The sequence below is a fragment of the Solanum lycopersicum genome, chromosome 4 (genome assembly GCF_036512215.1).
Source record: "Solanum lycopersicum chromosome 4, SLM_r2.1".
Classification (NCBI taxonomy): Eukaryota; Viridiplantae; Streptophyta; class Magnoliopsida; order Solanales; family Solanaceae; genus Solanum; species Solanum lycopersicum.
The window spans coordinates 15,581,633-15,653,721 of NC_090803.1; positions in this window are offsets into that span (position 1 = coordinate 15,581,633).

Below are 72,089 nucleotides of genomic sequence, written 5' to 3' on the forward strand. Positions count from 1 at the left end.
GTGTATCTTAACAATGATGACTTCATTGGTGTACTACTATGGACAAGGGTTAGGACCATGTCTATGCATTGCACATGTATATCTTGATAGAATAGTTCCGAGGTTAGTATTCTAAGTAAATGCATAGGAAGGTGTGAACATGTAACCAATATGAATTATATGCTATGATGTTAATTATATGATGTGATAAAGTAGAATGTGCATTGTTGTCTTTGTATGTTTATATGATAGTATTGCTCATATTATTATAACTATATACTTATGCATTGATGTCTGAACATGTGTGGCCTTAATGTGTTATGTGAAATGTTTGCTCACATATATGTATACACACACACACATGAATGATAATCTAGTCAATAGAGGCGCAATTGAAAGGTGTTATCAAGAGTACCCTAAATTACACGGTGCATGAATATGCTATGTCTATGTGCCTAAATTAGATGGTGCATGAATATGCTATGTCTATGTGAAAGGGTTTCTCACAGGATATAGGTTGATGAAATCTTATATATGACTTATGAGCTAAGTACATGTGGAGTCAATATTCTAAGGCCTATGTTTTATAAAGTAATATAATAAAGGCTTTTCAATAAATGGAACTTATCATAGAAACGAATGAACTTGTAGGTGAGGGGTGGGGCCTTCCCAAGGAGGAATGGTAGGGTTCACCATAGTTCTCACGGGGTGGATAGCCTTATAACTAAAAAAGGCCATAGAGTGATGTTTCCCTGAAAGACCCAAGTTCCATAAACTATGCTTGCCACATATGATGTAGAAAGTTAATTCAATTAGTATCCTAGCATGTGTTAATATTCTACTTTGGCTAAGTAGGGCACCTTCCATTAGTGTAATGCTCTACAACACTAAATTCAATGTTTAGCACCGATAGTCTTAGTGTCGGTTAAGGCTATAGTTTCTCTAATGTAAAATGGACATTGGAAGTAAGTAATGCACCCTAACTAGGATGAACTAAGGAGAGTTGCTTAGTGTAGGTGAGGGTATGGCACTTTACCCATGCATTGCACAAGTAGCTCTTGAATGGAATTCTAGGAAAGTGTTCTATATGTATATGTATATGTCTCTTATGCATGCCATTGTAGTGTTATCTACTTGTTGTGATTAAATGCATGATATGAGTCCTAATGAGTCTATATGGTACAACCTTAACTTATATGCATAAAGTGGGTCTTATCAACTATATAGTGAAGGTCTTTCTCTTCATGTATGAAGTAGTCTATACTTGTCTCATTGATGTATGAATTATATGTTAAGGCTTGTAGTGTCTTTGTAGGTGTACTTAGTATGTGTGAGGTGAATGGACTTAACATGTACATTGTACTGCTAAACTTAGAATAGGATTATGAGTAGGGTTCTAGTCCAACTATGTGTTGTTGACTATTGCCTAGAATGTTGTTGTTTATAGTGTTGACTTACATGATATCTTTGATTAAGTCTATATGAGGTTTTATGCAATATATTTAGTTATATGTGAAGTTTGAACTATAATTTTATGATAAGCCTTCTTGTATATGTATATATGTTTGATGATTCATAAAGATTATATGCATAGTTTATTTGTAGACTTAAGGTGATGCTTGAGTGTGGATAATGTAATGGGACATTGTCTATGCATTGCAATAAGAATCACTAGTGGGTTACTTGGGGATGTAAGGGAGTTAAAGTAAAAGGAGTTAACTGTAAATAACATAAAAAGGTTACTGTAAAGGGAGAGAAGCTATTGTAATGTAATTCAAAATGTATTTTAAATGTAAGGTGCGATTTAATGGGATATTGTGACTATTGTATATGTCCATATGAATTACATTAATTATATGATGCTTATGTTATCAAAGTTAATTAAGTTTTCACAAAAAGGCATTATGCACAGTTTTTAAAGTAAAATGTCCCCTTTTAAATGCATCTTTTTACATGGTTGTCATAGTTAGTGCATTCTTGTATGAGCACCACTGTTCTTCACCTTTTTACACGAACTGTAGGTTATTGATGCTTAAAGGATATTCTAAGGTGAAGGACTTGATATGTGATTCCCGAGCTCAATGAAAGGGATCCATAAGTTCAAGGATTTCCTATGTAATGTTTCTTAAAAGTCTTTTAATATCTTAGTTAATATATTATGTTGTAAGGGTTGTGTCCCTAATTTACCCTAATGATGTTGAGTCTAAGTTGTAAAATAGACTTAGATTCTAAATCGGTATTATGACTTATATTATATATATATATATATATATATATATATATATATATATATATATATATATATGAAGTGAATTTCTAGCATATGATGTACTATGAAAATTTTTACATTTTCCTCTAAAATTAATATGACAATGCGATGAATTGTAACTATGGCTTTGAATAAGACCTCCGAGAGGTCAAATACGTCATATTACTTCTAGGGGGTTCTCCCCAGTCGAGTAAGACGTGGTATCAAAGCATGAGGTATATGAAAGTTGTCTTAGGTTGCAAAGTTTCATATTGCCACGTCTAGTAGAGTCTCGATTATCGATGGTTAGTGCGACACATCTATGAACGATAGGGAATAGAACAATAGAGTTTCCCTTTTTCATGCCATAGAACTTAATTTTATAAGATCTCTCTCTTATATTTTATTGTCCTGTGGTCTTTTATATGTGATTGCTTGGATGAGATGTTATCTATATGCTTGAGGGAGAAAAGGTGAGTTTTGATCCTTATCTTGGTTATATGATTTCGTGAGTATGTGTGAAAGTGAAATTTTTTATGCCATGATGATATGATGCCCTTTGTAGCTATATATATGAGATCTATGTGAAATCACATGTTATGTTGAGAAGTGTATGTCATGATATGGTTAAAGCATGTTAGAAGTAATTATAGTTAAAATGAGCCTTCTTTTGGATATGAATGCTATTGTATGACTTTGCATGATGATAGTCTTATGATATGGTTTTATATTATGGTATCGAATCTTATATATTGACCTTGAAATGCTTAGTTACTACCTAAGGATGCATGCTTCCTTATGTATATGTTTAAATGGTTCAAATGTTGCCTTTGTTGATATGAGTGAACCTTCATTGTTGTTTTACATGTATTGGAGTCTTTTATATAGGCTTTGTCCTAGAAGTAAAGGTAGTGTGCTTACTTTCTAGGGTGATGATATGGGTACGATTGACGTAGAAGTTATCTTACTATGATGCTTATAGGAAAGGCAGAGGCCTTATGGCTAAGTCTCCTCTATTTCCCCACGAATGTTTTTTGAATTTGATGTTCAGGCTATAGTTGAGACCTTATGTTGTTGGGTACTATGACCTATCTTCAATGTTTTGCATTTCATTTGGGATTTACGCCTAGAGAAATGGTGATAGTTGAGTAAATATGATCTTAATTGGGTCTACCCTATGTGGGTGATGGTGATGTGATTAATAAGGTTGTAGATATTTCTATATTTTCTTCTATGTTTATTTGAGCTTGAGCCAGGGGCGAATCTATGTGGAAGGGTGGGGTGCAACGACACCTAGTGATCTCGTGAAAAAAGTGTATATATGAGTGTATATATGTGTATATATATATCTATATTTTATACATATATATATATATATATATATATATATATAATTATAATTATAATTATAATTATAATTGAAAAATATTACGTTTGCAAACCAGTAACAATAATACGGAATAGCTCATTAGGCGAAATAGACGATCTGCCACCTAGAAAACCAGGGATCAACCTCACCAACAACATAAAAATTCTTGCTTGCTCCCTTTTTCCTCCTCTTTTATTTTTCTCCAGTTTTCCTTATTTATTTACTATTTTTATTAATTCAAATTGACCCTTTCCTTAATTAATTTTTAGTCTTTTTTTACCTTCTCTTGCACTAAGTATTAATCATTTCATATGTGTGTAACGTGTTTTTTTATTAATTAGTGAGTACTTAATTATGAGCGTCATCTAAATTTTATTAAGAATATATTTAAATTGTAGTTCTAAAAATATTAAATATTATTATTATAGTTTCTTTTTTAATTTAAAGGTTCTTTCGATCTTCACCGACGTTCTTGCTATGTAGGATGACTACACTGGAACTACAATTATTCTTTGTCTACTATATATCTCCAACAACACATAATTCAATGAAAGGTGAATGTATTCTGTTAATATATTTAGATGGTTTTTACAAATTTAAATTTTAATGTGAATTTTTTTTCCACAAAGTTCAGCGAATAAGATATCTAATTGCAAAAGGGAAATTAAATTTAATTGATTAGTTATATCTAATCACATAATATCTTAATAAAATGTAAGACCCCAAACCGAGATAGGTTTATAGATCCACATATGTTTCTATTAATTTTTTAAGGTCCTAAAATGAGTTATAATATTGTTAGAGGCAGTGTGTAATGTTTGAAGTGATTTGCAAGTCAAATCGCAGGGGATGACCAAAACGTTCGATCACTAGTCGCCTATATGCCTCATGTGTCCATGTGTTTTTATATACTATGTGTCATGATCCTATTAAGTCTTAAAATTAGTTATAATTATGTTTAAATATGGTATATGAAGTTTCTAGATGTATGGAGGTCAAACGACTAAGAACGTCCAAGGCGTTCGAAAGATAACCCTTAAGACGCTCAACGTGTGTCTCGATGGGGCCTAGCCTGTTTAGACGAGTTGCAGACGTTACATCTCCTTGAAAATTATGTGGAAGGTATACAACTAAGTAAGAATTGTATTAACGTTGGAAACGACTGGGTACTACTTCTAAAGTTCCCCACAAAAGGCCCCCCACAAGAAAGACCGAAGGCTGGTCGAGACACTGCCTTGGCAGCATCAATCGATGGACAAAACGACTGTCACTTGTTCAACCAACGTCCATTAGGTGAGGTCTCGTAGATCGGTACTTATTTTGGGCATGTCTAAAGAAAAAATATGGCTAAGGACCAGTTGACACAAGCCAAAGGATGGCCCGTAGACTTACCAACGGTGAGTCGATTGCTCTGTCGATGGTGGTCTGTCAACTACTTCCTGTGTCTGTTTTATCCAAGGGGTTTCACCCCACGTCCTAACCTTATTATAATCGCTTCATTAAGCTACTTTTAGGTATATATAACAGAGTAATAACGTTATCATCCCCACTCCCAATACAATTCACCAAATTAGACTTTTTCCTTCAAAAATATTCTCTCTAAAACCTCCATTGTTGGTGAAGCTCAAGAACAGATTGGAGCTTGGATTTCTATGGATAAATCATAATGTTGAAGAGATTGTAATTTAGATAAAGGTATGGTGATCCTTCATCTCTAGTTATCCTTCCATGTAGAGAGTTAATCTCAATGTTTTGATAGAGAAAAATATGATCAAGTTCTTCTTCATTCTACCCATGGGTTCTTTCTTAAATTGATTTTTAAAGCATAATATGAATGTATTTATGATTATTTATTGATGAAGAAGTTCCCTAATGCAAGATGAGCCCATGCGTGTTTCACAAACTCGGTTTGAGCCTATGTATGACTTTGTGATCTTTATCTTATGCATGTCGTTATGTGAATCAATCATGTTAATATACTTCTATCTACTGTCAAGTATGTGTATTGAGGGTGAATCATTGTTGAATTGTCCATGTGAATGCATGTATGAAGATTTGAACAAAACTAGCCTATGTTGTATGAGTTCATTGTAGGTTCATAGTGATTGTTAGGAGATTTTTATTGGTAAAGATCATTGTATCTACTGTCTAAATTTGATATTATGGATTTAATGTAAATAAGTGATTGCATGATTGATCAATGTTTATTGGCCTATGATTATTCTACTCTCCGTGGATGTCTTAAATAACACATTCACTGTATTCTAAAGGTTATATCAATGATAGTAGGATTTCGTGTATATTATTTTATCATTATCTAACATCTTATGTTGATAATATTAACGGGTTGTAGTTATGCATACTTGATTATCAAAGAAAAGGAATTTTGGCATGAATTGATCTAAGTTCTTCTAGCCTACAATTTCAATGTTGTAATGAACATTATGCGATCTTAATTATATAGGGTAGATGAAGCATTATTTAGATTTGATTTATATCTATTTGGATACTTCCCTAAATGTGTATTATTAGTATATGATTAATGATGAACTAAACTAGGGAGGTTAGTTGATGACCTAGGAGTCTTTACTTCCTAGTACTTGTGAGATGTCTTGTATTACGTTATAGTGTGTTCTTGTAGCAACTTGTACATGATTTATTTTATAACTAAAGTAAAAATATCTAATGCCTGATATATAAATTGGTTATAAATAAGGTTTATTGATTAATGATTATCAAAGATTGAGAAATTGTTATGAATGCTTATCTCCTCAAGTTTTCTACATCTCTATTTCTTTATAGTTATGTTGAGGAAGCCTTGTATGGCATTATGTTGTATGGTCCACTTATGGTGGCGGTGTTTACTATATAAATTATCTATATATGTGTTGACCATGTCCATGGATGAAAATTGATAAATATATAAACATGTGCTTATGATGATATCTGAAGCTTATGCCTACTTTCCTATCATAGTTGTGATTAAAGTTGTATGGCTATTGTGTAAGCATGTGTATATCCAAGTTACAGTAAAGTGTAGGTGCTGCCATTGATGAGTAAAATGGTGAATAATCCCTTACCTATGTACCCCTATTTGAATTCTTGAGGAGCACAAGTTAAAAGTCTTGAGTGTAATATGAAGTTGACTTGTCTCCTATGCTATTTTCTGTTGTGTGGTTTATGCTTCAAAGAGTATTATGGTCTAAGAGGATGGCTGCCTCAATATTTTGTTGGTATACATTATGTGATCATGTTAAATTTGACACACACACTCACTTTACATGAATGTTACAAGTATTATAGGTCATGGTGTCTAAATGAAATGAAGTTCTCATATTCACTAGTGTCTACTACAATGCATGGTAAGATTATGTTTATCAAAGTATGATATGTGTTTCCTTAGTTTGGATGTCTTGATAGGTGTACTAGTATGGCCAACGGTATGTGCCTTTGCCTATGCATTTCTAGTTTAGGTTTCTATACCTATGAATATATACGTATGAACATGTGTGTCTTAATGTGTTATGTGAAAGATTTGCTCACAAATATGTATATATATACACATGTATGAATACCTAGTAAAGAGAGGGGCCTTTAATGGTGTATTCATGTGTACCCTAAACTAGATGATGTTTTACATATATTATGTTCATGTGAAGGGATTCGCAACACAATTTAGGTTGATTAACTTCCATCTATGACCTATGAGTTAAGCATATATGGGGATTACTCTCCTAAACCTATGCTTTATAAAGTAAAATTATAATAAAGGTTTTCAATGAAGGGAAATTATCTTAGCACCGAGTTAACATGAATATGAGTGTGTGTCCCTTCCTATGGTAGAAAAGTAGGTTAAGATAAAACTCATGAGGTGGATAACAACAATGCCTCAATAGGAATAAGTAGGGTTTCCCTAAGTGAATAAATACAATGCTAATCTTGGAATAATGAGGGTTTCCACACGTACCTTTAAGTTCCATGACTATGTTGCCACCATAAGGTACTAGCTAGTGGATCCACCTAGAAAGCTATGTTATATTTGGTTCTACATTGGCCAATAGACCACCCTTTTTGGTAAGGGGTTTTATGACACCGGATTCCATGTTTAGCATTAGATGGTCTATGTCAGTTATGTCTATATTTTCCCTAAAGTAAAATGGAAAGAGGAAGTAAATCACTAGGAGTCTAACTCGAATTACATAAGGGATGTTACATAGGATAGGTGGAAGTGATGAATCCACCTAGATATTGCACAAGTAGCTTCTTAAGAAGTTCTAGGAAGTTGTTCTAATACATGTCACTACGTATGTGTTCATTATGGATGACATTATAGTATTTTTCTACTTGTTATGAAGATATTCATGATATGAGTCTCTATGTGTGATGTTTAAATTTTTGACTATATGATGAAGGTCTTGACTTAACTATGTCTATGTTGTACTATATAACTATGATGATATGTTTTCGCTTGTGTAAGTAGTATATATGATTTTTCTTGTGGTGGTAAGGTGATGCAGTGCACCAAGTATCACTAAAGGGTTACTTGGGAAGTTAATGAATAAAAAGGAAATTAGCTCACTGTTAAGTGAACAAGAGGTCACTGTAATGTGACTAAAAAATTTAATAAATTGTATATGTGAATCTATGAATTGTTTTTCCTTTGAATATGTTTATATGAAGTGTATGAATGATATACATTTTATTGTTTCAAGGTTTAATAAATATTTACTTAAAAAGGCGTAAATTATTATTTCAAAGTCTATACATGTATTGTGACTTAAAATATGTTATATATACTATATATATATGTATATAAATAAATATATATATGTATATATATATATGTATATGTATATGTATATATATATATGTATGTATGTATGTATATAGATGAATGTATATATGTATGCGCTAAATGATAACTATGGTCTTGTATAAGACCTCTAGAGGTCAAGTATGCCATTTTACTTCTAGGGGGTGCTCCCTAGATGTGACAAATGTGGTATCAGAACACGAGGTTTTTAAAAATTGTTTAGGATCCAAGAAGTCTCATATTGCCACATCTAGTGGAGTCTTGTATTATATGTGGTGAGTCACGACACATGAAATAGTACAAGAGGCTATAAAACTATAGAGTTTCTCTTCTTCATCATTCTCATTTAGTGCCATAGAACTTAACTATATAAGATCTCACTTTTATCTTTGCTTGTAAGGTGGTATTTTCGATTGTTTGCTTGGATGAGATCATCTTTATGCTTGAAGGAGAAAAGGTGAGTTTAAATGCTTATCTAGGTTTTATGGTTTGAATAAGTATGTGTGAAGGTGAATTTTGGCATGTTTTGAAGATGTGATGCACATTTATTGCTATTTATGAAACTTATGTAAAATAGCATGTTATGTTGAAAAATGTATGTCATGATATATTAAAAACATGTTAGGAGTATTATGGTTAAAATGAGTTTCCTTTGGAAGTTTGTTCTCCTATATGGTTTTACATGATGGTAGTCTAGTACTACGATTTGAACTTGAAATGTTTAATGACTACCTATGAAAGCATGCTATACTAATAATATGCGCTTAAAAGTGTTCAATGATTCCCTTTGTATATATTGGTCCTTGATAAGTTGCTTAGTATGGATTGGAGTTTGTTGTATAGAATTGATGCATGTGAGCATGAAGTAAATGTAAAAAGGAGAATTGCTATTTGCAAATAAGGATTAGAGTCTTATGGCATGATGATTTGTAAGTTTGTTATAGCTACTTATTGTGTTGTGAGTCCCTTTGATGTTGTGGAATTGATGTTTCCCCTAGAATTGAGGGTTGTATTCTTGTCTTTGTAGGGTGATGATGTGGGTTTTATTGACCTAGAAGTTACCTTAATTTCATGTTGACAAAAAAAGAAATATTCCTTAAGGCTAAGTCTCCTCTATTGTTTCCCATAATGATGTATGACCTTGGTGTTTATTGTATTGATGAAAACCTTATTTGGTTTGGGATAAATTTCCTAGGAGATGAAGTTTAGAATACCTTGGTTTTCCTATCTTAACTTAATGTAAATCCTTCTAAAAACTGTAATCACTTTTATGTGATGAAAATGAATGTTGTTTTGTTAAGATCCTCTCAAGGTGTGGTTAAGTTTCTCTTAATTTGGTTTACCCTATGTGGAGGATGATGATGGAGAAGTAAGGTTGGAGATATTTTCTACCGTTGACCTTTGGTTTTGGCTTGAACTTGAATGTATTGAATTTTTAGTAAGCTTGTTCATTATAAGAGTTTTGCATAAAGTATTAATTGCATGACCTTATATGTTTGTTATGTATTGATTGACATTACCTTGAAGATATTATGAATGTTCCAAAGAGCATAAAAAAAATTTTGTTGATAAAATCCATGTTTTCTCATGTTAAATTGCATCTTGATATGCTAGTTATGCATTTGACTTCATGAGATAATATATGAAACATGGTAGAAGTCACTTGTCAGGTGTAATGTTTAGGTTTATAATGGAAGGTTGAGTCTCTTTCAAATTAAATTTATTGAGTCTCTTAAAAAGACTATGTGACTTTTATGATTTGGAATGCATAATTGTAGGTTCATTCTTGAAAAGTGATAGCATGTTTAGCTAAGTGCTCATGTGTGTGCCCATGTTTTGTTTGTTTCTTTTAAAAATATGTTTACTGTGAAAGTGAGTACTCTGTTAGAAATTGACATTTTGTGAAATTTCTTCCGATTTGTTGTGATGCTTTTGGTGTAATTTTTCATTTAGACTTCAATATGAAGGAATAGTGAGTATGTCTTGGTTAAAAGATGAGAATTTCTTATTATACAAGGAATTAACCTTGCACTTTTTAAGGTGTGAACTCATGATACATGTAAGTGTGACCAGGAGAAGGACATTCGTCCATGGACGCCACTAAACATGGTATGTTGCATGATGAACCCATGCATCTTTTACAAACTCGTTTTTAGCCTATATATGGCTTTATGATCTTAATCTTATGCATGTCGATTTGGGATTCAATTATGTTAAAATGGTTATGTCTATTCTCTAGTATGTATATTGATGGTGAATCATTGATGAATTTTCCATGTTAATCCATATATAATGATTTGTACAAAACTACCCTATGCTCTATGAGTTCACTGTTAGTTCGAATTCATGGTGATTGTTAGGAGTTTTCGACTTGGTAAAGATCATTGTATCTACTGTCTTAATTGGATATCATAGATTAATCATTGTTTGTTATCCTGTGATTCTTCTACTCTTACGGATGTCTTAAATAACATGTTCACATCTAAATGTTATCACAATTATAGTAGGATTTCATGTAGATTATATTCTCCTTAACTACTGACTAATATGTATGATACTAATGGATTGTATTATGAATTCTTTATGATCAAAGAAAAGGAATTTTGGCATTAATTGACCTAGGTTCTTCTAGCCTATGATTTCAATGTTGTAATGCACATTACGTGATCTTAATTTTAGGGTAGATGAAGTACGATTTAGATTTGATTTATATCTATTTGGCTACTTCCATAAATGTATATTATTGGTATATGATGAATGATGAACTAAACTAGGGAGATTAATAGATGATCTAGGACTCTCTACTTTCTAGTATATGTGAGATGTCTTGTATTTGTTATAGTGTTATCTTGTAGCAACTTGTACATGGATTATTTTATGTCTAAAATACAATTAATTTGTGATAGATAAGGTGTATTTAACAATGATAATCAAAGGATGAAAAATTTGTAAGAATGTTTATCTCCTCTACTCTTCTACTTCTCTATTTCTTTATAGTGACGTTGAGGAAGCCTTGTATTGCATTGTATGGTGTGGTCAACTTATGGTGGAGATATTTAATATATCGTCAATCAATATATGTGTTCACTATGGTCATGAAGGCAAATTCATGAATATATTAACATGTCCTTATGATGATACTACGTGAAGATTATGCCTAATTTCCTATTGTAGTTGTGATTTAGTTTGTATGGCTATTGAGTAAGCATGTGTATATCTATGTTAGGTTAAAGAATAGGTTCTGCCATTGATGAGTAAAATGGTTAATAATTCCTTACCTATGTACCCCTATATGAAAACATGAATATCATAAGTTAGGAGTCTTAAATATAATATGAAGTCGAGTTTCCCCTATGCTATTTTTTGTTGTGTGGTTTATGCTTGAAAGAGTATTATGCGCTAAGAGGGTGGATACCTCAATAGTTGATAGCCATTATGTTGTCATGTTGTCCAATGTACACACACACTCACTTCACATGCATGGTACAATTAGTATAGGCCATGGTGTATAAATGAAAGGTAGTTCTCATATTCACTAGTGTCTACTACTATGAATGGTAACAAGATGTTTATGAAAGCATGATATGTGTTTCCTCAGCTGGGATGAATTTATATGTGTTCTAGTATGGGCAAGGCTATGGGACTTTGCCTATGCTTTGCACATGTGTACCTTGATAAGATAGTTATATTTTTTGTTTCTATATGTATATATATGTACGTATGAACATTTGTGTCTTAATGTATTATGTTAAAGGTTTGCTCACATGTATGTATACACACATGTATGAAGACCTAGTCAAGAGAGGGTACTAGAATAGTGTATTCATGTGTACCCTAAACTAAAAAATGCTTTACATATGCTATATTCACAAGTAGGGATTCTTTACATGATTTAAGTTGATGAAATTGCATCTGTGACCTATGAGTTAAGCATATAAAGGGATAACTCTCCTAAACCTATGTTTTATAAATTAAAATTATAATAAAGGTTTTCAAGGAAGGGAACTTAGCTTAACACCGAGTGAACTTAACTATGAGTGTGTGTCCTTTCCTATGGTAGGAAGGTAGGTCACCATGAATCTTATAAGGTAGATAACTCTCAATAGTCATAAATAGGGTTTCCCTAAGTGAATAACTATAATAGCTAATCTCTGCATAAAGAAGGTTTTCACATGTACCTCCAAGTTCCATAACTATGTTGCCACCATAGGATACTAGCTAGTGGATCCACCTAGAAAGCTATGTTATGTTTGGTTCTACTTTTGCCGGTAGACCACCCTTCTAGGTAATATGACAACGGATTCCATGTTTAGCATCACATGGTCTATGTAGTTAAAGCTATATATTCCCTAAAGTAAAATGGACAGAGGAAGTAAATGACTAGGACCCTAACTAAAATGACATAAGGGAGGTTACTTAGCATAGGTGGAAGTAATAAACCCATCTAGACATTGCACAAGTAGCTCCTTAGGAAGTTCTAGGAAGGTGTACTTAGCATAAGGACACTATGCATGTGTTCCTTATGCATGACATTGTATTATTTGTCTATTTGTTATGAATATGTTCATGATATGAGTGTTTATGCATGATGTTGATCTTGTTGACTATATGATAAGGGTATTGACTTAACTATGTTTATGTTGTACTATATTTTTATGATGATATGTGTTAGCTTGTGCAAGTAGTATGTATGGTTTTCTTTGTGGCCCTAAGGTGATGCATTGCACCAAGTATGACTTAAGGGTTACTTGGTAAGTTCATGAATAAAATTAAAATTAGCTCACTGTTAAGGGAACAAGAGCTCACTATAATATGACTCAAAAATGTAATAAGTCCTACACGTGATTATTTTAATATATATATATATATATATATATAGAGTGATGTTTCCGCTAAATTTACTCTTTTAATGCAATGAATGATAGCTATGGGCGTGTATAACACCTCCGAGAGGTCAAGTACACCATGTTACTTCTAGGGGGTTTTCCCCAAATGTGATAAAAAATTACTAACATGCATATTTGATCCCTTTTTTATAAAAAAATTAATTAAAAACTCAAATTTTAAACCAAAATTTAAGCAACCGATCCTTTATCATACAAATGTTGTGGCACCCCCAACCTCCAAATCCTAGATCCGCCTCTGCTTGATCGGAGTCTTGCATTTAAACTATGAGCTGTATTTTCTCCTTATGTTTTGTATGTCTCAGTTGACACTATGTTATACATGATTTGAGGATTCTAAATTGCATCAAAAAGTATTTTTGATCAAATCATGGTTTTCACATGTTGATTGTGCATATTGTTGTGTTAGTTGTTCATTTCATTTCCTGCGATAAGGTAACATGGTTGTAGTCACTTTTGATATGCAAGATTTATTGTTATAATTAGGAATTTTAGTCTTCTTGAAATGAAAATCAAGAGTCACTTGAAAACTGCATAACTTGTATGGTTTGAGAAGCATGACTGTAGGCTTACTTTTTAAAAATGAAGGCATGTCTAGCTAGTTTTTTTGAGTGCCATTAAATTATAAAATTTTCCCTAAATGATGCATGTGTTTGAAAGCTATTTTTATGGTAGAAACTGAAACTATGTGAAATGACTTCCTATTGTTGTAATGTGTGTGGTGTGATTTACCATTTTGACTTAACAAGGAAGACAGTATGAGGGTGCTTTGGTTAAAAGTTAAGAATTTCTCATTTAGAATGAATTGGCCTTGTGCATTGCTTGTGTATGAAATCATGAGACATGTACGTGGTGTTGAGAGAAAGGACATTCCTACTTAAACATAACTAAACATGGTATGGTTGAGTATGACCTTCATGGTAATAACTACATGATAAAAATCCATGTCAATCTACATTACTCATGATCCATGTGCATCTACTATGACTGCTCATTTGCTTCTTGAGTAGTTTTGAATCTTCGTATATGTGACCTAATGATTATATATGTTGAGACCTTCGTAAAATTAAATGTTAAGACCATGTAATGAATAGGAGAATGATGTTCCTCCTATGAACGCGAGAGATGCCTATGTGATTGAGGCATTTAAAAAGATGTCTGAATAAAGGTTTTGCTTCCTTGTTGTCACATCCCGAAACTACACCCTAGATGTTTGGGCCAATCTCACATTGCAACGGGCGTACTTGACCTCTTGTAGGTCTTGTACTAGCCCTTTCCACATCGTTCATCCATATACATAATGAAAAGTAGTACAGAATTTAAGCTTTTAACAAAACATTAGAATATCTTTAATAACATGTTTCATTAGAAATCATAGGAAACATTAAGTTTCATTCTCATCAAACTTAGGACACTAGAATACTTTAGGACACGACCCATACTTCAAAATATAGAAATAGTAAGTCTATTAAAAGACTTAAAAAAAAAAAAAAGACATGTTGTTAGTATGCCCTTGAGTCAATTGAGGACATACTTCACTTTGCTTCACCGACTCTAGAAATCAAGCTCTTTTTCATGATCCTTCTCACCTTTCACCTACAACTTCAGAGACAACAAAATATATGGAATTAGGACAAACAATTGTACTAAGTATGGCATTATGATTAGAATCATGAAAACAGATATTTATTAAAAATATAAATCTTTTAATTTAAAATTCATATTATAATAATAACAACGACTTTTAACAGCTTAGAAACATAAGATAACATTTACTAAATTGATAGCATTTTTAAGGTCACTTTACAGTAACCTCAATTCAGTGAATTGCTTCAATGTAACAGTGAAGTGCATTCCCTTCACTTTGAAACATTTTAGCAAGTAATTATTGAACTAAAAGATATCCTAAGACTCACTTAAGCAGCACAAAAAGAGACCGACCATACACCCTCTATAAGAATGCCTAAGTGATCCTCAAGACTACTCCAAATGAGACACATACACACTTACAAGAAATAAAACATATGAAAATGATATCCTCCTACAAAAGGTGATTCTATGTCTCACTTGATTTAATTTTTAAGGGACTGTCTATAAAATCCCTTCAACACAGACTTAAAAAATCCTATAGACTACCTATGATAGAATTGGTAGACCTTGAAAATGACTTGGATAAAATAGAGCCTAACCTGGTAGACCTTGAAAATGATAAAATTGATAGACCTTTAAAATGACTTATAAGGTTTTAAATTGTTTTATAAGATGGTATTGAGGTAGTGTCTAAGAGTTTAGGTGCATTGAAAGTCAAATATAAAGGGACGGCTAAGACGTTCGACGATTAAGTCACTTATGTGACTCATATGTGGTTTTATGTTTGATTTATTAGGTTATAATGTACATAAATGAGTTATTATAGCATATAAAGAAGTGTGTGAAGTTTCATAAATTTTGGAAGTCAAACGTCCAAGAATGTATTTGACGTTCGTAAGTGTTGCCTTTAAATGACCTTGTATGTCTAGGCATGATTCGTCAAGTTTTAATTGTTTGTTTTGGGTGAAATTCACGTGAGAGGTGATAAAATCATATACAATAATGTTTTGTTTGAAACTTTAAGTAAAAAATACCCATAGACCATCCAAGCGTTCTTGAGGAAGGGCCAAAGTTGGTGCCCAAGGCTGCCCAAGAAAGACCAAACCACGTAGGAAATTGACACGCAGTGGGTCAATCGACGCCCCGTTTGTAGGGTATCTTCATTTGAGATGTAGACATGGGAGATTAGAGGCTAACTACCAGCCCCATAACCCAACCATGGACAAACAGGATGGTCCATTGGTCAAGGGACGGGCCGTCATTTGGCAACTGTTTGTGGAGTGCCTCTATGCGTGCAGTTCACAGTATGTTGAGGGGTAAACTTTTAATTTAACTCCACTTTAAAATAATAGAATTGGAGATTTATTAGGTGTAATTTCGGTATTTAAAGTTGTACATAAGTCTTAACACTTATATGATTTCATTCTTCCAAATCAAAAACGCAAAATTTCATTCTTCCAAATCAACAACCCAAATCACTTAGAAATTCGCTAGATTTCCATTGGAGCAAAAACTCAAGGAACAACTTGGATTTTGAAGAATTTATTGGAGATTATTAATCAAATTGAAGAATTATGTTCATAAAGGTATGGATTTTGATCCTTGATACTATCTTCATCAAGGAGCCCAACTTTCAAAGATCTTTTCTAAAGTTTTCATGTTGAATTGTCCAATTTTATTGATCTATTCCACAAGTTCTTGCAATAATGGTTTCTAAACATTGAATAATGATTTAATTTTTATTTTGTTTTTTATTTCAAACTTAAAAAACCTATGAACCCATGAATTGGATTAACCCTTGTTTTTGAATAAGTTATGAGTTACTTGATATTCATCTAATCATGATGTAGGCTATATACTTATGTAATAATTATAGTAAATTGATATCTAGGTTGTGTTATATTGACGAATACTTAGTAATTTTACCTAGTGTCATGAATATTGTTAAAATTATGTTGAATTGGTGGTTATGTCCATGTGTAAGGGTCTTCTAATATCGAATATGGTGATTTGACATTAGATTGAGGTGTTGAGGATATGTGGTTGTAAGATTCCCTATTTCCTTTGTTTTATGATGAATTAGACTTCAATTATGTTATGATTTGTATGGTCTACATATGTTGTCGATGTTATGTGCTTTACTTGCAATTGATGTGGCCTTGTCGGTGTTATATTAATTAATGTATGATCAGAGCCTTCTCGGTAAACTATTTGAAGTAAAGTTACTAATTTTATAGTTTATTGTGTGAAGTATGGTGATATCTATTTACATTTTAAAAAATGTGAAAGTATATGTGTTCGATTGCTGTTATGTAGGTAATCATGTTATACTATGAATGTTGCTTTGTGTGTACAGTCTTAGGGGTGATTTATGTTATTCTTACTTGACCATATGAGTCTAGGATGGTCATAATTATTTTGATATGATAGTATATAGGAAGAAATGAAGACGATAAGGGTTATTTATATTTGCTTCTAGAATGACATGTAATATAAGTTAAAGTGAAGAATGTGGTGTCTTTTCTTGGTTGACTTGTGTCCATTTCTCTATGTATGCATAAAAGTGAATGTGTTATGTCTTGACCTAGGATGCTAAAGTATCATAGTCTTGAATGCATTAATTACATGTGACCTTAAATTAAGTTAACTACCTAGGATGTCTTCTATATTTCGTATGGATGTATTGTAATAGACGAAGTATTCCTATATTAGCAATATGTATGGGCCGTGTCTCAAAAGTATTCTCGTGTCTTAAGTTTGATGAGATTGAGACTCGGTATTTCCTATGAATTTATATGAAAGAGCTTTTAAAGAAAATGAAATGTTTTTTGAAATGTTTTAATTCGTCACTACTTTTCATTATGTATATGCGATAAATCATATGATGGGGCTTGTACAAGACCTCCGAGAGGTCAAGTAGGTTGGTTGCAATAAAAGATTGCCCCTAGCTTCTAGGGTGTGGATTCGGGATTCGACGAGCTTTGTATCATAGCATAGGTTATGAAAGTTGTATTAAGAATAAAAAAGTCTCTCAAGTCACATCTTATAGATTCTTGACAATCAGTGGGTCGTGACACGTCTATGGGCGAGAGGCTATAGGATGATAGAGTTTCCCTTTTTTAATTCCTTTGTCGTACCGTAGAGTTAATTTTTTAAGTACTCTTTTCGTATGGTTTTCGTTGTGTTTTTAGGAAGATTAATATGAGGGGGACACCGGCTAGGAGAGTTGAGGAGAATGAGGTGAAAGAGGAGATTCCTCCTAAAGTTGAGGAATTTGAGAAAGTTCCTCAAGGTGACCAGGTCCCTATTTTTTGTGGAGGTGATGATGTCCTAGATTGAAGTAATAGAGATACTAGAGAGGCTTTGCTTGCTTTTTCCCAAGCCATGACTACTAAAGTAAATTTGAGTATGGTGCCTAGGGTGAATGTTGTGTAGAGCACTATGACATCTGGGTTTTAGAGACTTTGTGAGGATGAATCCTCCTATCATTCATGGCTCTAAGGTGGGAGAGGATCCCCAAGAGTTCCTAGATGGAGTGTACAAGGTGTTGAGTGCTATGAGGGTTTCATCTAGGGAGAAGATGAAGTTGGCTTCGTACCAATAGAGGGATGTTTCTCAAATATGATTCACTTAATGGAAGGATAATAGGCTAGAGGAGTTGTGTCCTATTGAGTGGGAAGAATTTAAGAAACCTTTTCTTTGTAAGAGCTTTCCCCATGAGAGGAAAGAAGTTAAGGTAGAAGAGTTTATTAATCTCAAGTCTTGTAATATGAGTGTTGAGGAATACTCTTTGAAGTTATCAATGTTATATATATATAAGCCCCTTACCTTTTGTCTAACCCAAGGGATGAAATGAGTCATATAATGATGGTTGTGGCCGATCTAGTGAGGGAGGAATGTCGTACGACGATGCTACATGATTGTATGACCCAAGCTAGACTCATGAAGTATGCCAATCAATAGAAGAGTCTAAACTTAGAATGATGTCTAGAGACATGAAAAGGAGTGGTTCTAGTGGACAGGGGAAATCTAGGTTTAATAAGAGGGCTCAACTCAAGAAAAACCTAGAAGTGCTAAGGTGAAATTAGGGAAAGGAGGTGGTTCTCAAAATTTCAAACCTACCTATGTCACTAGTGGAAATAAGAATTATTATTAGTGTCTAAAGGGTACCAAGAGTTGCTATGGTTGTGTTAAGGAAGGACTCAAGGTAAGAGATTGTCCTAATATTTCTTCTAGAGGAAAAGAGTGTAAGCAAGTTACTGCTTGTGTTCCAAAGGATGATGCTCCAACAAAGAGGCGTTTCTATGCACTCCGGACTAGAGGAGAAAAGCCGGATGGTGATGGTGTTGAGAGTAAGTCCTTGTTTTTTTCTTTTTAGTGATATGAGTTCCTTCTAAGCGGGGGAGTATGGTTAGAAGATGTGATTGAAAGTCATAGAAGCATAATACATGTGGATGATGTTTAGGAGTTTCATTGAAATTGAATTTCATTAACTTGATGCATTATGTATTTATGAAGCCATCATTATGTTGTAAGATATGTTGTATGATGTTACCTTGCAGATTAACATTTTTATATTTTTAATTGCCTAAAAGGTGCATTTTTGAAAATTATGCTCAAAATCACTGTAGCATTAGACTGCTTACAGTTAAATTTTTTAAAATTTGACTAATTGATTCATTGGTCTAAAAATGTTGTAATGTGGTCAAAACGGGTATATATGAGTATGATATTGAATGTAAAATGAATTATGGTTATTTGGAATGAAGTATGTGAGTTTTCTAGCATGATAAGTTATAGAATCGTTTTCTAGTTTCTTGTTGTGTTTTGAACCACTTGATTATGTGAAACTGATGTTTTCTTCTGCATCATATGTTATACGGTATGATCATGAGATGCTAGACTAATTTTTTTTTGAAGTGTTCAGAGAGTTGCAATTGTCATTCGAGGACGAATGTTATCCAAGTGGGGAAGATTGTAAGACCTTAAAAATGATATAGGTTAAATAGATACTAACCTTGTTGTGATTATGGTCTAAGATCCTAAATTGTCTTACAACATGGTATTGAGGTAGTGTCTAAGAGTTTAGGTTCATTGGAAGTCAAATATCAAGGGACAACTAAGACGTTTGACGATTAAGTCATCTATGTGCCTCATATGTGGTTTTATGTATTTATGTCTTAAAATTGAGGTTATAATGTCCTTAAATGAGTTATTATATCATACATATGCAGTGTGTCATGTTTCGTGAAGTTTGGAGGTCAAACGTCCAAGAACGCCCATGACATTAAAAAGTGTTGCCTTGAAATGACCTTGCGTGTCTAGGCATGTTTCGTCATGTTTTACATGTTCTTTTTGAGTGAAATTCATGTGAGAAGTAATAAAATCATATACGATAACTCTTGGGTTTGAAATGTTGGGAAACATCCCCATGGACCAACCAAGGGTCCTTGAGAAAGGACCCAAATTGGTGCCCAAGGCTGCCCAAGACATCCCAAACCACGGAGGCAATCGACCCCCACTGGGTCAATCGAAACCCTGTTGGTAAGGTATCGTTATTTGGGACTTATACATTGAGGGGTAAACTTGTAATTTCACCCCACTTTTAAATAAGAGTATTGGAGGTTCCTAAGGGGTGTTTTGGGTATTTTAAGTGTGTATATATGTCTTTAACATTTAGAAGATTTCATTTTTCCAAATCAAAACCCCAAATCCCTTAGAAATTCCCTACAACTCCATTGGATCCAAATTTCAAAGAAGGGCTTGGATTGACGAATTTAGTGGAGATTCTTTATCGAATTGAAGAATTGTCTTCATCAAGGTATAAATTTTCATCCTTGAAACTCCGCTAATCAAGGAGACCAACATACAAAGATGCTTTCTAAAGTTATCAACTTTAATTGTCCAATTTAATTGATCTATTCAATGAGTTCTTGCATTAGTGGTTTCTAAACATTGAATAATAATTTAATTTTTATTGTATTTATTATTTGAAACTAAAAAAACCTATGAACCCATGAATTGGATTAACCCTAGTTTTTGAATAAGTTATGGCTTACTTCATATTGATCTAATCTTGATGGATTATAATGTAGTTTTGTTTAGGCTATAAATTGATGTAATAATTATAGTAAATTGATATCTAGATTGTTTTAGATTTATGAGTATGTAGTATTTGTTTTCATTATTATTGTTATAATTATGTTTAATTGTTGGTTATGGCCATGGCCAAGGTCCTTGTGATGTCGAATGTGGTGATTTGGCATTTGATTGAGGTGTTTAGAATTATGTAGTGGTAATATTCTCTATTTCCTTTATTTTATGATTAATTAGACTTCAATTATGTTTTTATTGGTATGGTACACTTATGATGGAAGTTTTATGTGCTTTAGTTGCAATTAATGTTGCTTTGTCAGCATTATTTTAATTAATGTAATGATCATGTCCTTGTCGGCTGTAACACCTTGAAAATCCAAGACGTGTATTAAAGCCTAACAAAGGTGTCATAGGGATTAAGTAATGTTTTTATGTCCATCTTTAATGAATATAGGTTATTTAGGAAAATTAACAACCAAAACGTCCAAGAACATCTATTACGTTTGAAAGTTGGGTCAAAGGGGTATTAGTGTGCCTTAGCCTATTTTACTAACATTTAGGAGTCGAAAATGTACCAAAATTGGTGGAAGGGTAGCTAATAGGTGTTTGATCTGTTTCATTCTTGAAACGTCTGGGTACGACTTCCCAAGGACAAACCAAGGGCCTTTGAGGTGGACCCTTGTGTTCAATGAAATAGGGCCTGAAAAGTGGGCATCAATGTGACCACCTACGGTCCGTGTTTGGACTGACGAGGCATCGATGCCACCATCATCCAACATAGAAAACTTTAGGAAGGCTTCCACCTGCACAGTCTCTGAACTCACCGATGGAGTGCAAGACAGAGGGGTGAAGGACTGTCGACTCACAGATGGACCGTTGTTCGAGGTCTCGTGTGTGAGGTTCAAACTTCTTGAACAATTTAAGGTAGTCTCATTTAATTAGTTACGGGGTCAGGTGATTAATTAGGCATTTAAGGGAGTTTGATTAAGTTGATTAAGTCCCAATATGAATACCCCTAACCCTCATTAATCTAAAGACAACTCACAAATAAATTCTCTTCCTTCTCTCTTCTTTCTCTATCTAATTGAACTAAACATTTAAGACTAGCAAGGAATAGGGCTTGGGGTCTTGAAATGGACGAATCCACCATAAAATTTTTGTCAAATGTTAAGGTATGGGATGTAATTCACCTCTGAGACTCTTTCCTCAAGGGTTCCTTCAAAATGGATTTCAAAAGTTTAGTTTTCTTATGGCTTTCATCCAATTGCGAAATTGAAGTTATAAATTGATTTGTTGATGATTTCTTTGGGTTATATTTATTACATTAACATATAATTTAACTTGTTTGTGGTAATTTTTGATGTTTTTGTTTATATTGAATAATATAATCCCCAATCCCTAACCCTAGGTGGTGATCTTGACCTATATTGTATTGTGATCATTCAATTGACTTGGTTGTTGATTATACTACTATCCTATGGTGTTATTATAATTTAATTAAGATGAATTATAGTCCTGTCATTCTAGTTCGTGAGATGTTATTTAGGTTATGAATGGTCAAATTAAGTTACACTATGTATCTTATCTTATGTTTTAAATCTAGTGTTGAATTGTGTTATAGGGATGCAATTGGCCTTGTTATCTTGTTGGTTATCATTGTGTGATGATGTTACTCCCCAAATTGGGTTGAGTTATGGGTTGATAGTAAGACCTTGATGATGAACTACAAGGAAGACTTTGTAAGTCTTATAATCTCTATCTTGAATTCAAATTATGATCAATATATGTTAAGTCATGATATTACATTGTAGTATGCCTTATATTATAATTATAGGGTGGTATGATATTTAATTAAAATGTAACACTCCGAAGATGACCTAGGTTAATTAGAGCCTAACATGTTGATATTGATGGTATAAGGTCCTAAATATGTATAATATATGGTGTAGAGGTATTAGCTAAGATATTAGAGGTGTTGGAAGTCAAACGTCAAGGAAAGACTAAGACGTTCGATGATTGATTGACCTAAATGTCTAAAATGTGGTTCTAAGTGCTTATGTGTTTCTCATGGTGTTCAAGGTTCTTAATTGAGTTAATATATCATGTATATGAAGTGGGTGAAGTTTCGCGAAGTTTGAAGATCTAAAGACTTGTACGCCTAGGCGTGTTTCGTCGATTTTTACGTGTTCGTTTTGGATAAAAATCATGTGAGAGCTGTTAAAATTATTGAAGATTGTATTTTGGTTGGAAACATCCAGGAAATTATCCCCAAGGACCATCTAAGGGTCCTGCAGAACGGACCCAAAATAGTTGGCATGGTAGTCCCAGGCAGACCCCAAACGATGGAGCAATCGATGGCCTGTCGTGGCAGTGACGACCCGTCAAAGGGTGTCATCGATAAGGACTTAAACATTGGATGTAAAGTAAGATTTTCCTTCAACTATAGACAATGACGGAGGGATGTGATGGCCTGTTGTGGCTGTGACGGTCCGTCAAGGGCAAGCGTCGCACTCAACTGCCTTCCTTCGCAGGCTTGCTGCAAAGTTAGGGGTGAATAGGTAAATTCACCCAACTTCTAAATTAATTCATGGACGGTTGTTGAAGGTTTATTTTGGTATTTCAATTGAGTATATAAAGAGTAATCACATGGAAGACCTCATTCTTCACTCATAAACCAAAACTCTTAGAAAATATTCCAAAACCTCTATTGAAGTTCAGCTTTAAGAGGAAGCTTGGTGAGGGGTTTTTGTTTCGAAATTCTTCATCAAATTTAAGAATTATCATCCTTGAGGTATGGCTTTTTATCCTTGAAACTCGTTCACCAAGGAGCCCTATTCTCAACATGTTTTTCAGAGTTTTCTAAAGTGAATTATCCAATATCATGATTCTACCATGGTTTTTTTCATAAATTTCTAAGCATTCAATTATGATATAATTGATATTGTATTGATAATTTCAATCTATATTACCTATGAACCCATGTAAATTGATGAACCCTAGTCTTCGACTATAATGTGGGTTAGTTGATATCAAGTTAATATTGTTGACTTGTTATGTAGTTTCTTATGGCTTTCTAATGATATAGGAATTATATTCAATTTTTATTTAATTGATACTAGATTTTTAAACTTATATTTAATTGATATATATTTTATTATATTTTCTGATTATTGTTTGAATTGTTTGTTATGGCCTTGGGTAAGGGCCTTGTGATGTTGAATTGGACGATTTAGCATTGAATTGAAGTGTGAATAAGGGAATGAATGTATGCTTCCTTGATTTATGTAATTTGATATTAAATATAGTTCGATTCTATTGTGATTGGTATGGTCCACTTATGGTGGCGGTGTTATGTCTTACTTGCAATTAACGTGGCCTTTTCGTTGTTACTTTATACAATATTATGAGCATGGCCTTATTGGCTACTACTTGAAGGTATGTGGCTATTTGTGTAGTTTTATTATATGAAGCATGCAATTATCTACCTACATGTGAATTTGTATAGTCATATATGTATTTTTCTACTTATGTTGTCTTTAAGTGATCATGTTAGACTATGACATCGACATTATGATTATATTGTTAGGTTAAATCTTGGATATTCCTAGTTCAATTTATAAGTCTATATGGAGTATATTAATGATGGTATGATGATATATGTGGTGACTTTAAGATGTTATGTTGTTTTAAAGGTGTTTCTAGAATGACTTATATTATGTGTTAAAAGTGAAGTATGTGATGTCTTTCATCGATTGACTTGTATCTCTTGCTTGATGTACATATGATTATGAATATGCGATGTGTTGATTTAGGGTATTAGAACTCTTATTCTTGAATGTATGAATTACATTTGACTTTAAAAGATGTTATGAGAGTCTCTTATGTGCAAACGTTGACTTAAGGGTAAGGTTAAGATTGATTGAAGTGTAAGTCATAATGATATCCTTCAAAGTAAAGGAATGATGGAGTTAAGGTTAGTTTGCTGGAATGTATCATATTAATCCTTATGAAAGTCATCATGAACTTCTTGTCTACATTGTGAGGTAGCCCTAGTGGACCTTCCTTGGTAGGGTAAATGTGATTGGGTTATGAATTTGTTATGGAAGGCTTTTATGTGAACCTAATGTGTGAATTACTCTATGAGAACGAAGGCAACCACCGAGATAGTATGGTAAAAGAAGTAGTTCTAGTTATGTATGAGACTAGAATACAAAGAAGCCCTTCATATTACTTTACCATGTGTCTACAACGGATGTGTCTAAGTTCTACCATTAGCATGTAGAACAACCTCATAGGAGTAGTATAGAACTACAAATTCTATGTATTTCTATCATGTTCTATGTCGGTTATTGATTATTCTAATCATATGTAATACCTATTAGCATTTAAGGAATAAATGGAGTTTAGGTGGTGGTATGGGACGCTATCTAGAAATTGCACAATAAATTTTGAAAGTGTTATGTGGAGTTCCTAGGTCTTGTTGAAGAACATTATTTGAATGTCCTTTATGTGATATATGAGTCTTAGTAAACTAATGAACTAATTAATTATGTTAAAAACTATGTAAATAATTGGGTACATAATCTAATGTCAGTTAAGGATTTCTTAGCTAAAGTGTGAAGAGAGAATAAGGGATGATCTATTCATGTCATATCATAGGAAGTCTTGAATATGACTCTAATTAGGGAAGTTTGCCTTAGGTTGTCTTAAGGACTAATTAGGTCACTATGGACGTTATCTTCTTGATTTACTTAAGTAGGTATTTTGATAGCCTTTGGGAAGAGAATGTCATATCATCTATGTGTTGGTGATTTATATGAGAATGGTTCTATCATAAGCAATCTATTGGATCTCTTAAGATAGTGTAACGGATTGTATGGGCGGTCGATTCACAAATCACTCAAGTGAAACTTAGAGTTAACCTTTGGTAGAAGAATCATACCTTGATGTTTATAATTGCTTTGTAAGTATGTATGTTGAATCATTTTAGGTAATCTTAATGGATATCTGTAGAGGGTGTATGGGCAGTCTCTCTTTGTGTGACATAAGTCAATCATAGGATGACTATAAGTGAGGAAATTACATGCTAGAAGTATCTTATGTGTTTCTAAATTGATTTATGATGTTATTATTATTATAGTATGATTTTTAAAACAAATAGATGCATATTTCGAATAAAGTCCATTAGTTCTTGGAAGTTGAGGAAATTTGAGAAGTGAGGACTTTGACTTAGAAGATCATTCAAGAGAAGTGAAAGTATGTCCTCACTTGACTCGAGGGAATATATATGTCTTTTATGTTTTCATTCAAAGTATTGTAATATACTAAGTATTTCTATATTCGTATTTTGAAGTATGGGTCGTGTCCCAAGTATCCTAGTGTTCTAAGATTATGAGATTGAGACTTTGTATTTCCTATTACATTTATATGAAAGAGATTTTGAAGACTATATTATGTTTTGTGAAAAGTTATAATCTGCACTACTTTTCACTATGTATATTCAATGAATGATATGAAACAGGCTTGTCTAAGAACTCCGATAGTTTGACGACGCCGTGTCACAATCCAAGACTGTGACTTAACTTCAAAGTTATGGTTCAGGTTGTAAAAAATCTTGGTATCGAAGAATAGGATGGTGACACTAGTATAAGGAATCAAGAAGTCTCATCAAGTTACGTTTAGTAGAGTCTTGACCATTGGTGTGAGTCGCGATACATCTATAGGAGAGAGGCTATAGGACGATAAAGTTTCTCTTCTTTTCTACTCCTATGTCGTGCAGTAGAGTAAATGTTATGATTATCCTTCTTATGAGTTTCCTTGTTTTTTTCTAGAATATAAATATTAGAAGGATGACCTCTAGAAGGTTGGAAGAATAGAGGGTGAATGAGGAAGTTCCCTCTCAAGTTAAGCAAGTAGAGTAAGTTCCTCAAGGTGGGAAGGGAGTTCAAGAGCTCAAGATGACCAAGTGACTCCCCAAGGTGATCTTATTCCTTATGTGGAAGGAGGTATTGAGGTTCCAAAGATGTCAAATAGAGGATTTGATTTCTATTGCCCGAGTCGTGACTGTGAAATCTTTCTTGGATCTAAGGTAAATGAGAATCCTTAAGAGTTTCTTGATGGAGTATACAAAGATTTGAGTGCTGTGGGGGTTACATCTAGGGAGAAGGCGGAGTTGGACCCGTATCAATTGAGAGATGTTTCACAAATATGGTACACTCTATGGAAGTATAATAGGCCAGAAGGATAGGGTGCTATAGAATGGGAAGAATTTTAAAAAGCTTTTCTTGGTATGTAGTTTCCCTGAGAGAGGAGAGAAATTGAGGTGGAGGAGTATATCAATCTCAAGCATGACAATATGAGTGTTGCGGAGTTTCCTTTGAAATTCTCAACTTTGTCTAGGTATGCGCCATCTCTTGTGTCCAATCCAAGAGATGAAATGAGTCATTTTGTGAAAGGGGTAGCCGCCTTATTGGTTGAAGAATGTCGTACTGCTATGTTGCATGATAATATGACTCTAGCTACACTCATGGTGTATGCACAATCAATTGAAGAGTGTAAACTTACGAGGATGGATAGAAGTTAAAAAAGGAGCGGTGCTAGTGATCAAAAGAAAACTAGGTTTAAGAAGAAGTACAATCTCTAGGAAAATCTAGGAGTGCTAAGTTCAAGGTTGAGAAAGGAGGTGGTTCCAAGGATGGCAAGCCTACTTGTGCAAATTGTGGTAATAAACATTATGGTGAGTGTGTATTGGATACCGGGAGTTGCTTTAGTTGTGGTAAAGACTGGCACAAAATGAGAGATTGTCCTATGATTGCTTCCAGAGGAAGAGAGGGTAAGCAAGTTGCTCCTTGTGTTCGAAAGGATGATGCTTCGACTAATAGGCGTTTCTATGCACTTTGTTCTAGAGTGGAGAAGCCAGATGAGAAGCGAAGTGATGATGATGTTGGTAAGTTGTCTTTCTTTTGTTAAGATATGAGTTCCTTCTAAGTGGGGGAACATGGTATGTGGATAGGATAGAAGTCCTTGAATTGTTGCTTCTTCATGATGTTTTGGAGTTTGGTTGAAATTGAATTTCATTAATTTCCTGCATTGTGTTTTATCAAGCCATGACTATGTTGTAAGATGTGTTTATACGATGCTGCTTTTTATATTAGCATGTTTATATCTTGAATTGCTTAAAAATGCGGATTTTTTAAAAAGTGCTTAAAAAAGTCACTGTTTCCTTAAAAACTGCATGCTGCCCTATTTTTGAGAAAATGACTAATTGATTTGTTTGCCTAAAAATATTGTTATGTGATTTTAAATAATGTATTTTAGTAGATTATTGAGTATAAAATGAGTTATACTATTTGGAATGAAGAATGTGAGTTTTGCAGCATAATGAGTTATAGAATTATTTTCTAGTTTCTTGTTGTGTTGTGAATCTCTTGACTATGTGAAATATATGTTTTCTTGTTGATTATGTGTTTTATGGAATGGTTGTTAGCTGCTAGTTGAGTATCTAATCTTATAAGTTTTCGGAGAGTGGCAACTGTCATTCGAGGACGAATCTTGTCGTAGTAGGGGATATTGTAAGACCCAGAAGATGGACTAGGTTAACTGGAGACTAACATGTTTGTATTGATTTTCTAAGGTCCTAAATAAGTATAATAAATGGTTTTGAGGAAGTAACTAAAATATTAGAGGTGTTGGAAGTCAAGCGTCAAGGGACGACTAAGACGTTTGACGACTAAGTCACCTAAATGTCTAAAATGTGGTTCTATGTGTTTATGTGTGCTTCATCGTTTTTTAAGGTTCTTAATTTAGATAATATATAATTTGAAGTTGGTAAAGTTTCTACAAGTTTGGGGGTCAAACGACCAAGAACGTCCAAGGTATTCGAATGATATACCTTGAGTTAACCTTGTACGTCTAGGCGTGTTTAGTCGAGTTTTACATGTTAATTTTTTTATTAAATTCAGGTGAGAGGATTTAAAATTATATAATATCGTACTTGGGTTTTAAATGTCTGGGAAATTATCCCTAAGGACCATCTAAGGTTCCTTGAGTAATGACCCAAAACTGTTGGCAGACCCCAAACGACGTAGCAGTAGACAGCCGGTCGTGGTTGTGACGCCCCGTAAAAGAGTGTCATCAATGGGAACTTAATTATGGGAGGTAAAGGAATATTTTCCATACACTATAGCAAATGCAAAGGGTTGTGACGCCCCGTCGTGGCTTTGACGGCCAAGGACAAGTGTCGTACACAACTGCCTTCCTGCGCATGTTTGCTGCCAAGTAAAGGGTGAATTGGTAAATTCACCCAACTTCTAAAATAAATCATGGACGGTTATTTAAGGTTAATTTGGGTATTTTAATTATGTAGATAAAGGGTAATCACATGGAAGACCTCATTTTTAAAAATCCTAAATCCAAAACTCTTAGAAAATATTCCAAAACCTCCATTGAAGTTCAGCTTGAAGAGGAAGCTTGGTGAGGGGTTTTTCTGTCAAAATTCTTCATCAAATTAAAGAATTATCATCCTTGAAACTCATTTCATCAAGAAGCCAATTCTCAACATGTTTTTCAAAGGTTTCTAAAGTGAATTGTCCAGTTTCATGATTCTACCATAGATTCTTGCATAAATCATTTCTAAAAATTTAATTATGATATAATTGATATTGTATTGATGATTTCAATCTAAATTACCGATTAACCCATGTAAATTGATGAACCCTAGTCTTTGACTATAATGTGGGTTACTTGATATCAAGTTAATATTGTTGAATTGTTATGTAGTTTCTTATTTTTTTGGCTTTCTAATGATATAAGAATTATTTTCAATTTTTATTTAATTGATACTACATTTTTAAACCTATATTTAATTGATATATATTTCATTATATTTTATGATTATTGTTTGAATTGTTGGTTATGGCCTTGGGTAAGGGCCTTGTGATGTTGAATTGGACGATTTAGCATTGAATTGAAGTGTGAATAAGGGAATGAAGGTATGCTGCACGGATTTCTTTAATTTGATATTAATTATACTTCGATTCTATTGTTATTAGAATGGTCCACTTATAGTCGTGGTGTTATGGGTCTTACTTGCAGTTGACGTGGACTTGTCAACGTTACTTTATGCATTAATATGAGCATGGCTTTATTGGAAACTACTAGAAGTTATGTGTCTATTTGTGTATTTTGATTATGTGAACCATGACATTTACTATCTACATGTGAAGTTATATAGTTATATATGTATTTTTCTACTTATGTTGCCTGAAGTGATCTTGTTAGTTTATGACTTTGATATTATAATTATAGTGTTAGGTTAAGCCTCGGCTATTCCTAATTGACTTTATGAGTCTATATGGAGTATATTAATGATGTTATGATTACTTATATGATGAATTGAAGATTTTAGGGGATTTTAGTGGTGTTTCTAGAATGACTTGTGTTATGTGTTAAAAGTGAAGTATGTGATGTCTTGTCTTGATTGACTTGAATCTCTTGCTTGATGTATATATGTTTATAAATTTGCGATGTCTTGATTTAGGGTGTTAGAACTCTTAGTCTTGAATGTATGAATGACATGTGACGTTAAAAGATTTTATGAGAGTCTATTATGTGCAAACCTTGACTTAAGGGTAAGGTTAAGATTGATTAAAGTGTAAGCCGTAATAGTATCCCTAAAAGTAATGAAATGATGGACATAAGGTTAGTTGGATTATATGGCATCATAGCATTCTTTGGGAAAGTCATCATGAACTTCTTGTCTCCATCGTGAGGTAGCCCTAGTAAACCTTCCTTTGCAGGGTAAATGTGATTCGGTTAGGAACTTGTTATGGAACCCTTTTATGTGAAACTACTGCATGAATTACTATTTGAGAACGAAGGCTAGCACTGAGTGACTATGGAAAGGTATGTAGTTCTAGTTTAGTATGAGACTAAAATACAAAGAAGCCCTTCATATTCGTTTACCATGTGCCTACATGGAATGTGTCTATGTTCTACCATCGGCAAGTAGAACAACCTCATCGGAGTTGGATAAAACTTTGTATTTCGTTTCTTGCTTTCATGGTCTATGTCGGTTATTGTCTATTCTCATCATATGGAATACCTATTAACATTTGAGGAATAAATGGAGTTTAGGTGGTGGTATGGGATGCAATCTAGACGTTGCATAATTGACATTGAAAGTGTTATGTGGAATTTCTAGTTCTTGTTCAAGACCATTGTTTGAATGTCCTTTATGTGATTCATGAGTTTTAATGAACTAATGAACTATGTTTAGGCACATGTAAATAAATGAATACCTAATCTAAAGTGACTTAAGAATTTCTTAGCTACAGATTAAAGATGGCATAAGGGATGATCTCTTCATGTCTTATTTTTTCAATTCTTGAGTATTACTCTAGTTAGGGAAGTTTGTTGATTTTGTGGACATGATTTAAGCCTTAGGTAGTCTTAAAGAATAATTAGGTAATCTTGTAGAGGTCACTATAGACGTTATCTTCTTGATTTACTTAAGTAGGTCTTTTGATAGCCTTTGGGAAGAGAATGTCATATCATCTATGTGTTGGTGATTTATGTGAGCATGATTCGATCTTAGGGAGTCTATTGGATCTCTTAAGTGTGTGTGTAAGGTATTATATGGGCAGTCGCTTCACAACTCAGTCAAGTGAGAATTAGAGTTGACCTTTGGTAGAAGAATCTTACCTTTCTGTTTATAATTGCTATGTAAGTATATATGTGAATCATTATAGGTAATCTTAAGGGTCATTTGGGCACATCTAGAGAGGGTTTATGGGTGGTCTCTCTTTGTGTGACTTAAGTGAAAGGATGACTTTAATTGAAGAAATTACATATTAGAAGTATATTATGTGTTTCTAAATTGATTTATGATGTTATTATGATTATAATATGACTTTTTAAATGAAAAGATGCATATTTCCAATAAAGTCCGTTTTCATGATTTTTATGCATATAGTCATACTTTGTACATGTGGTTGTACTAACTACACGCTCTTATCTATCTATATAGTTCTTTGTAGGTGAGGAGCTTTGAGAAGTGAAAACTTGGACTTAGAAGATCTTTAAAGAGAGGATGAAGTATGTCTTCACTTGACTCAAGGGCATATATATGTCTTTTATGTTTTCATTAAAAGTATTGTAATAGACTAAGTATTTCTATATTCGTAGTTTGAAGTATGGGTCGTGTCCCAAGTATCCTTGTGTCATAAGATGATGAGATTGAGACTTAGTATTTCCTATTACTTTTATATGAAAGAGATCTTGAAGACTATATTATGTTGTGTGAAAAGCTTTAATTCCACACTATTTTTCACTATGTATATGCAATGAATAATATGAAAGATTAATGTCTATGATCTCTGAGAGTTCGACGACGTTATGCCACAATCCGAGATTGTTCCCTAACTTCTATTGTATGGTTCAGGATTGTGATAGGAAAATTCTTGACTATGTTGTGAGGTTGATTAAGGTTTATCTGATATAATGATGGTGAAAATTATTAATGTGCCTTGATATGCTATGAAATGCTAATATGTTAACCTCACTTAGGTGGATTCTGATGAAAGCACTTATACTCATACAATTCTGATTGAGCTATTCATGATGATTATTATACAAGGGGTAGACCCTATGACCTAAATGAAGATATGATTAATAATTAAAGGCTTAAAGACATTTCAATAAGGGACACTAGCTAAGTACCGTATGATCTAGATTGAGGAGTGTTCCTTCCCACATAGGGATGGTAGGAACACTACATTACTCTTGAGATTGGAGACTATGATGCTTGGCAGATAAAGAGGGTCCCAACTCAATCTCCTAGTTCTTTGACAATGTTGCCCCCATAGGAATACTAGCTAGTGGATCCACGAAGTTTCTATGTTTCATACTTTTGTACTACCTTGGCAAGTAGTCCGCCTTCTTTCGGTATAGGCTTTTATGCCACCGGATTCCACACTAGCTCATGTGGTCTATGTAGGTTAGGAAAAGATTTTCCCAAATGTTAATACGAATCAAAGTACTTGAACTATATCTTTGATAACATAAGAGGTCTAGCTTAGTCTAGGTAGGGGTATGTGACTCTTCCTAAACATTACACTAGCTAGCCCTTAGGGGAGTCTTAGGAGGGGGGTCTTATATATGTTTATGCTATGATGATATATTATGTATATATGATGACTATGTCACATTGTTGATACTATATGTTTATTAGTTTATTAATGAATATGCCTTGGGTTGTAATGTTTGTATATGATAATATCTAAACATAAATGCCATGATATGTAAAGTTGGACATTGGTCATGTTTTCTTATTGCGGATACTTGATTGAGTAAGATTATGGGGCTTTGCTTGGTCATTGAACTTGTGGACTTGATAAGTACTTGTGAGTAGTTCTCTTGCTTATCATGATATGATTTACTCTTATTCATTCTTGTGATGTTATTTGTTGATAGGGTTGTAAAAAATAATGGTTTTCAAACATATTCGGATAGATATTACTTATTTAGTCAGTAAGCATGTTTTATTGATTGATATGACTTGCTTGGGTTTGCACTACGTCCCTAAAGGGGTAAAATTGCATGTTTGACAAAATTCCCATTTTAGCATGTTTAGCTTGTGTATGTGCATAAGGTCTAATACTTAGTACATGTGGAGTACTAACCTCATTTTCTTCCCTTTTACCAAACATTTTATGTTCCGGTCATTGAATATTTTAGAAGGAAAATTGTTTGAATGCTTGGATTCTCCCTATCATCCAAGTGGGTAAGTCCTCAACTTCTGAGGTCAATGCCATCATCTAGCTTACGGACTTGTTAAGAGCTTAATGACTCTTTCATTTCTTTACTTTTCAATTGAGTACTATACTTTTGTATGACCTATATGTGGTCTTGTTTGATTGATATAAGGGTTATGCCCAGATTGTTATAATCGTTTAGTTGGTATGAGATGAGACAATCATTGAGACTATTTCTATATTTTCTATATATGTATCTACGATAAAAGTAGAAGGCTATGTAACCTTCCTATACAAAAGGTCTACGTATACCCAATATGAATATATATTATGTGTATGTAGAGGTTTATGTAAATCTCCAAGTAGTTAAAATGAATGTTTTAAAATTTTATGCATTTTTTAACCTATGAATATAATGACATGAGACTTACAGGCTAGTCTTAGTCCATGAAAAGGAAGACGACACTAGTAACGTCTAAGGGATAAATCCAGATGTGACATCGGCAAACTACTAGAAGTTATGTGACTAATTGTATAGTTGATTATGTGAAGTATGATGATATCTATATACATGTTAAGCAATGTGAAAGTATATGTGTTCTATTGATGTTATGTAGGTGATCATCTTAGACATTGAATGTGGCTTTGTGTGTATAGTCAGGTTGATGTATGTTATTCCTACTTGACTATATGAGTCTATGATGGTGATAATTATGTTGATATGATATTATATATGTTGACTTGAAGATGATAAGGGTTATTTCGATGTGCTTCTAGAATGACATGTAATATGAGTTAAAGTGGAGTATGTGGTGTCTTGTCTTGGTTGACTTGTGTCCCTTGCTTGATGTATGTCCGAAAGTAAATGGGTGATGTCTTGACTTAGATTCTATTGTCTTTTAGTCTTGGATGTATGAATGAGATGTGACCTTGAATTAAGTTAAGAGAGTCTATTAGATAAAACCTTGAACCAAGTGGTAAGGTTATGAATGTTGAAGTCGTAAGCTGTATTAGTATCTTTCATAGTAAAGGAATGATAGACTTAAGCTTAATTGGATTGAACGACATCATACTAAACCTTAGGAAATTAATGATGAGCTTCTTTTCGCCATTGTTAGGTTGATCTGGTGGACCTTTCTTTGGTAGGGTAGATGTCATTCAGTTATGAACTTGAGATGGAACCCTTTTATGTGAACCATAAGTGTGGATTATTCTGTGAGAAGGAAGGCTAGCACCGAGTGAGTATGGTAAGATAAGTAATTCTAGTTAAAGAATGAGACTATATTACAAAGCATGCCCTTCATATTCCTTAAGAATGTGCCTACATGAGATTTGTCTATTTTTTACCATTGGCAAGTAGAACACCCTCATCAGAGTAGGTTAGAACATCAGATTCCATGTGTTGCTATCAAGGTAAATGTCGGTTATTGCTTATTCTCATCATATGGAATACCTATTAGCATTAGAGAATTTCTATGAATGTCCTTTATGTGTTGAATGTCTCCTAAATGAACTAATGAATATAATGACTTAAAGTTATGAAAGTATGTTAAATGAATAAGTACTTATGTAGAGTAGTTAAGGTTGTCTAGTTAAGGTGTGAAGGAGGCATAGGAAAGGTCACTTAGTATCTTACCTAAATGAGTCTTAAGAATGACTCTTGTTAGGGTAAATGTTGATTATATGGACATGAGCTAAACGTAGGAGGTCTTAAGTATTATTTAGGTAATCTTGAAGAGGTTAATCATGGATGTTATCTTCATGATATACTTAAGTATGTCTTTTGATAGACTTAGGTAAGAATATGTCATATTATCTATATATTGATATGTTTGATGCCTTGTAAAGTATGTATGTAGACTATTATAGGTATTCTTGAGGATAATTTAGGTATGCTTATGGAGGTTGTATGGGCGGTCTCTCTTTGTGTTGCTTATGTGGGTCTTAGGATAACATCTAGTGAGAACACTACACGTTAAGAAGTGTCTAAGGAAGGAGAAGACAACTTCACTATAACAGTGAATTCCTTCACTGTACAATGAGTTGAGCTTACTGTAATTTTAGCTCAAAAATGTGTTAAAATCATTTAATTGTTATCTTATGTGTTTCTAAGTTGTTAAATTTTGTTATTATCATTATTAAATGAAAAGATGTATATTTATATTAAACGTTCTTTTTCATGGTTTTCATGAATTATGCCATACATAGTACATGTGGTTGTAGTAATCCATGTTTTTATCTATCTCTATAGTTGTTGGTAGGTGAGGATCATTTGGGAAGGAAGACTTGGTCGTAGCATCGTTCAAGAGAAGTCAAAGTATGTCCTCATTTGATTCAACGTCATATATGTATTTTATGTTTCTTATTGATTTATTGTAATAGACAAAGTATTTTTATATTAGTATTGTGTAGAGCCGTGTCTCAAAAGTAAGCTCGTGACTTATGTTTGATGAGATTGAGACTTAGTATTTCCTATGACTCTATATAAAATTATTTTTAAAGACTATGAAATGTTTTGTGTAAATCTTTAATTTTGCACTACTTTTCATGTATATGTGATGAATGATATGTAAGGGCTTGTACAAGACCTCCGAGAAGTCAAGTATGCCGGTTGCAATCTGAGATTGCCCTAAACTTCTCGGGTGTGGTTTCGGGATGTGACAATCATTCTCATTTGACACAATAACATATAGATAATATGACATTCCCTTACTAAAGTCTATCAAAAGACTTACTTAAGTAAATTAAGAAAATAATGTTCATGATTGACCTTGTCAAGACTACCTAAATAATACTTTAGACTACCTATGTTTAGATCATGCATACATATTCAACCATTTTACCTAACTAAAGTCATTCTTTAGAATTATCTAGGTAAGATACAAAGTGACCATTCCTAATTCCCTTCAATCTTAACAACTCTAAATAAGTACTTATTCATTTAACGTACTTTCTTAAATTAAGTCATTACATTTATTAATTAATTTAAGACTCATTCATCACATAAAGACATTCAAGTAATGGTCTTGGACAAGACCTAGGTGTCACGACCCAAATCCGAGCCGCGACTGGCACCCACACTTACCCTCCTATGTGAGCGAACCAACCAATCTAACCTTAACATTTCAATGTAATAACAACAAAAAGTAATGCGGAAGACTTAAACTCATTAATAGAAATCAATAATCAACTTCTATAACTCAAAAACTTATCATTATCCCCAGAATCTGGAAGTCATCACCACAAGAACATCTACAATCAAATGACTAAACTAAGAGTATTCTAAAAGCTAAAAATACATAAGAAGCTAGTCCGTGCCGGAGGTTCAAGGCATCAAGACGTGACGGAGGAGATCCAGTCCAAGCTAGAAGTGTTAGCTCACCCTGAAGATCCGGTGTGACGAAGACTGGCTTGAATTACTGTTGAGTCGAAGATGACGGCACGTTTGCTGCATTCCACAATTAAACAAGAAGAAAACAATAAAAGTAGGGGTCAGTACAAACACGGGTACTGAGTAGATATCATCGGTCAACTCAAAATAGGGAACAGTATATATCAAGTATTATCATAAATCAACTATAAAACTCAACATGTAACAACAACAACAAGTACTATAATCATCAATAAGTACCATCAAATTCACACATGAGGACTCAAGCCCCAATACCCTACTCATTTGGGAATCATGTTCGTTAGATTGAGTATATTAACATCTTTCAAGATTCATTATCTTTCCTCCTCTTGTGTCGGTTCGTGACACTCCGATCCCCTAATTCTATGTGTCGGAACGTGACACTCCGATCCCCTACATGTGTCGGAACGTGACACTCCGATCCCCTACATGTGTCGGAACGTGACACTCCGATCCACTAATTCTATGTATCGGAACGTGACACTCCGATCCCCTACATGTGTCAGAACGTGACACTCCGATCCACTAAATCTATGTGTCGGAACGTGACACTCCGATCCACTAAATCTATGTGTCAGAACGTGACACTCCGATCCACTAATATCATTCTGTAAATCATCAAGCCTTCTCTATACCAAGGCATCCTCAATCCCATTACTTTAATTCATCAAGCCTTCTTCTATACCAAGGCATCATCATTAATAATGTATATTAAAGTTTCTTTTCAAGATTTGGGATTCAATATTTTTGATCATGCTTATCTTATCACAATCACTTAATCATATTCATGCAAACATATAATTAAGTATATAGTAGGGTTTACAATATTGCCAATACATATCATTCTCTATTAAGAGTTTACTATGAAAGCATGAAAACCATAACCTACCTCCACCGAAGATTAGAAATCAAGCAAGCAAGTTCCCAAAGCTTTGTTCTTCTTCTCGTTTCTCCTCTTTCTCGTTCGTTTCTCCCTCTCTTTCTGTTCTTTTCTTCTTTTTCTTATTCAACCCTCTTTCTTTTACCCTAATTAGTATATATTTAAGAATAAAAGGTGGCAATAATACCCCGCTAATTAACTTAGGGTTACCTCTTTTAACCCTCAAGAATTTGAGTTATTAATATAAACCCACGAAGTCTATAATTAAGGAAAGAATAGTCCAAAAACGTCCCTTAAAACTTCACCAGAAATCCGACTCTGCCTGGGTTTTGCGCAACCTGTGACGGGCCGTCGTGCCTGTGACGGTCCGTCCTGCAGGTCGTCGCAGAGTTCAGAGACCCAAATTTCCACCAAGGGTCTGTGACGGTCCGTCACACCTGTGACGGTCCGTCCTGCCATTCCGTCACAAATTTCAGAGAGTTAATTTTCAGTACCCAATTTCAGATTTTCTAAGTATTTTGGGACGAGACCCCCTCGACAGTCCGTCGTGCCCATGACGTTCCGTCGTGGGGTCCGTCGCTTCTGCCAGTTTTTCCAGAATTGAAGTCTGTTGCTCAAAACGACTAAACGGGTAGTTACATTAGATACCAATTTACCCATCGTTCGTCCCCGAACGATCAAAAGAAGGAATACAAGGGCGAAAAGGAGTACCTAAATCTGTAAACAGGTGTGGGTATTTTTCTCGCATATCCGCCTCCTTCTCCCAAGTGGCTTCTTCAACCGGTCGATTCTTCCATTGCACCTTGATGGACGCAATCTCTCTTGACCTCAACTTGTGAACTTCTCTATCTAAAATAGCAACAGGCTCCTCCTCATAAGACAAGTTCTCATCAAGCAAAACTGAATCCCAACGGATAATGTAGTTTCCATCCCCATGGTATCTTTTCAACATCGACACATGGAATACCGGATGTACTCCGGACAGCCCTGGAGGCAAGGCTAACTCATAAGCCACCTCCCCCACTCGCTTAAGTACTTCAAATGGTCCAATGTACCTTGGACTTAGTTTACCCCTTTTACCAAACCGCATCACCCCTTTCATGGGCGAAACTTTCAACAAGACTTGTTCACCTTCCATGAACTCTAAGTCTCTAATCTTTCGATCTGCATATTCCTTTTGTCTACTTTGCGCCGCTAGAAGCTTTTCTTGAATAGACCTCACTTTTTCCATCGAATCCCTCAAGAGATCAGTACCCCAAGGTCTGGCCTCGAACGCATCAAACCAACCAATGGGAGACCTACATCTCCTACCATACAATGCTTCAAATGGGGTCATATCAATGCTTGAGTGATAGCTATTATTGTATGAAAACTCCGCTAAGGGTAAGAAGCTATCCCAATGACCACCAAACTCTATCACACATGCACGAAGCATATCCTCCAACACTTGAATCGTCCTTTCAGACTGGCCATCGGTCTGAGGATGGAATGCAGTACTAAGGTCCAACCTAGTACCCAATTCCGCATGCAATGTTTTCCAAAACTTGAAAGTAAACTGCGTACCTCTATCTGATATGATGGATAGTGGAACCCCATGCAATCGCACCACTTCCGAGATGTAAAGTTTGGCTAATTTTTCTGCATTATAAGTCACCTTGACCAGAATGAAATGAGCAGATTTAGTTAACCTATCAACAATCACCCAAATGGAGTCATACTTACCCATTGTCTTCGGAAGACCAACCACAAAATCCATTGCAATTCTTTCCCACTTCCATTCTGGAATGGGCATTCTCTGAAGCGTTCCTCCGGGCCTTTGGTGTTCATACTTTACTTGTTGACAGTTTGGACATTTGGCAATAAAATCCACAATATCACGCTTCATTCTACTCCACCAAGAGTGTTGCTTTAGGTCACGATACATCTTGGTTGCGCCCGAATGTATAGAATACCTTGAACTATGAGCCTCTGTCAGAATAGGGTTGATCAAATCATCGACGCGGGGTACGCATACCCTTCCCTTGATTCTCAAAACACCTTCCTCATCGATTTGTGCTTCCTTAGCCTCCCCTCGCAATACTTTATCTTGAATTCTTCTTAGTTTCTCATCATCAAACTGTTTTCCCTTAATTTTGTCAAGAAAGGAAGATCTTGACTCCACAGAAGCCAACAATCCTCCCTTCTCATTTACTTCTAATCTCATCAAGTCATTAGCTAGAGTCTGAACCTCTCTAGCTAATGGGCGTCTAGAGGCTAGCAAGTGAGCTAGACTTCCCATGCTTCCCGCTTTTCTACTTAAAGCATCCGCCACAACATTCGCCTTCCTCGGATGATACAAAATGGTGATGTCGTAATCCTTCAGTAGTTCCATCCATCTTCTCTGTCTCAAGTTCAAATCTTTCTGAGTAAAGACATACTGAAGGCTACGATGATCCGTGTAGACCTCACACTTAACCCCATATAAATAGTGTCTCCATTGCTTTAATGCAAACACTACCGCAGCCAATTCCAAATCATGAGTTGGGTAGTTACGTTTATGCATTTTTAATTGCCTCGAAGCATAAGCAATCACACTCTTCTCTTGCATTAGTACTGCACCCAAACCCGAATAGGATGCATCACAGTAAACAATGAAGTTCTTACCCTCTACTAGTAAGGTAAGGATAGGTGCGGTAGTCAACAAAGTCTTGAGCTTCTGAAAGCTTTCCTCACATTCGTCCGACCATACAAATGGAACATTCTGCTTAGTCAAGTTCGTCAATTGGGAAGCAATAGAAGAGAATCCCTTGACAAATCGACGGTAGTAACTAGCTAACCCAACAAAGCTCCTTATTTCTGACGCATTAGTGGGTCTTAACCAATTCTTCACTGTCTCAATCTTAGAAGGATCCACCATCACTCCATCCTTAGAAACCACGTGCCCCAAGAAGGACACCGCATCCAGCCAAAACTCACACTTAGAGAACTTGGCATAAAGCTTTTTCTCCCTCAGCATTTCCAATACCATTCTCAAATGCTCTTCATGTTCCTTCTTGCTCTTTGAGTATACCAATATATCATCAATAAATACGATCACGAAGAGGTCCAAATATGGCTTAAAAATCCCGTTCATCAAGCTCATGAACGCAGCTGGGGCATTCGTAAGATCAAAGGACATCACTACAAATTCGTAATGCCCATACCTCGTTCGAAAAGCAGTCTTTGGCACATCCGTTGCCCGTATTTTCAATTGATGATACCCGGATCTCAAGTCAATCTTAGAGAAGACACAAGCACCTTGTAACTGATCGAACAAATCATCAATGCGGGGAAGAGGATACTTGTTCTTTATGGTTACCTTGTTTAGTTGTCTGTAGTCTATACACATTCGAAAACTCCCATCCTTCTTCTTTACAAACAAAACCGGAGCACCCCAAGGAGATGCACTTGGTCTAATGAAGCCTTTGTTCAATAACTCTTGAAGTTGTACTTTTAACTCTCTTAACTCCGCGGGAGCCATTCTATAAGGGGGTATAGAAATGGGGCGAGTACCGGGTTCAAGATCAATACAGAAGTCAATATCCCTATCCGGTGGCTTACCAGGAAGATCTGCAGGGAACACATCCAGAAACTCACGAACTACTGAAACCGACTCAATCGTAGGTACCTGGGTAGTGTCATCCCTGAGATGTGCCAAGAAAGCTAAACACCCTTTACTAATCATTTTCCTAGCACAAAGAAAGGAGACGATGCGGACCGGATTGGGAGTGTAGTCACCCTCCCACACTAACGGATCTGTCCCAGGCTTGGCTAACGTCACCGTTTTAGCATTACAATCCAAGATTGCAAAATTTGGAGAAAGCCAAGTCATACCCAGAATTACATCAAAATCATCCATTTCTAAGATAACCAAATCTACATAAGTGTTGCTCCCCACAAAGTTCACCAAACAAGACCTATATACCTTTTCAACTACCACAGACTCACCCACCAGAGTAGAAGCGCGAATAGGCATATCAAGAAATTCACAATGTAAATTTAGACCATTAGCAAATGAGTAACATACATAAGAAAACGTGGATCCAGGATAAAACAATACAGAAGCCATGTAATCACAAACCAGAAGATTACCTATGATGACAGCATCAGATGTCTCCGCTTCAGACCGCCCAGGGAAAGCGTAACAATGGGCCCTATCGTTCGTCTGTCCGTTGCCCCTACCATGTTGTGAGGTAGTGGCTCCAGTTTGCCCATCACCTCGGCCGTTTTGGTGACCACCATTACCACGACCACCACGTCCTCCAGAATAACGGCCTCTACCATGACCACCTCTACCTCTAGCTATTGGGGGTCTATAACTCTGTCTGGGACAATTTTTCCTAATATGTCCAATCTCCCCACATCCATAACATTCTCTGGAGTCAATCCTAGGCCCCTCGGAGAAGTGTTGACCGGTCTGAGGTGGTCCCCCAACTACAGTCTGTAGTGAAGACTGAATTGGTCGGACTGAGTAACTTCCCGAACCCTGTCCTCTAGTGTAAGAACCATTAAACTCACCTCCCTTTCGAAGCCTTTTTGATGTTGATCTTGGGGTGAAGTCGTCTGGCTTCACTCCTTCCACTTCTATCAGAAAGTCTACCACTTCTTGGAAGGATTTTGCCGTTGCCGCTACCTGTAAGGCCGAAATCCGCAATTCTGACCTCAACCCCTTCACAAACCGGCGAATCCGCTCTTGAGGACTGAAACAGAGTTGAGTGGCATATCTTGATAGTGCACGGAACTTAGCCTCATAAGCATTAACCGACATCCTACCTTGCTCTAGGCTCAGGAACTCATCCCTTTTCCTATCCCTCAAAGTACGGGGGATATACTTCTCCATAAACAAGCTAGAGAACGAGGCCCAAGTCATAGGTGGTGCCTCTATTGGTTGACACTCAATATGTGACCGCCACCACATTTTGGCGTTCCCTTGAAACTGATAACTCACGAACTCAACACCAAACCGTTCGACTATACCCATCTTGTGTAGTAGCTCGTGACAGTCAACCAGAAAATCATAAGCATCTTCTGATTGAGCACCCTTGAAGATCGGAGGTTTCAATTTCAAGAACTTACTGAAAAGTTCATGCTGATCACTTGTCATTATAGGCCCAGTAGTCAGACGTGGAAACGTGCCTATTTCCAATGGAACATCCATGCGGGAAGCCATAATAGCCGCATGTTGTACCTCCGGAGCCTGAGGTGCTAGTGCAGAGAACACTGGGGGTGTCTGGCCCTGATCAGATAACCCACTGAGATAGGCGAGAACCTGATTGATCATCTCTGGGGTAGGTTGGGGTGGCAATTCCTCACTTTGCACTTGTTCAGTTTCCCCATCCTCCCTTTCTCTCATTACTTCCTCAGTCGGTGGAGGAGTCACTGCCCTAGTATCAGATGGGCTAGGTGTTCGTCCTCTGCCTCTAGAGGACGTCCTCCCACGACCTCTACCACGGCCCCTTGCCGCTGTTCTTCCTCGAGCCACAGCCCTAGTGGCTGGCTCAGTTGTTTCTTGTCTGGCCGATGTTGGTGTTGGCGTAGTCATTGCTCTAGTTCTAACCATCTGCGAAAGAGAGTGAAGATGGTTAGATACCAATTCGTATCGCCTAGATACCAATTGGACTCAAGTAGTAGCACGAAAGAAAGAATGAAAGAGTGAAATTTTTCCTAAAGTCTTATAGCCTCTCAAGGAAAAGTAAAGGCGTCCCCCTACCGTTACTTAAGACTCTACTAGACCTGTTCTTGTGTGATGAGACCAACGAACCTAATGCTCTGATACCAAGTTTGTCACGACCCAAATCCGAGCCGCGACTGGCACCCACACTTACCCTCCTATGTGAGCGAACCAACCAATCTAACCTTAACATTTCAATGTAATAACAACAAAAAGTAATGCGGAAGACTTAAACTCATTAATAGAAATCAATAATCAACTTCTATAACTCAAAAACTTATCATTATCCCCAGAATCTGGAAGTCATCACCACAAGAACATCTACAATCAAATGACTAAACTAAGAGTATTCTAAAAGCTAAAAATACATAAGAAGCTAGTCCGTGCCAGAGGTTCAAGGCATCAAGACGTGACGGAGGAGATCCAGTCCAAGCTAGAAGTGTTAGCTCACCCTGAAGATTCGGTGTGATGAAGACTGGCTTGAATTACTGTTGAGTCAAAAATGACGGCACGTTTGCTACATTCCACAATTAAACAAGAAGAAAACAATAAAAGTAGGGGTCAGTACAAACACAGGTACTGAGTAGATATCATCGGCCAACTCAAAATAGGGAACAATATATATCAAGTATTATCATAAATCAACTATAAAACTCAACATGTAACAACAACAACAAGTACTATAATCATCAATAAGTACCATCAAATTCACACATGAGGACTCAAGCCCCAATACCCTACTCATTTGGGAATCATGTTCGTTAGATTGAGTATATTAACATCTTTCAAGATTCATTATCTTTCCTCCTCTTGTGTCGGTTCGTGACACTCCGATCCCCTAATTCTATGTGTCGGAACGTGACACTCCGATCCCCTACATGTGTCGGAACGTGACACACCGATCCCCTACATGTGTCGGAACGTGACACTCCGATCCCCTACATGTGTCGGAACGTGACACACCGATCCCCTACATGTGTCGGAACGTGACACTCCGATCCCCTACATGTGTCGGAACGTGACACTCTGATCCACTAAATCTATGTGTCGGAACGTGACACTCCGAACCCCTACATGTGTCGGAACGTGACACTCCGATCCCCTACATGTGTCGGAACGTGACACTCTGATCCCCTACATGTGTCGGAACGTGACACTCCGATCCCCTACATGTGTCGGAACGTGACACTCCGATCCACTAAATCTATGTGTCGGAACGTGACACTCCAATCCCCTACATGTGTCGGAACGTGACACTCTGATCCACTAAATTTATGTGTCGGAACATGACACTCCGATCCACTAAATCTATGTGTCGGAACGTGACACTCCGATCCACTAATATCATTCTGTAAATCATCAAGCCTTCTCTTTACCAAGGCATCCTCAATCCCATTACTTTAATTCATCAAGCCTTCTTCTATACCAAGGCATCATCATTAATAATGTATATTAAAGTTTCTTTTCAAGATTTGGGATTCAATATTTTTGATCATGCTTATCTTATCACAATCACATAATCATATTCATGCAAACATACTATTAAGCATATAGTAGGGTTTACAATACTACCAATACATATCATTCTCTATTAAGAGCTTACTATGAAAGCATGAAAACCATAACCTACCTCCACCGAAGATTAGAAATCAAGCAAGCAAGTTCCCAAAGCTTTGTTCTTCTTCTCGTTTCTCCTCTTTCCCGTTCGTTTCTCCCTCTCTTTCTGTTCTTTTCTTCTTTTTCTTATTCAACCCTCTTTCTTTTACCCTAATTAGTATATATTTAAGAATAAAAGGTGGCAATAATACCCCGCTAGTTAACTTAGGGTTACCTCTTTTAACCCTCAAGAATTTGAGTTATTAATATAAACCCACGAAGTCTATAATTAAGGAAAGAATAGTCCAAAAACGTCCCTTAAAACTTCACCAGAAATCCAACTCTGCCTGGGATTTGCGCAACCTATGACGGGCCATCGTGCCTGCGACGGTCCGTCCTGCAGGTCGTCGCAGAGTTCAGAGACCCAAATTTCCACCAAGGGTCTGTGACGGTCCGTCACACCTGTGACGGTCCGTCCTGCCATTACGTCACAAAGTTCAGAGAGTTGATTTTCAGTACCCAATTTCACATTTTCTAAGTATTTTGGGACGAGACCCCCTCGACGGTCCGTCGTGCCCATGACGTTCCATCGTGGGGTCCGTCGCTTCTGCCAGTTTTTCCAGAATTGAAGTCTGTTGCTCAAAACGACTAAACGGGTCGTTACACTAGGGACTCTAACTGACACCTTCAATGTCTATTGTGCAATGTCTAGATAGCAGGTTCTAGAACCTAAAGCTCATAGAATTTTTGTAATGCTAGTAGGTATCCCATATGATGAGAATATTAAATAACCAACACAGACCACGATAGGAAAGCATGGAATCCGGATTTCTATACTACTTCAATCGGGGTGTTCCACTTGTAAATGGTAGAACTTGGACACATACCATGTAGGAACAAGGTTAAGGAATATGAAGGGTGTGCTTTGTATTCTAGTCTAATTCATTAACCAGAACTACTTCCCTTACCATACTAACTCGATGCTAGCCTTTGTTCTCATAGAGTAATTTATATTAAAGGTTCATATAAACGGGTTCCATATCAAGTTCATAACCTATTAAAATTTACCCTACCAAAGAAAGGTCCAACAGGACTACCTTACAATTGAGACAAGAAGTTCATAATGACTTATATATGTTTTGAGATGATGTCATTTTAGCCGATCTACCTTAAGTTTATCATTAATTTACTTGAAGGATACCATTACGACTTTTGACTTCAACATTCATAACCTTACCACTAGGTTTAGGGTCTCATATTCACATTTATACATCCATCAAGGGACACAAGTCAACCAAGACAAGACACAACATACATCTCTTAAACACATATTACATTTTATTTCTAGAAGCACATAGAAATAACCTTTATCATCTTTAAGTCAACATATATACTAACATATTATCATCAATATGACCACCATAGACTCATATATTAAAGTAGGAATAACCATGCATCAATCCCAAGACAATACACAAAAAGATATAGTCATAATCTTACATGATTATTAAAATACCATCAATAGGAGAACACATATACTTTCACATAACTTATCATGTAGATAGATATTATCCAACTTTCATAATAAACTACACAAATCATCAAAATACTTCAAGTAGTTGCCGAAAAGGCCATGATCCTCATATTACTTAAACTTAAGTCGACAAAGCCACATCAACTGTAAGTAAAGAATATAACATCGCCACCATAAGTGGTCCATTCCAATACCAACACAATTGAAGTAAAATCAAAATAAAATAAAGGGAATTAGGGCAGCGTACCACCACTCCATCCTTAACACATCAATCCAATGCTAACCATTCCAATTCAATACCATAAAGCCCTTACCAATTGCCATGAAAATCAATTAAATAATAAAACTATCATATTCAATGAAACTAGCTCAATTAAATATAGATTTATTAATATAATACAACTTATATATCAATTGAATACAATTATTACATCAATCAATAGACCATAGAATACTACACTAAAATTGATAAACATTAGATACAAATTACTTAACCCATAAAGTAGTCAGAAACTAGAGTTCATCAATTACATGGGTTCATAGGTTTATTCAGTTAAAATCATCTAATTAATAACAAAAAAATCAATATTCAATGCTTAAAAACCTTTAATTTAAGAACCCATTGATAGATCATGAAATTGGACAATTCATCTTTGAAAACTTTAGAAAACTTCATTGAAAGTTTGGCTCGTTGATAAAAAACCATACCTTAATAAAGCTAATCCTTCAGTTTGAAGAAGAATCTCTACTCAATTCTCCAATCCAAGCCCTTTCTTGTGTTTTGTCTCCTATGGAGTTTTAGAGAAATTTCTTAGGGAATTTGGGTTTTTTATTTTGAAGAATGAAATTTTGTAAGTGTTTTAGGCGTATAAACATATTTAAAATACCCAAAATACTATTTAGGAACAGCTCTTTCTCTTTTTTGGACCTGGGGTGAATTTACAACTTCACCCCTTAACTTAACAGTGTACGTAGGAAACACAGACCATTCGACGATTGCCCATTAATGGCCCGTCCCTTTAAAAAATAGACCGTATTGTTTGTCTGTGGTCTTGGACTGGGGCTTTTCTTTGGATTCATATCCTCCCACGCCCATGTATCAACCAATGGCACCCATCGATGGGGCTTCTACAGGCCCACGAGCCGTCGTTTGCCTCCATCATTTGGAGTTGTCTTTGATAGTATTGGACACCTACTTGGGTCCTTCCTCAAGGATTCTTGGGTGGTCCTTGGGAATGTTTTCCTGGAATTTAAAAACCTAAAAATGCTCTTATACAAGTAGTACATATAACAAAAAAAAACTTGTAAAACTCGTCGAAACATGCATAGACACACAAGGTCATTTCAAAGCAAAACATTCCAACATCATGAACGTTCTTGGACTGTTGACCTCCAAACTTCACGAAACTTGACACACTGCCTATATACACAATATTAACTTAATTAAGGAAATTATAATATAATTAATTACGCATAAACATATAAGACCACTTATTAGGCACATAGGTGACTTAGTCGTCGAACGTCTTAGTCCTCCCTTGGCGTTTACTTCTAATGCACCTAAACTCTTACACTCTTTCTCAATACAATATTTTAGACAACTGTAGGAACTTACACAATCATGACAAACATGTTAGGATCTATCTCACCTAAGTATTTTCAGGATCTTACATTCTCTCCCACTCGGACAGCATTCGTCCTCGAATGAAAATTGTCACTCTCCAACAACTTGAAAGACTAGAGATTCAATAAGAAACACATAATCTTACAATATAACATCTCATACTATACAAAAATCTAAAAGAAAGCATTTATTTGACATAATCTAGAGGATCACAACACCATAAGAAACTAGAAGAAATTCTTTAACTCATCAAGCAACAAAACTCACATGATTCATTCCAAATAGAAAAAAAATTTTATATTAAATATCATGGTAATATAGATAATTTATAACCACATTACTACAATTTATACCAAACAATGACTTATTTAATTTTTGAAAAATTTCAAAGTGAGGAGGCACTACTTTATAGTGGTTTATGCAACTTTTCCGCAACTTTTAGGCAATTTATGATTGGAACATGCAACATGCAAGGTAACATAATATAAAAATATTTTGCCACATAATCATAACTTCATGAGGCACACAATGAAAGAAGTTAAGAAGTTCAATTACAACAAAACTCCTAAAAACTATATAGATGCAACATGCTTCTATGACTTTCTGTCCCATCTACTAACCTTACTCCCCCACTTAGAAAGAACTCATATCACTAAATAATGAACTATTACTTACTAAAATTATCATCATTATTCTTATCCGGATTTGATCCTCTTTACTGGAGTGCATACAAACGAGCCTTTGCATTTAGGACATCCCCTTTTTAAATATTAGGAGCAACGATTTATCCTCTCTTCCTATAGAAGCATTGGTAGGACAATATTTCACCCTGTGTCCTTCTTTAACACAACGAAAACTACTCCCGGTACCCTTTAGGCATTCCCCATAGTTTCTCTTTCCACAAGTGACACATGTAGGTTTTCGATTTCGAGAAAAACCTCTTTTCTCCAATTTCACCTTAGCACTCCTAAGTTCTTCTTGTGTTTGAGCCCCTTTTTTTTAACCTAGTTTGATCTTTGTCACTAGAGCCACTCCTTTTCAATTTTATAGAAATCCTCTAAAGTGTAGACTCTTCAATTGATTGGCCATACACCATGAGTGTATCATTCCTTTACATGAAGGATACCACTACGACTTTCAACTTCAATATTCGTAACCTTATCACTACATTCAAGGTTCCGCATAAAGGACTCTCTTGTCATCATTTAAGGTCTCATGTAATTAATAAATACAATAATAAGAGTCATTAGCATCCTAAGTGAATACATCTCATATTCACATTCATACATGCATCAAGTAAGGGACACTAGTCAACAGAGAGAAGACACAACATATCTCTCTTTGACACATATTCCATGTCATTGTAGAAACACATAGAAATAACCCTTATAATCTTTGACGACATCCTATATACTACCATATCATCATCAATAGGACCATCATAGACTCATATAGTAGAGAAGGAATAATAATGCATCAACCCTAAGAATATACGCATAAAGACATAGTCATAATCTAACATGATTACCTAAATAGCATCAATAAAAAAATTTACTTTTACATTATAATCATGTCAATAGATACTATCCAACTTCAAATAATCAATTACACAAATCCTCAAAATACTTAAAGTAGTTGCCGAAAAGGCCATAGTCATCATATTACTTAAACTAACACCAACAAGGCCATAGTCATCATATTACTTAAACTAACGCCAACAAGGCCACATTAATTGCAAATAAAGCACATAACATCACCACCATAAATGGACCATACAAGTACCAACGTAATTGAAGTCTAATTAACATAAAATAAAGGGAATTATGTCATAGTACACCATTCCATCCTCAAAACTTAAATCCAAAGCTATACCATCCAATTCAATACCATAAGGCCACCCATGACCATGAAGATCAATTCAATAAAAAAACCTATCATAATCAATGAAACTAGGTCAATTCAATATAGATTCATCAATGTAATACAACCTATATATTAATTCAATACAATTATTACATCAAGCAATAGCCCATAGAAAACTACACTAGAATTCATAATCATTATATAGAAATTACTTAACCCATAAAATAGTCAAAAACTACCGTTCATTAAATAAATGGCTTCATAGATTAATTGATTTAAAATACTCTAATTAATGAAAAAATAAATCAATATTCAATGCTTAAAAAACTTTAATTCATGAACCCATGGATAGATAATGAAAATGGATAATTCATCTTTGAAAACTTTAGAAAACTTCTTTGAAAGTTGGGCTAAATGATGAATAGAGTTTCAAGGATTAAAAATCATATGTCAATAAATATAATCCTTCAACTTGATGAATAATCTCCACTTAATTCTCCAATCCAATCCCTTCCTTGAGTTTTTTTGCTCAAATGGAGTTCTATGGAATTTCTAAGGGAATTTGGGTTTTGATTCTGAAGAATGAAATCTTCTAAGTGTTTTAGTCTTATAAACATATTTAAAATATCCAATAGACCCTTAAGGAACAGACCTTTTTCTTATTTGGATGTGGGGTGAATTTACAACTAAACAGTTCCCTGTGCAGGAAACATAGACTATCGACGATTGCCTATCGACGGCCCGTCCCTTGACTAATGGAGCGTCCCTTGACAAACGGATCATCCTATTGGTCCGTGGTATGGTACTGAGGCTTGTATTTGGTTGCATATCCTCCCACTCTTATGTATCAACCAACGACACCCATGAACGATGTCAATAAAACCACGAGTCATCATTTGCCTCCGTCATTTAGGGTTGTCTCGGATAGTCTTGGACACCAACTTAGGTCCTTCCTCAAGGAAACATTGATGGTCCTTGGGGATCATATACCAAATTTTTTTGACCCAAACATGCTCGTATATGATTTTAGGACCTCTCACATAAATTTCAACCAAAACAAAGACGTAAAACTAGACTACATACATAGACACACAAGGTTGTTACAAGGAAAAACTTTTGAACTTCATTGACATTCTTAGACGTTTGACATCCTAACTTCACAAAACTTTATAAACTACCTATATAAACCATAATAACTCAATTAAGGACCTTATAACATCATCAATACACATAAACACATATGACCACATATGAGGCACATAGGTAACTTAGTCATGGAACGCCTTAGTCGTCCCTTGACCTTTGACTTCTAATTCACCTAAACTCTTAGAAACTGAATCAATAACATAATTTATAGAACATTAAGACCTTATACCATCATGATAAACATTCACCTAAGTCATTTTCGGGATCTTACACTTGTGTTACATGGAGTGCTAAGTGATATGAAGTTGTTGTTCCTTAAAATTTTTGTTCATTGACTTCTATGTAACGATGTTAAGAAATTTGTGAGATATTATACGATAAATTTATGTCCTTAATGTTCTTAAAGTTTTGCAAGTGTCATTCGAGGACAAATGTTCCTAAGTGGGGGGATATTGTAAGGACACTCAAAATGAAGTAAGGTGATTAGAGACTCACATGTGACCAAAAAAGTTTAGAATAAGTTAAATAAGTTTTTTTAGGTATGTATACTAGATTTTAAGTCATTTGGATATCAAACATCAAAGAATGTCGGAGACGTTCGAAAGCTAGCCCTTGCATGTGTGTGTGTTCGAGTGTGCCTTAGTATTTTTTATGTGTTTTTTGATGCTAAAGTTTATAGTAGAGGTTCCTAATATGTATACTAGAATATTTGATATGGAAACGTTTGATCAAAACTCCACAAGGACCAACCAAAGGGTCCTTGAGGAGGATCCAACCTCGGGACAACAAACTGCCAACAACAACATATTTTGTTCTTTAGTGAAATTGATCTGCATCGCGAACTTAGTCCACCATATGTTGAAAAGTTTGTCCACGTCGTGGACACAATGGAGACTCAACTACCACAGAAGTTATTTTCAAATAAATCATGCGGGAACAGCTTCGCGTTGCGGACTTCTTCCACGATGAAGATTTCAAAATTAGTAGTTGCGTTTGACATGTCTGAAAATCCAAAAAAGATTGGGGTGTTTTGGTAATATTGGGAGACAGTTATAAAGAGTTTTAAGACTTATTTAACTCCTTTTCCCAACTAAAAACCCCAATAGCCAATAAATTTTTTTTTTTGAAAAAAAAAACTATCTTCTTCTCCAAATTCTTTCAAACCTCTATTGGAGGGAAAACTGAAGTTCAAGCTTGGGTTTGGATTTTCATGGTTTCTTCTAAAATTTCTCATGGGTATTCAATAAATTAGGTATGGTGATCCTTCATCCAAAGTTATCCATTCATCTAAGGAGTCAATCAAGCATTTTCAAGTGAATCGATGACAAAATTTCCCAATTTTCAGTCTGTCCATGGGTTCTTTTTTAAATTGATTTCAAAAGAATGTTTATGATAAATTGTTGGTTTTCTACTGTTTTTAATATTAATTTCAATCCAATTTTATGATTAACTCGTGATCCTCCTAATTTCTCGAATTTGCATATAATATGGTCTTGTGATCTTTACTCTATGTTGATTGAATTATGTTTCAATTATGTTGTGTTATTCATGTGAATTGAATATGAATTGTGGATTATTGATAAATTATGATCAAGGTTATGGAATTGGGTAAATTGATCTATATTCCTCTACTTTCTATAGACTTGATGAAGTAGTGTACCTAATGTGATCATGAAACCATGATGTTTGAAGTAAGATTTCATTTATGTATTTGTACTTTTAGCTACTGATTTATACATTCATTGATGTTAATTATTGGAATTTATCAACGATTATCAAAGCTTGGAGGAATGGTAAGTTGTCCCTATGCTCTCTACTCTTCCATAAAATTGCTAGATGCTTGGCCTTTTATGGAATTGTGTGGTATGGTCCACTTACGGTGACGGTGTTTACCTTCTTGTTATATATGTATGTGTTATGATCAAGTTCTTGAAGGAAAATTTATGTGATGAAGTGTGGTTATCATGAAAACACATGTAAAGCTATATCTCTAGTCTCCAATCCTAGTTCATGATCTAGGTTATATTGATGATTCTTTCTATATATGAACAAAGATATTAGTGTTTGAGGTGTATACGTTGACATTATTGAGGTCTATTAATGATCGGTTACTCTTGTGTAGTATAACCTTATGTATGAGCCTCTACACGAATTTGTGGTATTAAAGATGATTAGGAGTCTTAGATTCAAGTAATGAAGATATCTTGTCTCCTATGTTATAATGTTGTTGTCTGTTGTATATAGGTCCTATTACTCTATATGTGAGTTGTCTATGGTTTAAGGAATTGAGTGTGTATTGTTACCTTTGTAAGGTGGCTGCCTCAATATTAGGATTGTTTCCATTACGTGATCATGTTTTCCCATGTAGACACACACACACCTCATGAAGGGCTATAAGTAAGATAGAGTCATTGTAATGTATCTGAAGATTATGTTCATGAAAGGATGATTGTGTATCTTAACTATGATAACTTGATTGGTGTACTATTATGGACAAGGGTATGGGACCTTGACTATGGATTGCACATGTATACCTTGATAGGATAGTACTGAGATTGGTCTTATTATAAGAACATGCATAGGAATGTATCAACATGTAATGAATATGAATTTTATGATATGATGTTATTAAGTATATGATCTGATGAAGTATGAATGTTCATAGTGTCTTGTTGTGTTTATATGAAAGGATTGCTCATATAGTTATATCTATATTATTATGCATTGATGTATTAACATGTGCGGTCTTAATGTGTTATGTGAAAGGTTTTCTCACATTTATGTATACACAGACACATGAGTGATGATCTAGTCAATAGAGGTGCACTTGAAAGATGTTCTCATGAGTATCAAAAACTAGATGGTTCTTAAATATGCTATGTCAATGTGATAGGGTTTCTCACATGACATAAGTTGATGAACTGTCATCTATGACGTATGGGCTAAGCATATGTAAGGTCTATATCCAAAGGCCTATGTATTATAAAGTAATGTAATAAAGGCTTTTCAATAAAAGAAACTTATCTATTTAACTTGTAGGTGAAGGGTGGCCCCTTCCCAACAAGGGAATGTAGGGTTTATCATGGTTCTCATGTGGTGGATAGGCTCATAACCCAAAAAAGGTATAGAGTGTGTCTCTATGACATCCACTCAAGTTCCATAAATTATGCTTTCCACATAGGATATAGCAAGTGAATTCACTTAGTATGTTAGAACGTGTTAATGTTATACTTTGTCTAAGTAGGGCATCTTCCATTGGTGTAAGGCTCTACAACACCAAATTCCATGTTTATCACCCATGGTCTTAGTGTAGGTTAAGGCTATAGTTTTCCTAAGCTAAAAGGGATAGTGGAAGTCAGTAATAGACCCTAAAGAGGATGACCTAACAGAAGTTGCTTAGTCTAGGTGAGGGTATGGAACTTTACCTATGCATTGCACAAGTAGCTCTTGAAGGGTGTTCTAGGAAGGTGTTATGTAGGCATATGTATATGTATATATATCTTAAGCATGAAATTGTAGTGTAGTTTACTTGTTCTGATTAAATGCATGCTATAAGTTCTAATGAGTCTATATGGTATTGTCTTAACTTATATGCATAAAGTTGGTATTATCGACTATAAATGGTCTTTATTTGCATGCATGAAGTAGTCTATACTTGTCTTGTTTTTGTATGAATTATATGTTAAGGATTTTGGTGTTTTTGTAGGTTTTCTTAGTATGTGTGAGGTTATGGGACTTAACATGTACATTGCACTAGTAGGCTCAGAATGGGATTATGAGTAGGGTTCTATTATGTTTTATGAAGTGAAGTCCAAGTATATGTCATTGACTATTTCCTAAAATGATGTTGTTTATAGAGTTGACTTACATGATGTCTTGGATAAGTCTTATTGTTGTTTTATGCAGTGTTAGTTGTATATGAAGTTTGTACTATAATTCTATGATATGGTTCCTTTGTAGACTTAAGGAAATTGTCTATACATTGCACCTAGCATCACTAGTGAGTTACTTGGAGATGTAAGGGATTTAAAGTAAAAGATTTCTCTGTAAAGAATACAAAGAGGTTAAAGGAAAAGGAGTTACACTAATGTAATTTAAAATGTGCTCTAAATGTAATGTATGATTTTATGGGATATTGTGACTATTGTATTCCTAAATGAATTATGTGAATTTAATGATGCTTATGTTATCCATGTCTATCAAGTTTTCACAAAAAGGCATGATGCACAGTTTTCGAAGTAAAATGTCCCCTTTTAAATGCATGTTTGCCATACTTAGCGCATTCTTGTATAACACCATTCATCTTCACCTTTTTACACAATGTGTAGGTTACGAATTCTTAAAGGGTGTCTCTAAGGTGAAGGTTTTGATACGTGATTCTCGAGCTCAATGAAAGGGATCCTTAAGTTAAAGGATTTCCTATGTAAATATTCTCTTAAGTCTTTGTAAAGTTAATATTTTATGTTGTAAGGGTTTTGTCCCTGATATACTCTAATAATGTTGAGCCTACCATGTCAAAGAGACTTAGAGTCTAAATCAAAATTATGACTTATATTTTATATATATATATATATATATATATATATATATATATATATAGTGTTGTTTCTTGCTTATGATGTGCTATGAAAATTTTAATTTTTATACTAAATTTACTATGACAATGCGATGAATGATAATTATGGGCTTGCATAAAACCTCTGAGAGGTCAATTATGCCAAGTTCCTTCTAGTGTGTTGCTTCACGGTCGTGAAAACTATGATCAAGAATGACCAAAGAGATGTGCTTAGCTTTGGTACTAGTATGGGATGCTATTTTAGCCTTGCACGAGTATAGTTGGAGGTGGCTTATGATGTAGTTCACTTGAGTAAAAAGAAAATGTAACTACGTATCAATCCTATATGCTTTATGATTCTCTATTATTTTTATGATATTCATGTTATGTTTATGCCTTAATCTCTTATGATTACGTGTATTATTGACTAACCCTTTGAGATTTCTTATGTTTGGTATGATGCTTCCATACATTGTACATATCGTACTAACGCATATTGCCTACATGTTGTCCATGTAGGGTATTTAGAGGATAGAGTTTCTTGAAGGGTATAGTTTTAAGGTTCCAGAAGAGAAGCAGTGAGTCCTCATAGCTTCGAGGGCGAACCTTAATGTTCCTTTATGTTTTCTATATATTTTAGACTTTATGTGGCTGCGTCCCAAGATATTTCATTCGTGTCAATGGTAGATGGTTTTTGGGACAATGTTATTAGAGATGCTTCTGCTTTTATGAAATACCTTTCCGTTTATGCTTAAAAAAAGTTTTTAAATTTCCTCCTTTTATACTTGATATTATGTTATGAATTCCAGTGGCATGTACAACACCTTTTAGAGGTCGAGCATGTCGTTTTCCGACCTAAGGGTTGCTCTAACTTCTAGGTTGTACTTTCGGGTTGTAAGAATCACGATGAAAACATGCATTTAAAGAGGACATTTAGTTAGAAACCATGCATTTAAAGAGGACATTTAGTTAAAACTTCATAAAAATTTGATACAATAATTAAAATATAGTTCACATACATCATATAGACATGAATATTATTCTGAACACCACATGAGACCATTTATCACATTTTAAACACATTTATTATCTTCATAACATTACCTTTCTTTTTACCTTTACTGATTTACCTAAGAAACCCTTAAGTAATGATTAGGCAATGCATGAACATTGTTCCATTCAACCATCCATACCAAAGTATCACATTAAGGTCACAAAAGTGAACATCCTTACAACCTTCATCAATTCAAGCATATATATTTTTAAAAAACATAACTTATCTCGAAACACATCCTTCAGATAGAACCATCCCCTAACACAACCTCAAGTCACACTAGTGCAGTATACAAGTAGCATCCTATACTACTCATACCACGTATTCTTATGAAGTCACCCCCAGACTTCGACACATCACATTTAATAGGTCACAACACATGCATGTAACATTAGACACAAGACTCTCATACTTCATACACAGTCATATTGGAACTCATACATTTATTATGTAAAAGTCATAATCCATTTTGTGTTTATGCACATCTTAAGACGTACAATACCATTACTATAATTATCCGCAAAACATAACAATAGTCAACATTGCATATTTAGGGTTCATTTCATTAATTTATCATAAGACCTTACTCATAACCCCAATCTAGGTCTACTAGTTTAATGTATATATAAAGCCCCATAACCTCACACATACTAAGTAAACCAATCAAGGAGCTTATAAACATTGCCTTTACTTTTTACCTCAACATGATAAGTATATACATTAACATGCATATGAAGTGACACCTTCATTATGTAGACACAATAAGACTACCACTATGCATACGATTATAACAAGTAGGTAAATAAGAAAATATCATGCATAAGAGACATAAACATATACATATACATGTAGGTAAAGAGTCATTTCATAAACCCACACTAAGCAACATTCCGTAGGTCATCGTAGTTAGGGTTCATCATCTTACATCCACTATTCATTTTACATTTTGGAAACTTCGCTTTAACTGATATTAGACCATGTGAGATAAACAAGGAATACAGTGTTATCCCTTCACACCGAAAGGAGGGTATATTACTTGAAATGTTAAGACAATAACAGTCATATAGAATCTTGGTGGATCCAATTGCTAAGGTTTCTATGGGGGCACATAGTTAAATAATCAGGAGCCTTTTACCAGAAAACCTTTTTATGCTACAAAACAATGTAGTTTCTACCTCATGAGCACATTGGTGAACCTACCTACTTTTTTTGAAGGGACACCTCTTAGTGTCATCTTCACTCAGTTCTAAGCAAACTTTCCCATTTTGAAAAGCATTTAAGTCTTTATTAAACATTAGAATATATGATACGATTTAAGAGATTAACTGTCAATTCCAAGAAGTACCCCCTCAATGTAACGGACGTCGCCATGCTCTGGGAGTTGTAGGACTAGACTCTAGAATTCATCATTATATTTATAGGTTAATAATGGATAAAATTTAAAACATTTTATCTACACTACATGATGAAGTTTACTTAGAACTCTCGCTTACACATAATATATTTATATTGAGTATGTATAGACCCTTCGTATAAAAAGATTACATAATCTTCTAATTTTATGGAACACACATATATATGATATAATTTAATCTTAAAAATGATGTCACATATAATAACCCTCTAACAAAGTGTATAACAATTGGTCATAGCCCATACATCAATAGAACAAAACCCACATATACGCTATACAATCATAGTACTCAAATAAAAGAGAATCAACAAAGTGTCTTTAGGAAGAATCAACATCCAATGCTTGAATGTAGCATTGTCCTCAAAGTGGTGAGGACCTACCCATCTTGGGAATGAAGATCCAAGTCTTCTTCAAAATTCATCACGAACCATTCAGCAAACGGAACCTAAAATGTCAAGGAAAAAAGGAGAAATGGGGTTAACACATCACTTTTACTAAGTATATGACCATAAGCACATGCAACCTAGAAATCATGCTAAAAAGGGACATTTCATTTAGGCAAGCTAATTTAGACTAAAAATACAAAGTCTAGTCAAGTTAAAAAGTATATCGACATAATTAAGCACATAATCAAGATAACTCTATCATCAAGTTATAATATCACCAAGCATGTGTAAGAGTTCATAACATCATAACCAAACAAAGACCATAACTCATCAACCTTCATTAAGTCCACTAGTGCAATGACTAAGTAAGGCCCCATAAACTCACTCAACAAAGCTAACCCAAAAAGAACCATAAGCAATGCCCAACTTCATATACCATACCATTAAGAGTAAATATCATCCTACTTTAGCAATAGAGGCCAAACACGTGTTCATAATTGAAACAAACATCAGATTGTGTCAACATGTAGGATCATCATATACATATTATCTAAATTTATAAGAACATAATACATAAAATTATTCTGCTATGACTTTCATTAAGTTTAAGTGGTGCAATTTATAGGTAGAGTCTCATACCCCTTGCTAGACTATGCTAAACCCCTTAGGTCATTCTAGGTAGAGTTCACTTCATTACTTTATTTACCTTTTGGGAACATCTTGCCTTAACTGACATAGATCACATAAGCTAATATGTAATCGGTGTCATGCAACACTACACCGAAAACTGGAGAACTACTTGCCAAGGTAGTACAAAAAAATGAACATGACATCTATGTGGATCCACTAGATAGAATTCCCATGGGCGCAACATAGTTCAACTAAGAGATATAGTTGGTACCCTCTTTGTGCTACATGAATTAAAGTCTTCAATATTATGAGTACATTAGTGATCCTACCTTCCTTCTATATGAAGGGACACTCCTCACTTCTAGTTCACTCGGTGCTAAGCTAGAGTCCATTTTCAAATGTCTTTCATTAATAATCATAGCTTAGTTTAAGTCATATGGAATATCCCTTATATATTTATCATCATAGATCAATAGGAATTGCATGAGTATTGTTCTTTCAATTAAATTCACACATATGAGGTTAGCACATTTACATAATCACATTATAATAAGATATATAAGTAAGTTATCACCAGCCTTATATCATTACATCTTAGAGAACAAATCACAAGCCATAATTCAAGACATTCCTATTTCACATCTTACCAACCCTTATAAATCTTATCATAAGGTATACTTTAATAAAACTTCATAACTTTGCACAAGTAATCATAATTGAAGCAAAGTATTGAGATCAAAAGACATACCACGATTGTCTTCACAAGCCATCATCAAGATTTTACCATGAACCATCCAATTCAACGCAACATCACACAATAGAAATCAAAAAAATAATGAGGTCAATTGAATCATTACACAACAATTCATCACTAGTTCATAGCCTGGGGTTAGGGACTTAGGTCAAATTCTGAATCTACATCACAACCTAAATTATTTCATAGAGAACTAGCATAATTGAATCATAATACATCACAATCTAAGTATAATAAAAAAATAAACAATAAATAAAGAAATATAGAATATCAATTTATTAATAGAAGAAAACCCACTTGGAACTCATCTTTTTTAAATCAATTTTGAGGAACCCTTTGACGAAAGGAATCCCAAAGGTGAAAGGAATATCATACCTTTTTAGTTGTTGGATAACGATGAAGAAAATCCGCTTCTTGTAGACCTAAGACCTTATCCTAGCCTTCAATGGGGTCCTATTTGAGCGAAGGAAAGAAGAGGGAATGGAGAGCATTTGGGTTTTGGGAAGTATGAGTGTCATGACCCAACCCGATGGGCCGTGACTAGTGCCCGTTTTGGACACCCACATACAAACCTGCTAAGTATAACCAACTGAAACTAAGACAATATGGACTTTAATCAAATCAAGCCAACCCCAACGTCATATATATATAAGAGGACCTGTCTCATAAGGAGTCATAACCATTCAACCATAACAGCATACGCGAGCCGACAAGGCGGCCACTACACAATACACAATGATGTACGCAGCCGACAAGGCTGCCCCTGTACAAGCGGACATCCCAAACAAACCATGTCCAGACCATTATCCAAAATATATATATACAACCCACATAATGTCCACAGACCTCTAAGAGTACATTAGTGAAACTCGACGGGACAGGGCCCCGCCATACCCATAGACGAGCAAAAGACTACACAAAAGTTATGTACCAAAACGACTTGGCTCCGGAACAGTGGAGCTCTCCCAATCAGCAGAGTAGATATCCTAGGCGGGAGGATCACCGAACTGTGCGTCTACACCTGCGGGCATGAAACGCAGCCCCCCGAGGAAAGGGGGGTCAGTACGGACAATGTACTGAGTATGTAAAGCATAAGGTAAAGATAACACGATACCAATATGGTAAGTCGAAACAAAATATCACTACACATATACCCTTTTAAGTGAAAATCATGCATATATTTAACATTTAAGGTGCCCAGCTTCCCCAGTAAGGGGCTCGGCAAAATAATCATCACGTCATCTCCATCATCATCATCATCATAACCATCCTCATCACCAATCATATATATAATATACATACCCGGCCCTCTAGTGAGGAACTCGGTGACATATGCAAGAAACTCCGCACGAACATTACCCGGCCCTGGACTCGGTGAAATGATAAATGACTCTATGCACGAGCAGAATATTATGAGAAACCATATGCAATTAAAATCATTTCTTATAACTCAATAGAACAATCAACGTGAACCAGCAAGGAGTATTACCAAAGATTAATGTTTTATCAAGATTATGAACCTTTAATACGATATGGAAACGTAACATCTCAATGACTCTAAGAAGCATTACCGTAGATATTAGAGATCATCATAGCCTTAGACATAGCCGATATATAGAGAAATAATTGTGGAAGCAAGAATATACGTCACCTAGACGCTTTAGAGGTAAGTATCAAATCTGTCCGTTATTCGCTTATTTTTAAAAGTCATGCCAAGCAAAGAAAGAAGGGACAGCGTTACATACTGTATAATCGAGCCGCACGTCTAATATTTACTGCTCAAGCTATTAATCTATAACAAGCAACAATCATGCCGCAATTAGATAAACATCGTGCTTTACTTTCTTGTAAGCTAGCTAATAATCTAATGAAAATTCAGCAGCACCTCCCCTATTTTCCTTACTTCGTCCCAATCCGACAACAATCCAAATTATCCACAGCAATACCAATAACACATATAACCCAAAGAATCATATTAAACAGCCCCCTCCCCAAAACAGTTCCGTCTCGGCAACCATAGCAGCGAAGCAATGACACACCGAGCGATAACTCATTTTATAATTTGCAACACATCTATCTTATTGTATTCATCCTTTGGAGTATATACTCATAATGCCAAAACAGAATTTTCCTGCAGTTTGCTTTAATCAAAACAGCCCAAGCACCAACACGACACCACTAATAATCCGATTATGGTTTCTATTCATACTTAGCACATTCAATAACTAAAACAAACTTCCTAAGCTACTGGTCACGCCTCCTTCTTAAAATTAATGGACAATTAACAAGGGTATTCTAAAGAATTAACACACTAAACAAGGATATTACTAACCAAATAATTTGCAGCTGCTGGCCAAGAGTTGAAGGGTTGGTTTCTCCATTTCCATGGTTGCCTAAGACAAGTGGTGAATAAGAAGATGATATGCAGCAATGCATTTCACCACTTTATTTAGCATGGAGTGGATTTCTCCACCTCATTTAATAGTATGAAGTGGAGGCAGCCCCCCTCTACACCTGTCCACTAAGGCCAGCCCACAATCTGATCCCTTTTTATTTTTTGCCTTGAGTGGTGGGGCCCACTAGATTAAATTAATCCTAATCAGCCACCAATTATGAGTGGTAGGGCCCATTGGATTAAATCAATCCAAATTAGCCACTAATTAATCCCTCACTTAAAGTTAATGACACTTACATTAGCCAACTCATACTTAATATCACATTTGGAAATAACATCCTTGCCTAATATTTCTTTACGTCTTCTAGATCACGATGCGCACTACATATAAAAAAAATACAAGGCATAACATCCTTCCCCCCTTAGGAACATTCATCCTCGAATGTTAAGTTAGCGTCTTGCAAAAACAAATTCCAGCGAGGTCTCTCTAAAAGTTATACCTATCAACCTACATTTCGTAACTTACAGATGCCTCACAGCTACATAATCTTATTATCTATCAATATAGTCAAGCTAGGAATTAAATTACCTACAGGTACGGGGAACAAGTAAGGATACTTATTCTTCATTTCATCTTCCGCTTCCCAAGTCATCTCCGCCCTATTGTTATTTTGCCACAACACTTTGACGGAAGCCACATCCTTAGTACGTAACCTTCTAACCTGACGATCAAGTATAGCCACGGGTTTCTCCTCATATGACAACTCCTCTGCTACCTGAATATCATCTACAGGGAATACTCTAGAAGGATCACCAATACATTTACGTAGCATCGATACATGGAAGACTGGATGTACCGCCTCCAAATCAGATGGTAGATCCAACTCATAGGCAACCTTGCCTATCCTACGAACAATCTGATAAGGCCCAATGTATCTCGGACTGAGCTTCCCCTTCCTGCCGAATCTCATCACACCCTTCATGGGTAATACCTTCAGGAATGCCCAGCCACCAATCTGAAACTCCAAATCTCGACGCCGATTATCTGCATATGACTTTTGTCGACTCTGGGCTGCTAATAATCTTTCTTGAATAAGCTTCACCTTGTCAACAGCTTGCTGAATCACATCCGGGCCTATTAACTTAGTCTCACCAACATCAAACCAACCAATAGGTGATCTGCACTTCCTCCCATATAAGGCCTCGTACGGTGCCATCTGGATACTAGAATGGTAGCTATTATTATAGGCAAACTCAATGAGCGGCAAGTGGTCATCCCAGCTGCCTTTGAAGTCAATAATACAGGCCCGCAACATATCTTCTAGTGTCTGAATAGTACGCTCAGCCTGCCCATCAGTCTGAGGGTGAAATGTTGTGCTAAGGTTCACGTGTGTCCCCAATCCCTTCTGAAACGATCTCCAAAAGTTGGCTGTAAATTGAGCTCCTCTGTCTGATATAATGGACGTGGGAACCCCATAAAGTCTCACTATCTCCCTGACATATAACCTCGCATAATCTTCAGCCGAATAAGTAGTCCTGACTGGAAGAAAATGGGCCGATTTCGTCAGCCTATCTACAATAACCCATATAGAGTCATACTTCCGTTGAGTGCGAGGTAAGCCTGTAATGAAGTCCATATTAATCATCTCCCATTTCCAAGTCGGGATCTCTATCTCCTGTAATAATTCACCAGGCTTTTGATGTTCGATCTTGACTTGTTGACAATTTGGGCACTGAGCAACAAACTCCGCTATGTCCTTTTTCATGCCATCCCACCAATATAAGCATATGAGGTCATGATACATTTTTGTTGACCCTGGGTGAATAGAATAACGGGCAGAGTGTGCCTCTCCCATACCCTGCCGTTGTAGCCCCGCAGTATCTGGTACACACAATCTGCCTTCATATCGTAACACTCCGTCAGGTGTAACCTTAAATGGGGTCTTCTCCTTTTGAAGAGCTGCATCTCTATACTGTGCCAGAATAGGGTCCTTATATTGGTGTCTCTTTACCTCATCTATGATTGAGGACTCAGCAACCTCTCGAATAAAAACTCCACTATCTTCCGAATTAGCTAGATGGACTCCAAGGCTGGATAGCCGCTGAATCTCCCGAACCATATCCCTCCCTTCTGGTTGTACATCTGTCAAGCTACCCATGGACTTACGGCAAAGAGCATCTGCTACAACATTCGCTTTCCCTGGATGATATAGAATATCAACATCATAATCCTTTAGCAACTCTAACCACCACCTCTGTCGTAAGTTCAGCTCCTTCTGTCTAAAGATATATTGGAGACTCTTATGATCTGTATAGATGTCCATATGGACACCATATAAATAATGTCTCCATATCTTCAAGGCATGAACCACGACCGCTAACTCCAGATCGTGAGTAGGATAGTTCTTTTCATGCTTCCTAAGTTGTCGGGAGGCATAGGCTATAACTTTGCCATGCTGCATCAATACACATCCTAGCCCAACACCCGAAGCATCACAATAAATAACATAGCCGTCTGTTCCCTCTGGAAGAGTTAGGACTGGAGCTGTAGTCAATTTGTCTTTCAATAGCTGGAAGCTTCGCTCACAAGCATCTGTCCACTGGAACTTGGCCGCCTTTTGAGTTAGCCTTGTCAAAGGCGCTGAAATTGAGGCAAACTTTTCTACGAATCTCCTGTAATATCCCGCTAACCCCAAAAAGCTGCGTACCTCAGTAGGTGTCGTAGGTCTGGGTCAAGTCTTTACTGCCTCAATCTTCTGCGTGTCTACCCGAATACCATCAGCTCCAATAATATGCCCCAGGAATGCCACTGAAGTCAACCAGAACTCGCACTTAGAAAATTTAGCATACAACTTCTGGTGCTGAAGCACCCTAAGAACCGTCCTTAAATGATCTGCATGCTCCTCTTCTGAACTTGAATAGACCAGAATATCGTCTATAAATACAATAACAAACATATCAAGGAATGGTTTAAATACTCGATTCATTAAATCCATGAACACCGCTGGAGCATTAGTCAGCCTAAAAGACAGCACTCTAAACTCATAATGCCCATATCGGGTCCGGAATGCCGTCTTTGGAATATTTGCCTCCCTTACCCGCACCTGATGATAACCTAACCGCAAGTCAATCTTTGAAAAATACTTTGCACCCTGCAACTGATCAAATAGATCGTCAATCCTTGGGAGGGGATACCTGTTCTTTATTGTTACTTTGTTCAGCTGCCTATAATCAATGCACATCCGCAGCGACCCATCCTTCTTCCTCACAAACAGTACCGGTGCTCCCCAAGGTGATGTACTAGGCCAGATGAAGCCCTTTTCTAGCAAATCTTTCAATTGCTCTTTCAATTCTTTCAACTCAGCAGGTGCCATTCTATAAGGAGGTATAGATATAGGCTGGGTATCTGGCAGTACATCTATAGTAAACTCTATCTCCTGTTTTGGAGGAAGGCCTGGAAGTTCCTCGGGGAATACATCAGGAAATTCATTAACTACCGGGACTGATTGAAGAGTCGGTGCCTCTGCCTTTATGTCATGCACCCGAATCAGATGGTAAATATAGCCTTTTCTAACCATCTTCCAGGCCTTGAGGTATGAAATGAACTTACCTTTCGGCGATACTGTACTTCCCTTCCACTCTATAATTGGCTCCCGTGGAAATTGAAATCGAACTATCTTTCCTCTGCAATCAACATTAGCATAACAAGCAGCCAACCAATCCATGCCCAGGATAATATCAAACTCAATCATATTTAACTTTATTAGATCTGCTACGGTACGACGACTATATATAACTACTGAACAATTCCTATATACTCGCGTAGCTATGACAAAATCTCCTACAGGTGTAGCTACCTCAAATGGTTCTATCAACTCAGACTCTATTCCTATCCTACTAGCAACAAAGGGAGATATATATATGATAAGGTGGAACATGGGTCTATCAATGCATACACACTTCGGGAGAATAGTGATAATATACCTTTGATCACATTAGGTGACGCCTCCTGATCTTGCCTATTAGTCAAAGCATATATACGGTTTGAGGGACCGCTAGAACTGGAAGCTCCACCACGTCCTCAACCACGGCCTGCTGGCGCCTGAATACCCTGCCCCGTAGGGCGCATAGCCACAGAAGAAGATGAACCAGCAACGGACCCTGTAGGCTGTGCCATACCACCTGCACTACCTCTAAGGTGACACTCCCTCATAGTATGGCCCTGACGGCCACAAGAAAAACACGCACCTGTAGCCCAACGACATTCCCCAGGATGGGACTTACCACAACGAGAACACCGAGGCAAAGGTGGTCTCGACTGGCTCAAACCCCTGCCCATCTGTGACCCTGACGCCCTAGAGCTCTGACCAGCTTTCGAATATCCCATACGATCGAACCCCCTACCCATGAAACGTGGGGGTGCACTCTGTGCTGGCTGGGAAGAAAATCTAACATGCTGCTGAGACTGCCCGCTTTGAAACTCGTCAGGATAACCTGCTGATCTAGCCCTCTTATGCTGGCCTCTATTATAATCTCTATCTGGCTGACGTCCCCGGTGTCGATCCTCTACACCCTGTGCATATGCCTGCACCCGAGCAATGTCCATACCTTGCTGAAGAGTCACTGCCATACAACCGTCAATGAGATAACGATCCAATCCCATCACATAACGATGTACCCTGTCTGCCATATCAGCCACAATAATAGGCGCATGCCTAGCCAATGAATCAAACTCGAGGCTATTCTCTCGAACGCTCCTGCCATTTTGCTTCAAACGCAAGAATCTATCGACTCTAGCTCGCTTCATCTCTGGAGGCAGGAAGTGACTCTGGAAAGCCTCCACAAATTCATCCCATACCGCTGGAGGAGCACCCTCACCCCTAGATAACTCCCAAGACTCATACCAATTAATAACTACATCCCGCAAATGATTTGTAACCAACTCAACAGACTCGGTCTCCGAAGCCTTGATTATCCTCAATGTACGCTGCATCTGACGAATAAACTCTTGCGGATCATCCTGGGCCTTGACCCAAAGAACTCTGGAGGATTACAACTTAAGAAGTCACGACCCTTAAGCTATCAGATCTGTCCGCATGATCAACTCCTAGTCCATGCCTGCGAGCCTGATCTGCCACTAATCTAGTCAGCAATTGAACCGTATCTCTCATGGCCCTATCCTCCACCACTGACTGAGGAGCTGGAGGTTTAGATGTTGGGGCCTCGGGGGATGGTGGTGTCCCCCGAACTGGAGCTGTTGCTGCTCTAAGCTCTTCTAGCGGTGGGGGTGTAGCAGAGCTCTCCGACTAGAGCATAATACCAGGCATAGACTGGGCACGGGCCCTAGTAACTCTCCGGGTCTGACTAGTACCTTCTGCTATCGATTTTCCCTTCTGGGCAGCTGTGACTTTCTTTGGAGGCATAGCTGAAAACACACGCATTCGTTAGAGAGGGATTATCCTGTTAATATAGCTCTATCGCACGATCTAGAATAAGAAGAAAGAATGACATTCTAAATGTCCTGTAGCTTCCTGTTTATAGATGTGGTGCACAACACACCGATAAACAAGACTCTACTAGACACGGTCTGTAGACACTTCCGAGGAAGAACCGCTCTGATACCACTCTTTGTCACAACCCAACCCGACGGGCCGTGACTAGTGCCCGTTTTGGACACCCACATACAAACCTGCTAAGTATAACCAACTGAAACTAAGAAAATATGGAATTTAATCAAATCAAGCCAACCCCAACGTCATATATATATAAGAGGACCTGTATCATAAGGAGTCATAACCATTCAACCATAACAGCATACGCGAGCTGACAAGGCTGCCACTACACAATACACAATGATGTACGCAGCCGTCAAGGCTGCCCCTGTACAAGCGGACATCCCAAACAAACCATGTCCAGACCATTATCCAAAATATATATACACAACCCACATAATGTCCACAACCTCTAAGAGTACATTAATGAAACTCGACAGGACAGGGCCCCGCCATACCCATAGACGAGCAAAAGACTACACAAAAGTTATGTACCAAAACGACTGGGCTCCGGAACAGTGGAGCTCTCCCAATCAGCAGAGTAGATATCCTAGGCGAGAGGATCACCGAACTGTGCGTCTACACCTGCGGGCATGAAACGCAGCCCCCCGAGGAAAGGGGGGTTAGTACAGACAATGTACTGAGTGTGTAAAGCATAAGGTAAAGATGACACGATACCAATATGGCAAGTCGAAACAAAATATCGCTACACATATACCCTTTTAAGTGAAAATCATGCATATATTTAACATTTAAGGTGCCCAGCTTCCCCAGTAAGGGGCTCGGCAAAATAATCATCACGTCATCTCCATCATCATCATCATCATAACCATCCTCATCACCAATCATATATATAATATACATACCCGGCCCTCTAGTGAGGAACTCGGTGACACATGCAAGAAACTCCGCACGAACATTACCCGGCCCGGGACTCGGTGAAATGATAAATGACTCTATGCACGAGCAGAATATTATGAGCAACCATATGCAATTAAAATCATTTCTTATAACTTAATAGAACAATCAACATGAACCAGCAAGGAGTATTACCAAAGATTAATGTTTTATCAAGATTATGAACCTTTAATACGATATGGAAACGTAACATCTCAATGACTCTAAGAAGCATTACCATAGATATTAGAGATCATCATAGCCTTAGACATAGCCGATATATAGAGGAATAATTGTGGAACCAAGAATATACGTCACCTAGACGCTCTAGAGGTAAGTATCAAATCTGTCCGTTATTCGCTTATTTTTAAAAGTCATGCCAAGCAAAGAAAGAAGGGACAGCGTTACATACCGTATAATCGAGCCGCACGTCCAATATTTACTGCTCAAGCTATTAATCTATAACAAGTAACAATCGTGCCGCAATTAGATAAACATCACGCTTTACTTTCTTGTAAGCTAGCTAATAATCTAACGAAAATTCGGCAGCACCTCCCCTATTTTCCTTACTTCGTCCCAATCCGACAACAATCCAAATTATCCACAGCAATACCAATAACACATATAACTCAAAGAATCATATTAAACAGCCCCCTCCCCAAAACAGTTCCGTCTCGGCAACCATAGCAGCGAAGCAACGACACACCGAGCGATAACTCGTTTTATAATTCGCAACACATCTACCTTATCGTATTCATCCTTTGGAGTATATACTCATAATCACATTCAACATATACATAATGCCAAAACAGAATTTTCTTGCAGTTTGCTTTAATCAAAACAGCCCAAGCACCAACACGACACCACTAATAATCCGATTATGGTTTCCATTCATACTTAGCACATTCAATAACTAAAACAAACTTCCTAAGCTACTGTTCACGCCCCCTTCTTAAAATTAATGGATAATTAACAAGGGTATTCTAAAGAATTAACACACCAAACAAGGAGATTACTAACCAAATTATTTGCAGCTGCTGACCAAGAGTTGCAGGGTTGGTTTCTCCATTTCCATGGCTGCCTAAGACAAGTGGTGAAGAAGAAGATGATATGCAGCAATGCATTTCACCACTTTATTTAGCATGGAGTGGATTTCTCCACCTCATTTAATAGTATTAAGTTGAGGCAGCCCCCCTCTACACCTGTCCACTAAGGCCAGCCCACAATCTGATCCCTTTTTAATTTTTGCCTTGAGTGGTGGGGCCCACTAGATTAAATTAATCCTAATCAGACACCAATTATGAGTGGTGGGGACCATTGGATTAAATCAATCCAAATTAGCCACTAATTAATCCCTCACTTAAAGTTAATGTCACTTACATTAGCCAACTCATACTTAATATCACATTTGGAAATAACATCCTTGCCTAATATTTCTTTACATCTTCTAGATCACGATGTGCACTACGTATAAAAAAAATACGAGGCATAACAATGAGAGTTGTGTTCAGTTTAATTAGGTTAGGGTCTTTATATAAGTCATTAACTAACTTAGTTAGACATCCCTTTACCCCTAACTAATTAACAAACTAATTAATCAATTTAACTAACTAACCTAAAATGTGGCAGTAAAACAATGACCTGACCTATGAGACTCTAACCTACAGGTCAGCATACGACCTTGGGAACAACCATCTTGCAGGTTCATCGTTATGTCCAGAGAGTTTTCCACCTGGACCTTTGGCCAAAATGCCTAAGTGTCTAACGATGGTGGCAATTGAGGCCCCGTCGATTGGACTACACCTCATCGATGGGCATCTTTGGTAGAGGCTGTCCATTTGACATTTTTTGCCAAAATGCAAGAGTCCTCCTCAAGGACACTTCGGTTAGTACTTGGTGAGTCTTACCTAGACGTTTCGACTATAAACCAACTCTAATACGTGATATAAACCTTTTTACCAAAATTTGATCAGTTTCGACTCGTAAAACCTTATCAAATAGACTAAGGCACGCTAGTACCTCTTCGACTAGTTTTCGGACGTCATGCATCTTCCTTGACGCTTTGATTCTAAAACTTCATAAATCACTACACCATTTTATGTCTACGGCAACACTAAATCTGGACAAGGCTTATAAAGTGTTGCCTAAAATACTTTTGGGACCACTTTTAAAGTGTAGCCAAAGATTTTGATTTTTAGCTACTTTAATTTAAGCAACACATCTAAAGTGTACTCTTTAATGGGATAACCTACACTTTATAAGTGTTATTATAGTTGGCAACAACTATTTACATGAACGGTCATACTTTTAAAGTGTGTTATTTTAATAATTGTAAATACAACACATTAAAAATGTGGCCTTAGTGTTTTAACCAAAATTTTATATTCCCTCAAACATTTTAACATTAAAATTTTATCTCCCTCCCAATTTTATTTGGCCAAAAAAATAAAACACTAAAGAAAAATTAAAAAGAATAAAACATTAAAGAAATAAAAAAATGCAACATTTCCTAAAACATCAGCTGAAGCTTCCATTTTCAGCTGAAGAACACCATTTGCCTGAACTGAAGAAGGATCGAAGAACGGAAGAAATCAGTTTGTACTATGATTTTTGTCACATTTCTGTTAAACTTCAACTGAAGAACACCATTTTCAGTTGACAAAATGGAAGAGCACTGCGATTTCTCTTAATATGAACTGAAGAATATGATTTTCCTCTCAGCCTCGTTGTTCAAGATTGGAGAGTTGAAGAAGATGATTTTCATCAATGATTTCTGGTTAAACTGCTATTCCATCAGATTTCCTTTTGAAATTGAAAGAAAATGCTTCACAAATCAACTTGCCTCATATCTTAAAGCTTTAGGTTGTTGGAATAGAGTTTATCAGATAGGAGAATCTTACCTTAAAAATTCTAAATTATAGCTTTAAGATTTTGATATGCTTGTGTGTCAGTCAAAA